We start from the raw sequence: 72,089 nt of genomic DNA, 5'->3' as shown, positions 1-72,089 counted from the left end.
ATATACCATTTATAGTAATAAATAATATATAAATAAAGTAAAAAATACACTACCTATAAAAAGGAGATTCAAATGTATCAGGATATCTGCCAATTATGGGTGTCAGGCTGAACTAATCACTTCACATTACCTAAAAGTTTATGATTTGAGGCTGGAGGCCTGGGTCAGACAGAAGAGTTAATGCCTAGCAGTTGAGAAATCATGAGTTCAAACCCCAATACCACAATATAGAATTATGATTTTGTTTCATTTTGTGCACCTTACACAACATGCTTCTGAGCATCATGCTTTTATTAGTACTAGTAACTTTGTATGATGCTTCTCTTCCTTTTTAAGTATAATTCTTCAAACACTTCCTTACTTATTCATCTTGTTCTTACCAATGACCTCCATTTGAAAATGAGCAAAGCTGGGTGAAATGAGAAGTTCTTTCTACACACAATATTTCCAACTCTCACACCGCTGTGAATGAATGAATTTCAGAAACTCACATTTCAGATGTGCCATCATCGGTCCATTTCCATTTCCTTTCCCCACTGTCATATGATAAGCCAATCCAGTAATAATCTGGATAGACCTGGGATTGAAGGAAATTCTATGAAAAAAACAAAATATATATTATGAGAAAATTCTCACCTGATAGACAAAGATAATTACAGGTAAAAGGGCTCAGCTGCTCTATGATCAGTACATTAATTGTGAAAAAACTGATATTGGTTTCATAATTATTGAAGGCATGGAAAAATATAAAGATTAAGTATCTAGCAATAGACTCATTAAAAGGTTTTCCAGAGTTTATGAAACTATTAAAGTTCAATCTCCAGAAGAATTTTGAAGGATGTGGGAAAATTATGATCACATAATCTTTAGTAAAGCAGGAATCATCAAAAGAAAATATAATAAAAAATGTGTGTGTAAAGAAGTGTGCATTGAAGATTTATGCTGCTTAGAGAAAGTCTCCCTGTGTTCCATCCATGAAGGAGCGAATAAGAGTGGAAGATATTTGGAAGGGTTACTGTGTGTAAAAGGTATTGTCAGATTAAGCACACAATACCTGCTTAATGACTGTGTATATTTTAGAATATAGGTTTTAATTTAACTTTGTTTACTGTATCAAACAGAAAATTATTTCATGTATTGATGCCAAGAACTTATATATATCGTAAATTTGAATAAGACGTGTCTCTGAAAACCACACTGTGTATATTTGGGAAATTTTTCTTAATAAAAAATTAAAAACACAATTTTCAATTTCAATTTGCTACTATTTTATTTTTACCATTTACTTTCAAACATAGATATCCTTATATAATGTGCAAAAACGTTGATCAAGTAAATGTTGTTTACACATGAAATTAATATCACCATAACACTAATTAATACAAGTGTTAGCATGTTTACAGCCCTTGTATCTGTATTGCAGATAGACCCAAAGAGGCTAAGTAATTTAGCTAATGTCACTGAGCTAATAGGCACTCGCAGAGGATTTGATCAGAAAGTTTGGCTTTGGGCTCCTTCTAACAGGCAGGAGTCTCCCAGGACACTCATAAACACATTGTTCACATAGCTGACAAAAACACACACACATAAAAAGTTGATAGTTTCTTTCCGGAGCTACGTGTTTTCAATATCTTGTTGTCCAACAATGAAAGACAGAATCCAAGAATAAAAGTGAATATAAGAGCCCATGATACCAGTTCATTGTAGTCATCTATCTTCAAAAGGGATAGTCTATGACTTTGGCACATCTTCTTACATTCCTTCCAGTCTGTAATTCCATGTCAAAATAATAACATTTTACTCCATGACAAGACCAGTGGCCACAGAGTTTTCCTGCAACATATGAGGAGAATCATTAGACTTATTGTTTTCTGGTATTGTATTAGTCAGAGCAATATATATGCCAATACTCCACAGCTAAAGAAACCCTCACAGCTCTCTATAATGTTAATACATTGAGATTCTAGCATGCCCAGACACCTGCATCCCTATGCTCAATGGAGCATTATTCACAATAGCCAAGACATGGAAACAACCATAGTGTCCATTGACAGATGAGTGGATACAGAAAATGAGGCAAATACGTAAGAAGTAATATTATTCAACATTGAAAAAAAAAACAGACAGCATCTTCAACAAATGTTGCTGGGAAAAGTGGTTATTCATCTGCAAAAAACTGAAACTAGATCTATGTTTATCCTCCTGTACTAGCATCAACTCAAAATGGATTAAGGAACTTAAAATCAGACCCAAAACCCTACAATTAGTATAGGAAAGAGCAGGGAATACAGTGTAAACAATAGGTATATGCAAGGACTTCCTCAATAGAACCCCAGCAGCTCAGCAATTAAGAGAAAGTATGGACAAATGGGACTTCATAAAATTAAAAAGCCTCTGCACAACAAATAAATGGTGTCTACACTGAAGAGACCACTCACTGAGTGGGAGATAATATTTGCCAGATACACATCATACAAAGGACTGATAACCAGAATATACAAGGAGCTCAAAAATACTAAACTCTCCCAAAATCAATGGAACAATAAAGAAATGGGCAACTGAACTAAATAGAAAAAAGAACAAATTCAAATGGCCAAAAAACACATGAAAAAATGCTCACCATCTCTAACAATAAAGGAAATGCAAATCAAAACCACACTTTTATTCTACCTCACCCCTGTTAGAATAGCCATCATCAAAAACACTACCAACAACATGTGCTGACTACGATGTGGGGAAAAGGGAACCCTTGTACACTGCTGCTAGGAACGCAAACTGGTGAAACCACTCTGGAAAACAATATGGAGGCTTTTTAAAAATATAAACGTACATCTGCCATATGATCCAGCAATCCCATTTGTAGGGATATACCCAAAGGAATGCAACACAGGTTACTCCAGAGGCACCTGCACACCCATGTTTATTGCGTTTATTGCAGTGCTATTCACAATAGCCAAATTATGGAAATAGCCAAGATGCCCCACTACTGACAAATGGATTAAGAAAATGTGGTATTTATACATAATGGAATTTTATGCAGCCATGAAGAAGAATGAAATCTTATCATTTGCAAGTAAATGGATGGAACTGGAGATCATCATCCTGAGCGAGGTTGGCCATGCTCAGAAGACCAAAAATCCTAATTTCTCCCTCATATGGAGACTTTAGATCTATAGCAAATGCTGTAACATTGTTGGACTTGGGTCATACTATAAGGGGAGAGCACATACAGGAGGAATGGGGATAGGTAGGAAACCCAAAACTTGAAAGTGTTGATGTCCCCACAGCAGAGGAGTGAATACAGTAACCTTAAAATGACAGAGGTCAATAAGGAAACTGACCAGGAAATAGTGAAAAGGTCAGGTCGAGGTGAATCAATTCGGGTTGTAATACATATTTGCATGGAAGCAATGCTAGGAATCTCTCTGTATAGCTATCCTTATCTCAACTAGCAAAAATGCTATGTCTTTCTTATTATTGCTTATGTGTTCTCTTCAACAAAACTGGAGAAAAGGGCAGAACAGGTTCTACCTGGAAGCAAGGGGTGGTGGAGGGGATAAGGAGGGGGACAGGGGGGAGAAATGGCCCAAACAATGTATGAACATATGAATAAATGAATAAAGAAAACAAAGAACTGAATGAGCTGAGTGCTGATAGCTCACACCTGTAATTGAAGTCATCCCAGTCAAAAAGTTTTCAAGGTGATCAAGAAAACATACAACACAAAGAAGAACTGATGGAGTAAGTTGTAGATGGCCTGCCTAGAGCATGATGCCCTGAGTTCAAACACGAGCACTGCCAAAAAAACCCAAATTCTGACATATGCAACAGAATGGATGAACACTGAGAATGTTAACACTAAATGAGATAAGTTTGTCACGTATTTTATGATTCCATTTAGATGTGGTATAAACAGAATGAAACTTATAGAAGCATAGATTAGAATGGTAGCTGTTGGGGGCTTAAGTTTGTGGAATAAGCAATTATTGCTATAAAAAATCACAATCTTTTAGTCAAGATACCCAAACCTATTACACTTTCCACAGATTTTGAAGTGGCTTTATTTTTGTCACAACAACTCTTCTTTTTTATAGAGAATGAGCCCAGTTCCTTTTTAGGCTGAAATGTTGTATTTTTGGAGCTATCACATTCTAAAGACTTATTTGTTAAAAGTTGTTCCAATAAGCTGTTATTCTTTTTCAGAATGTTGTACCTTTGATGGATGTTTTCTAGACTTTCTTGCTCATGTTTATCTTGAAAATAATGAAAAGTTAAAATCAGTAGCATACTTATAAAAGTGCTCATAATGAATAAATTTAGATATTTAAGATAAGATAAAAGCCTCCCTTTGACAAACAACTAATATCATTAATTTAAATAGTAATTTGACATTTAGAAAGTAACACCTCAGTGAACTGACCATAGATGGAAGCAACAAATTTCTCACTATTAAAAGCTTAAGAGTAAAAAAAAAAGGTATCTCAACTAGATTATTTTGATAACACCTAACCTTTCAGTTAGTTCACTTTAAACACTAATTCATTTATGAATAAAAAGCAAAGTGTAAGTCAGTCAGTCAACACTTCTGAATATGAAAATTTGAATTCAGAAACGTGAAGATATGGCAATCATTATTATTGGAGAAAGTGAAATAACAAAGACAGTATTATCCAGGTATAATTTTGTTTAAATGCAGCATATAAGGGGGTTATCAGAAGATCTGAAGGAATTCAAATAAAAGGTAAAGCTTAATGTAAGGTCATCTAACATTCATGTATAAAATCAGCCTTTTTCTGATCCATTCTTTGTCATTTTTTACACAGTAAAAAAACTAAAGATCCATAATATCTTTAGAACTGCCATTTCTCCAAATGTTTATATAAATTCACATTGACTTTCAGTCAGATGGCAGAATATGACTAAGACCTCTATTATCTGAATGAATATGGCATCTCTACGAAGAGAGAGACAGCTTATCACAGTCCTTGAATACTGTAAATGGTAAATAAAATAAATTCATACTGTCATATGTCCAAAGGGAAAAAAAACCTTCATACAAATCTAGAGCTACCTGGGTCATTCCCTGATTATAGACAGAATAACTGATAGAGCACATGAATATCTGTCCAATTAGTGTACGATGTTATTACTCAGAAAGAATGATGTATTTCAATTACTTACTTTTATCAACAACAATACAATTATTACCAACAACAGTAAACACCAAAATCAAAGAGTCACGGTAATGAGATGCCATGGCACTGAAAATTCTTAAAAAGAAAAGGAAGAAAACAATCATCAGAGAAAAAGTCAAGGCCATTACCAGCCTTAACCAGGACAATCATCTGAAATGATGGGACAATTGTCTGTAAACACTTTAAAAAATATATCATAAAAGAGGATTTATATTCATTGTTTAGAATTATTGTTTTGAAACTTTTAAATTTCTGGCTGACAAGTGCATATTGTAAAAGTCCTTCATATAAGAACAGTTCTATCGAATTTCAAATTCTGTATCTCTCCTTCCTTCCTTCCTTCCTTCCTACCTTCTTTCCTTCATTCCTCCCTCCTTTCTTTCTTAAAAGAAAAAGAAGAAAAAATTACAAGGTCTCACTATGTATCCCAGGCCTGCCTCAAATTCTTCATCCTCATGTCTCAGCCTCACAGGTAACTGGGGTTACAGGGTAAACCAGCTCATTCATTTTTATAGGACTGAAAAGTATGAATTTCAAGAATGAAATTATGTTATTTACAGGTAAATTGATGGAACTGGAGAACTTCATGTTAAGCAAAGTAAGTCAAGCACAAAAAATCAAGGATTGAATGTTTTCTCTCATATGTGGAAGCAAGACCTCTTAGTTGAACATGTAAATGCATACATGTATAATTATATATATATGTATACACACATGCATATGTATAATGAGAGAGAGGACAAGATTTTATTTGGGGTTCTATCAGAGGGAATTACAGAAGGCAGGAGAGGGACACAAAATGTTAGAATGAAAAATAAAGAAACAGCCCATCTATATATGTACATAATATAATGCATTGTACTATCAATTGTTGAATATTAGGAGAACATGGTGAAAAAGAAAAAATAATAATGGGGATGATTAATATAATTAAAGCACTACACATATTATAATAAAATGTATATATATGCCTGAGTAGCAAGGCAAAATCCCCTTGGATTTTCATTAAAAAATGAATATCTTTGTTTTATAAAAATCTTATACATCTACTGAGGTATAGATAGGCATTCTTGCACTCTTTTCAGTTATACATAACTCTGCCAGTGTTTTCAAAGTGTATCCCAGACATCATTTACAAAAAATAATCTGAGATTTATTGCAGATTGACCTTTCAGATTCTATTGCCCCATACAAAGTGTGATAAATAAAAGTGTGTTTTGTTGTAGTCTAAACAGTTATATTTTTAATGCCACGTGATACCATGTACACAAAAGTATTACAAATAATCTTATACATTAAGATGTGGTCACATGCTGGGCACCAATGGCTCAACCCTGTAATCCTAACTACTCAGGAGGCAAAGAGCAGGAGGATCAGGCAAATAGTTCATGAGACCGTATCTTGAATAAACCTTTTATAAAAAGGGCTAGTGGAGTAGCTCAAGGTGTGGACCCTGAGTTCAAGCTCCAGTAGGCCAAAAAAAAATGTGGTGACATGTAAAGTAAAATTTGTCACTTTGTAGTACTTAGTTTAATGTATACAAAGGATTCAACCTACTTACACATATCAATATAAAAGAAATCATTACTCTGTAAATATTTAAAATTTAAATTGCTTCTTACATTAATCAATATGAAAAGATGAAAGAAACAGAAAATATAAGAACAAGTGCACATGGAACTGTATGCTTTCCTAATTTTTTAACTTACATATTTAATTGTTTACATTCTCACTAGTTTCTCAGAAGAAGAACTTTTTTCCTATTATACAATCCTTCAAATGGTATAGATAATATATAAGTCATTTGACACAGGTAAAAAGTAATTAACTCTCTGACACCTTGCTCTTCTTATTCCACAAAAGCCAAAGCACATTAAGAAAGAAAAAAAATTTTCATGGTGCTGAACTACAGTGTTCACATTTTTCAGAACTTTATGCAATAAGTAAGAATGCTTTCATATCACAATCATTCACAACAAGTTGTTTGTAATTAAATACCACATCTCTAGATTAAGTTGGATAATGAAATACAAAGGTCTCAGAGAATAAAAGATGTTACCTGAATCTGAGCCCTGCAGTGACACAGGAAAAGGAACTGATGCACAAATGAGGGGTAAGCTATCTTTTCCAGTCCTGGATCTCTTAGAGACAGCAATGAAGAAGGCAGAATTGAATTGCCTATGAATGATACCCCAACTCAAAATTTTCTGTGTCTTCTAACCAAAGTGTTGAGAGGAAATTGTAAGACAAAAGCTGATGTTGTTAATGAGAAAGGAAAAATTGTCATGATGATATGTTTCCTTATTTGAGCTAAAAGATCAACTTTTACTCTTTACAAAATATTGTCCAATATCAATATTGAAAAATCAGTTCCTAAAAAGATAAAAGAGCACATTTTGAAGAAAACAAGAGATGGGTATCTGAAAACTTACACAGTTGTATATGATTTTTAAACTATAATTATTGCCCACATAGAAATACCATAGTTTATATAGGCATACCCCTACTCTTAGACATTTAAGATGCTTGGGTTTATTTATATTTAGTTTATTTGTGGCTTTTTAAATAAAAAACTTTGGATCTGCACTTTTGGATGTGAACTTAGGAAACATTTTAAACATGAAATTGTGGAATCAAAGGGCATATACATTAGAAGAATTCTAATATATATTATCAAAACCATCTCCTCCACTTATATTCTACCAGATAAATAAGAAAATATTTACATTTGATTTTTTAAGCTGAGATAAAGAAACTGACTATAAAACTAGATTTTCCATAGTTTTACAAAAGGGAAGAATGAAATTTATAAATGACAGGTCACATAGTGTAGCTGTTCCCTGTAAACTCTATCTTCTGTTTATTATGAAGCTCTGAATTTCTGGAAGAAGCAAGCTTTTTAAATGAAGAGACAATTAGCATTAGAGGATAACATTGGCTTCAGATGGAGTTGATTGAAACTTGCAATATGGTTCCTGGATCAAAATACAGCACAACATTGGAAGTACTAAACTTTCCCTCAATAAGCTAATAAAACAGAAAGAGAAATGTGAAGAATGTTTTCACTCTTCTTGAATTTTATCTTATACATTCACTTTTGTGTAAAACCCATTTACATGTCTACACATGGATCTATAAAGTATTCATTTATTTTCTTTGCAGAAAAAGCCTCTTCTATTTGGGAAATCACATATTATACCCACTCTTTTCTGATGATACAGTTAACTAGAAGCTCTTCACACAGTCCTAGTTACACCTTCAAACCTTCTTGTCAGAAGTTCAAAGCACAATGACCTCATCTTTCTACAGCAGATAGTTGTTCTTCCTGTCTCAGGCTGAGTTCAGGGATGTCTGGAAAAATCCCCACCTCACAGAGAAGGATGGTCTAAATCACTCTAGCAGTTAAAGTGAGCAATTCTGGCCAAGTTTCCAACTCCTTTCTAATTTGTCTTAGAGCCTAACTTTTACAGCACTGTAAGATACCAAGCTTCAGGACACTTACGGAAAACAAAAAACAAGAACTAAAACCTCTGTCTTGAGATTTCCTGTTCCTTTTGCCACCCAGTTGGTCCTTCTGCCCTTCATAATGAAATAATGCTCTGACATAAAATACCCCATATTGTCCTAAGAGGGCTAAGCAGTGAAAGTAAGCAAAGGATGGAAACAACTCAGCTGAGCATCCATCTGCTTTAGTAACAGTGTTCTACATCGTAATCTCACTTAATAATACCCTCAATATACTATTTCTTGCAAGTAGACAATATCCTTTCTAAAAGATATAGTTTTAACTGCTGGTTAGGTAATGCAAGTATTTTTACACCTGCATCATCATTGGTCTTGGAAATCTTTAAACAATGAAAACTATGTACAAAGTTAAGTGTGCCAATGCTATGAATCGAATATTCCAATTGAGAGTTGGGACACTATCTGGGATGAGGAAAATTTATTATATCATTGTTCGTTGGTAGCATTTACAGGATTGCATTTGTTATATTACATTTTTGGCAATAATGAACTTGAACTCTGGGCCCCCTAGGGTAGGTGCTCTATTACTTAATCCTATACCAGCCCATATTTTGCTATGTTTGCTATATGATCTCAAAATATCTCCTTATCATCTTTCTAAGTTGATCACATAGTAAATGAAGAAATTGTGTCTTACATTTGAATTATCAACAACTAAGACAATGTCTGACATATAAGACAGGGTGAGAGAAAAATTGAAAGAGTGGAATTTATGGTTAAATATACTAGAGGATGTGACATTTGATTTACAATATAGACTAAAGAAACCTTTTTATCCCTTTGCAAGGTTGTTTCATTTTAGAAAGAATATATTCTGTTATTTCCACTGAGTCATTACTTCATTCATATGTAGAGAGAAATCCTCAAACCTTGCTATAAAATTATATAATTCTCTCACTATATTATAGTCTAGTGTTTTCATTGTCATTAAATTTAAATAATTTCTCAAATCATTGGAAACTTATTGATTTTAAGGTTTTTCATATTTTTCTTTTGCTTCATGACATATGCTTAGCTTTTCCTCTATTGTTAGACACAAAATTTTATCCATTCAAGTAATGTTAAGATAAAAAACTAAGTGTCTAGCTTTTCATGGAGATATATTACTTTCTAAAGATAGTGTTGTAGAAGTGGAACCATTGTTTTGAAATTACATATCATTTTTAAGCTATCCATTTTTTTTTAATTATGGGCAGTGATGGTCTTCTAAAATTCCCCATAGCACTTTATCAGAAGATATTTAAATTATTTTGAGTAGAAACACTTATTATTTTGAAATTGTGCCATGTTTTAGAGCTTGATTTTAGTGGTTATGCCATCCAGTAGCCACAGCACAAAATTATGAAGTCACAATTGAGATCTTATAGAAATGTGAGATGAAAGTGACAACAAGCACACAGATCTTACATGTTTAAAAGGACACTTCCTATTTGAATTTCAACAACTTCTCAGAAGGCATTTAAAATAAGGTATGCAAACTGCTTGTATGATACTCATTTTTTCATCTATTCAAACAAAATTTGAGGAGAACTTTCAAGTTGTAGCAATTCCGTTCAGTGATGAAGTCAGACCAGAGAGGCAGCTGCAGTGCATAACCATGAACGCACTATAGTTTAATGAGGATATATAGAAGTGAACTTATGCATGCAAACTTGATCAGACGTTATTGCAAATGGAGAAAAATATTTACTGAGACATGTAAACTGAAATCATCCTGCTTTTTTAATATGTACAGTATCAAATTGTAATTGGCACCCTCTAATAGGCCTGGTCATCCTCACACCTTTTCTATTCATGATAATGTATAACTGTCTGATTTTGTTTCTCAGAGTGTGAAAGTTGATCCTTCCCTTTCCTTTCAACCAAGACCCCCTTAATTTTTAAACCACAAATCACAAGGTGTGTGACCTTGTTAATCTTAAACAATTTTCTTTTACAGTGTACAGCATTCTATGTATCCTGTGATGCCAGATGAATGAACAGAATTTGTAGCTATATTGATAATAAATCCAAAATTATTTTGTTGACCCCATTGTACTTTTTGTATAAGTAATTTATACTTTCAGAAATGTGCTAGATATCTGAATTAAAAAATAGTCTCTACCACTCTAGGATAAGAGTTAGATAAGATATAGACAGATATTTGAGGTCCTACTATATTTACCCAAAATATATGCAAATGTCAGGGATCCAAGATGACTCTTTTATTGCCCATGGGCAATAGACTAAGTGTGTGATGGCATTGTCATGACATTGGGTCACCTGGCCATAGTATCTGTAGTTAGAACACTGTCCTGTCATCAGGAAAAATAAATTAAAAGGAAAAGAGGAACACAGTAGGAAAAGACTGTCTTATTAAATGATGAGGTGTGCCTAGTAGAGCACTGAAGGACTGTTGTGAGAGTGAGACAGAGTACACCTTAGGGAAAAATCAGGACTTTTCAAACTTGTACAGCCTTATTTGGCACTTCTCTGTCACCCTCTTTAACCCATTTCCTCTGAGCCCAGAGTGCTCTATTCCAACTGCAAATCCTTTGTTAATTAGAAGAGTGGAAATTTTCTCCACCATGGATATAGGGTACCTGAAAATTAGCATGAGTCCACCTGAATGCTTTCCTGCATTTCTGCATTGTGTTGGCTGAACCTTTCAGGTGGCACTTCTACCACAGAGGGATCTGGTCACTGTTGCCATGGGAAACATAATGATGCCCATCAAGGTAGGCATACTGGAGGACATACCAAGGTCTGATCCTTGAAGAGGCAATGATAACTTAGTTTCACACCCATGTGTGCAGAACAGGCATTGATAGAGATACTCTAAATATGAACAGATGGTCATGAGCCAATGTGATAATCAGGTAGTCTACATGCAATATATTCTCCAGAAGTGATGGCTCCCCTCCATTTACTTTGATCCTGTTCTGGAGTGATGATTGCATTTACATGCCCTTTATTCAATAACATCCTCTCCACAATGCTGGCAATATACTACAAAATAGACCATAGAATTTTAGAGGTACCATAATATAAGTTCTGAAGAGCTCCTGACTCTGACCATGACAAAGTCTTGGCCTTTTCTCTTGTTTGCCCAGATGCACAACCTGAACTAGCATCAGCAACCAAGCCAACTGCACACTCTTTTCTTCCACACTGCTGAGTAGTTTTTCAGTCATTTTTGTGGCATGAACATTCCCTTGATCATACTGAGGTAAGAGATTATCACTCTATGCTCTTTCCTCTATGCAAACAAGAAAAACAAATCTTGAGTTACAAGTGTGTAAAACTGCTTTAGTAATTATAGAATGTCATTCTGTGGACACTTAATATCTTAATTAAAAAGAAGCTTGAGAATTGCTTTATCCATTCCTCTAGGATAGGACACAGGGAAAACATAGCCATCTAGGAATCAGGAAGCCAGCCATCATCAAATACCAAATTTGTTGATATTTTATGTTTGAATTTTCAGTCTCCAGAACCATTAGGAATAAATTTCTAAACTTTGTAAACACCTAGTCTATTGTAGTTTGTTAGAGCAGCTTAAAGAAACAAAAACATCTGCACACAACAAAGTATTTTAAGACCCAGTACCATCCCATAAGTGTAATTCATTCATTCATTCCTCAAATATATATTCATTCATTTAGTATGTAATAGGGGAAAGATCTTTACAGCACTAGGGATATACCTAAAGAAAATAAAGAAATATTTTAAAGTCAAAGAGAACATATAATTTAGTGGGTAAAATAGAATAAAAATTTTGAATAAATGAGGCAAAAATAAGCACAGACAACACTCAATCACATGTGGACATTTGAATAAAAAATTTCTAAATAACTGATAATATACTTTTAAGACATGGGTCAAAAAGTTACAAAATTTGTAAGTAAAGGATAATAGCTCTTGGAGGACGTTTCTAACTTTAAATAGTTAGGTATCAAAAGGGCAGAGATGAAATATAAGGTTTCTCTTAAGAAGCCAGAGAAATGATAGGACATAATAAAGATAAAAGTTAAGATAAACAGATAGGCAATGGATGAGCAATAGGAAAAATTAGTGGAACAAAAAGGTCTATTGATCTATTAATATAAATCTCTAACTGGGCCAGTGAAGAAAGAAACTACATCTATATCAATATCAGATAAAACAAGTCATACCATAAAGGAATATTTTTGTTATGAGTTGAACTACAAAGAGATATTTGAGTCCTAATATCCACACCTTTGAATGTGACATTATTTGAAAATGGGGTCTTTGCAGATGTAATCAGGTTAAAGGAAGTCAATTGCATATGTCCTAATCCAATATGACTGGCGTCCTTATAAGGTAAATATACCACATGCAACACAGATGCAAAAGTGAAAGCCCAGTGATGACAGAGGCAGACATTGAGAGAAACTACTGAAATCCAAGGGATGCAATTGAAATCCAAGGGCTATAAAGGATTTGTGGTCACTGCTAGAAGCTGGCCAGAGATAAGAAAGTTTTCACTGGAGATTCTCAGAAACTGTTCCCAACTGACACCATATTTGTTGTCTTCTGTCATCCACAACAGTGAGACAACAAACATTGGTAGCTATAAGCCACCAAGTTTCTGGTCTTTATTAGAACACCCCTAGAAAAATCAATACACTTATGAAAAACATCATAAAATAAATTTACAATTTAGAAAAAATAGATTTATTATTTCAATCTGAGTCTCCCATGTAGAATCACTACATACAAGAGCAACCTGGAAAGGGAGGTTAATGTCTTAAGCACAAAAATAACCTAAGTTCACAGTAAAAATAGGATGCCTAAATAACTCTAAATCTATTAAAGAAATGGAATTTTTAATTAAGTACATTCTCCCAAAGAAAGCCCAGGCAGATTATCTGATTAATGAGATCAAACATTTAAAGAAAGAAAATAAAAATCCTGCCAAAAAAGTTTTCAGTAGTGGGATGCTCAAACATGTTTGAAGAAAATGTTTAAGGCCAGTTATTCCCCAATATCATAAATACAAAAAGATTTTTAAAAAATGACAGCACAATCTTTTATGAATATAGACAAAAATCCTTAAAAATATTACTCATGCTGAAGGATCCAAGATGATACCTAGGTTAGAGAATCAGAAATCCTTAGCCCCCATGATGCCAGAAACCACCTTATTTTGGCTTCTAGCCAAAATAATAACTGTCATCACATTAGATGCAGAAAAAATTCAAAGACTGACGCTTAAATCAGCTTTAATTGCACTGAACAGCCACAAAATTCCTGTGTGGCACAGCCAGCATTGCATGTCTAGCCTTGGGGACAAAAAGCCCTCTGGCCATTTCTCTCACTCTCTTCAATCAGAATCAATCTCTACCACATCCTGGACCCTCAGCCCATGGAAAACATCCCTATGCTGTGCCACCTGAAAAATGCAGTGCCATTTCCCTTGCCAGCCAGCACCACAGCTGTCTGCATGAAACTGCAAAAGAAACAGGTGAGCATTACACACCTCAGGGAACAATCTTACCCACCCCTTGCAAAAATAATCCAACACAGACTCTGGGCAGGCTGAACTCCCCCACAGCAAAACTGAAAAACATAACCAAAGAACTGTAATATAACACTAACAGCAGAGGTGAGGGTGGAATGCTGAACCTCCCCCAGAGAAGGATGAACTCTCAGTGAAGCAACATGGGAAAAGTAGCAAAGGCTTAGAGCAGGGTTGGGGTGACAAGTCAACCTCCCAGAGGAACCTATGCCAGCCAACAGAAATCAGAAGAAGCAAAAAGGGCAGAAAGCGAGACAGGAGTAACATGGCAACCTCCGAATGGAGCCACTAGCACCCAGCAGAGACTGAGAGAAGCACAAAGGAACTGATACCAGCCAACAGAAACCAGAAGAGGCAAAAAGAGCTGAGAGCGAGACAGGGGCAACACACTAATGGAGCCACTAGCACCCAGCAGAGGCTAGGAGAAGCATAAAGGCTGAGTTTGGGAGCTGGAAGACAGACCAACCTCCCAAATAGGGAATTTGGTAGATTGAGTAGCTGATCTTTTGGACAAAAGGCAGCATCCAAAACTGAAAGAACCCATCTTGCTGGGGAAGGAGCAGACCAAACAGCTGCAGCGGAAGGGCAACAAAGCTGCCATCTAGTGAAACCAATGCTCTGATAACCCTGCATAAGCTGACAGTCTTACCTCAATTCACAATTCCAACTAATCTTGTGGGCAGAAGGACCAAATACTACTCACAGGCCAATCACCTGGTGAGATCATATTACTGCTTCCACGTGTACCTAAATAGCAGGAATAGACAACTAAGGGATAATAGAAGAACTTTTACCAAAAGACTGAACTTTTGGGGGTTCCTAAACTCTGTGTTTTGTATTGTGTTTCCTTTTTTCCCTTTATTATTAATTTTGCCATCACTATTCTCTTATCCCGATTCTTACCCTCTTCACTTTGCCTCCTTCTTCTATGCTACAATCCACTTTTCTCCCTCCCAACTAATCTCTCTACCCATTCTTGACGTACACAAGACATTTCAAGACACGAAAATGAGGAACAAGAGAAGACACAGAAACAAGTGATGTCTGATAGGACTTCAGCAAACACCAAAGTGAAACAAAGGAAACTGTAAAAAGAGAGATACATGTAATTCCGTTTACTGGCAGAACCTGGGTGACCAAAGCCGGAAGAGATGAGGGGACTACAGAGTCCTGCTCAATAGCAATTTTAATGAAGTATACATTGTCTTTTGTAAACTCCTTTTACACAGACAGCATTTGGTTGGAAAAAGCTTGTCACGTATTATGTGTCAATGTCTGCTGGGAAGTAAGGAGGATGGGGGGAAGGATAAGGAGGACCTGGCACAAATTACATGTACACATGTAAGTAAGTGTAAAAATGATAAAATAAAAAAAAAGAAATGAATAAAAAATTTACCCATGTAATTCAAGCAATACATATAAAAAAGGATAATGAATGTAATATGAATGAGTACAATTTATGCAAGAATTATAAGTTTTACCTAGCAATCAAAAATTCATGCAATTCACAAATTAAGTGATCGTATTAGTCAGATTTCTGTTGCAATAGCAAAATACCTGAGATGGGTGGTATATGAATAAAAAGAAATTTCTTAGGTCATAGGATATGATAGGGCCACCCCATCTACACAACCACTAGTAATGGTCCCCTGGCTGCCTCACACCTTCAGGGAAGGTGGCAACATGTTGGAAGGATGTAGCAAAGGTTGAGACCACATGGTGAGACAGGAAGCTAGAACACGAAGAGGCCAGTCTTCCTTTTTTATAACAATCCACACTCTGACAACTAACTCATCCCTCAGGAGCATCATTAATCCCTGCCAAGGGCAGCATACCCTAGTAACTTAGCACTAGGTCCTATGTTTTAAAAATTTCAACACCACAAACAATGTTGCCCTCACAAGGAAGCCTCCAGCTTTGAGGAACAAACCACATACAAACCATAACAGAAGGAAATTTCAATCTAATTCGATTTCCATACCTAAGAAAACTCAAAATGAACTAAGAATAGATGAGAACTTCCTCAACTTGGTCAGCAGCATCTGTGAGGAAATAAAAAAACTACAGCTGACCTCATGACAAAGACTTAATGATTATCTTTGTCACATTTTGAACAAGGAAAGGAAGACTACTAAATTCAAATCTATTTAACATTATACTGGAAGTCTCAGCCACTATAATAAAACAAACAAAAAGGGAAAAAAAACAGAAAAATGCGAAAGTTTCTATATTTTAGGGGACATGATTGCAAAGACAGAAAAGAAAAATCATTAGGAATTCACCAAAAAATAAAAAATACACTACTGGAAATAATGAATAAATTTTGTAAGGCGTTAGGAGATGAGGTAAATTTATAATAATAAAATTTATTTCTATAACCTAACAACAGATAATAAAAATTGTAAATGTCATTCAAAGGTTAACCAAAAATCATAGGTTTAACAAAATATTATAAACTAAAGACAGACGTTTAGAGAAATATTTAAATGTCATTCAAGGTAGCATCAAATTATCATAAATTCAGCAAAATATATGTAATACGTATATCCTAAAATGTAGCATACTGCAGAAATTAATACCTAATCAAATGGAAAGATATATCATGGTCATGAATTCTAACAGTTAATATTAGTGGGATATCAGTTCTTCCAGGTTAAATTAGAGATTTAATGCAATCCCACCAGGCATCACAGAAGGTAAATTGAGAAAATGCAGGAATACTGAATAAGTGATATTTGGGAGGATTACTGCATTTCATCCTAAGGGTTAAGTATAGAGACAAAGTAACAGATATAACATGTTACTCCAAGGATGAATATATAGATCACTGAGGTAGATTGCAGTCTACAAATTGAACCACACACATATCATCAATTTAATTTTTACAAAGGGACACAAGTAATTCAATGGAGGCAAAGAAATTCTTTCAAACAAATAGTACATGAAGACAAGTTGATATCCACATGGAGTAATTGTTAACCTCAAATGTACCTTAGAACATAATACTTGTGAAAAGCATAATGAATTAGATTTCATTCAAAATTTAAAACCTCTGCTTCATGAAAGATATTATGCAGAAGATAAAGACACAAGACAGACTAGGAGAAAATACGTACAGTATATACATCTAACAAGTGATTTGCATCCAAATTATACAAAGAATTCATAATTCTATAATTGGAAGACAGACAAATCCAAATTAAATTGAAGTGAACAAATGTGTATAGAGACTTGCAAAAGTAAATAAAAATGTCAGCAATATTATTAGGCTTTAAGGGAAATACAAATTAAAAATCACAGTGAGATACCACTACACATTCACAGTGAACAAAATTTTAAAAATGACAAAAGCAAGTGCTGTGAAAGATAAGGAGAAACTGAAACTCTCACATGTTCCTGCTGGGAAAGTAAATGATGCAATTCCACTGGAAAAGAGGCTGGAGTATCCTTAAAAAGTCATAATGCACTTAAGTCCTAGTAACCGGGGTGTTGATCTAGGTATTTACTAAAAAGAAGTAACAACATGTGTCCACACAGAATTTTATTCATGTTGTACTTGGAAAGTTTATTCATAATAGTGAAAAGTTGGAAATATATCAAATGCTCACTTGTGAATGAATAAAAACTTGTGGTATATTTGTATAATATTATTTTATAACAAAGAATGAACTACTGGTACATGAAAAAACATATTAATTTTAAAACATGCTCAGTAAAAGAAAATTAGATGCAAAATTATACACAATGCATGAAATTTCAGAACAGTGAAACTAATTTGTAGTGAAAGAAAGGTTATCACTACTTTTGTGGGAACAGGGGTGGTCAGGGGCAGAAAGAAACATTTAGAGGAGATGAAAATTTCTACTGTCTAGATTAAAAAGTGTGTAACAAGTGTCTGCATGTGACATATACATGCATGCATACATATACATAGGCATTACAAGTTCTTTAGACTTAAAATAGGTGATTTTGTTACTTGTACAGTGAACAAAACAGTTCACTTTTAAAATATCAAGACCAAGAAAAATCAAAAACTTCAAGAACTATTCCAGACTAAAAGACATCCCAACCAAATACATTGCACTTAAGGGGAAAATATCATTAAATGACATGACCATAGGATTAGGCAGGGAGTTAGGGAACTTGATGCCTAATAAAAATGGGTTGGATGGTAATTTTTCAAAAATCACATCCCGGTGTTCTGATGTTAACAGAACACCTCCTGACATGCAGCAGGGTCTTGCTGCCCTATGGCCCCTGCAGCCCATGGGAAATGACAGTCCCAATCTGGTCATCCAGGCCATAAACTCCCCCACTTGATGCATGAGAGGAGTGAATGATGCATAGCCCAGCCTCCAGGGGTTAATGACATAAAATGCAGTTTTCCATAAATAACTTTCCTTTTCTGAAAACACCAAAAAATAAAGCATTTTAGGGACACCACTCATTCTTGAGCCTGCCCACTATCCATCATTGAGAGTATACTTACTTTGCTTTGTATTAATAAAGCTACAACTTCTTAAGCCACCTCGGTGTCTATCCTTGAATTCTTCCTTAATAAAAGCAAGCACTTCCTGGCTCATGAATTAGTAAGCCAGATCTAGTGACAAATTACTGGATTATTGATAAAGTATGAACAGAAATTGTAGATTAGATCATAGTGCTGTATCAATATTAAATTTCCTGATTTTGATTATGTAGCATGGTTTTCTTTTTGAGACAACGTGGAAAATATTTAAATAGAGTTTTGGCTTATATTATTATCATCATATCCATTAGTCAACAATTTATAATAAAAAAGATCAGCAAGGAGAGGGAGGAGAGAGAGAGAGAAAGGGAGAGAAGGGGAAGAAAAAAGAGGAGAAAAGGAAGGGGAGGGGAAAAGAGGGTAGGAGGGAAGAACAGAAAGCAAGCAGAGAGAGTAGTGAGCACCATAAACCAGATAGGGCAAAATATAAATAACTGATGACTATGGTTAAGGGTTATATGGGTTTTCCTTGTATTATCTTTACAACTTTTCAATAAGCTTGTAATTACATTTTATGCAAAATAAATGTTTTTAAAGATGAGATTAGCATCTAGATAGTCACTGGATAAAGCACTGTGTAACATCTTTGTTCTTTTTTTTTTCCTTTCTTTTATTATTCATATGTGCATACAAGGCTTGGGTCATTTCTCCCCCCTGCCCCCACCCCCTCCATTACCACCCACTCCACCCCCTCCCTTTCCCCCCCACCCCCTCAATACCCAGCAGAAACTATTTTGCCCTTATTTCTAATTTTGTTGTAGAGAGAGTATAAGCAATAACAGGAAGGGACAAGGGTTTTTGCTGGTTGAGATAAGGATAGCTATACAGGGTATTGACTCACATTGATTTCCTGTGCGTGGGTGTTACCTTCTAGGTTAATTCTTTTTGATCTAACCTTTTCTCTAGTACCTGTTCCCCTTTTCCTATTGGCCTCAGTTGCATTTAAGGTATCTGCTTTAGTTTCTCTGCGTTAAGGGCAACAAATGCTAGTTAATTTTTTAGGTGTCTTTAAAGATGTTTTTAAAGATGAGATTAGCATCTAGATAGTCGCTGGATAAAGCACTGTGTAACATCTTTGTTCTTAACTGTGGTATCAAAGCCAAAATATATTGAAATGATTTAGTCTACTGACAAGGAAACACTAAGATAATTATCAATATTTCCTAACTGCTTCTGTGGGTAGTTCAGAAAATAGTAAGAGAAAGTAATTCCTCAGGGCCATTACAGAAAAGGAAAATCATTTTCCAATAACAAACTCTGCCTCTCTTCGAAAGGAAGAATGATGCCATCTGATGTACTTAGTCAAATTCCATAAGAACATCTTGATCTTTCAGTCCATCTCTCTATATTTCCATGGTAGAGTAAGCCCTGTAGTCAAAAATATTTATTTGTAATTAATCACAAAATATTACAGGAAACACACAAAAATTACAACATTCTGTTTTTACCTCTTAATCTGTCATAGTTGAGCAGACTATCCTGTCAATACTCATTTCACAGATACAATAGTTGGTTTTCTGGCAATTACTATTTGTTAGTCTTGTAGCAGCTAAAAATGCACATTCTCCATGGGCAGAAACCATATTCATGACTTTAGCATCACTGTAGACCAGAAAACATAATGGGCAACTGTTAAATTTTGAAACTTGAAATTGTATGCATCATTACTTTTTAAAAAAGTTTTTTGACTAAATATTACAATGGACCCAAGTACAAAATTAATACACTAATAAAAATTAAAATAAAATTATTTGAAATAAAAATTTATTGCCTAAAACATATCACATAACAAGATATTAACCATAAATTCATCACTAAAATATTTACTTTTTTTCTTAGCTCATTGATGAGAATCATGGCCTTTCCATTTCCCATTTTATTCCATACTAGTAGTTTGGGGTCATAAGGGAAATTAATTTGCAATATTACAATTGATTATTGTATGCAAATTCTTATTATTTATGTAAGTTTTTCAGTTAAACTGAGGGATTAAAAAGAAGAAATAAAAATTTGTGACACAGATAACAAGGTCTCATATGCCTATATTTTAATGGCAAAAAAGAGAATTGAAGTGTAATCCAAGATGAGGTTTCTTGATTGACATTTTGGTTTGTTTTCTTCCTCCTCATCCATAGGTGATTATAATTAGCTAAAACATGATAACTCATTGAATTGCCTGTCAAAGTAGGACTTCCTAATGAAAATAGTTTAGCATGCTGAATGAAAATATAAAACTGTCAGATGTTGTGGCACACACTTAGATCATTTAGGAAAACCCTATGTCATATATAAGCATATATTAACAGGTATATTATATAAGTAAATAAATAACAAAACCTTTTTGAAAAACTTCACAAACTTGCCGGAACATAACTCTGATTAAGCCAAGGCTTAAGTAAATGTGGAAACCCCAATAATATGTAAATAAATGTAGTAGGATGAATAATGAATCCACCAATTTGAGTATTCTAAATAGTGAACTCCAACAAGCTATACAAGTCTCAGACCTCAAAGTGACATATCTTCAATAAAAATCACCCCAAAACTGAATTCAACCTTGTATTTAGGCAGGAGAGAAAAAGAATAATCTCAACTAAGAATTCAAAAATCAAAAGTGTCACTTATATAATTTTCATTTTCTGTATTATTTAAAATATTCAAATTGGCAACGTGGGAAAGGAAGAAATTAAGAAGTTAATGAAATCAAGGAGTTCGTGAAGCAAGGACAGAATACACAAGATATGTTTTATTTAGATCAGTAAGTCAGTAACCTCTGAGACTTGTTAGGTGCAGGTACACTAAGGAAAGCCCATGTAACATAAAGCATGGACAAAATGTAAGAAATGGACAAGTCGACACTAACTTCACACAAAATACACAAGAGCACATATTTGACATTCATGAGGTCTTGAGTTCACCTCCCACTGGTGAGACCCCTGTGGCCTCTGCCCAAAACACAAGTTGAACCCATAGTTGCTCATCAGGTTAATTGGAAAGCTGAAGTTGTGGCCAAGCATACTGGATTCTGCATTCCCAAGTACAGAAAATGTGTAACCTGACTACAAAAAACTTCAGTTATTGGGCTTTTTCACTCAAACCTCAATTCTGACACTACAAACAACACCATCATCAGGGAACTGTTAAGCAGTTGGGAGAGTCAGGGTATAGGAAGGTTGATTAAACTGGATTCCCATGATCCTTTCACTCTCTTGCACCTTACCCTAAGTGCAACAACATGTCACACCTCTTTCATTTTGCATTGCACTTTGGGTTCTAGATGGATTCAATTAACTGTGTGATTTGAGCATCTTAATTTGGCCTATAAACCCTTTAATCTCTGACCTCTGGGATAGTTTGCCTGTGATTGAATCTGGAGTATAAAATGAGAAAAAGTTAGTTCTTTTACAGAACTACTTCAATGGGTGTGTTACACAGAACATCAACATTTACAGGGCCCTAGTTTAGAATTAAAAGTTCCAAGGGTCTACTCTGACAACTACTCAGGAAGCAGAGGTAGAATTGTGGTCAGAGGTCATTGATAGAACTATAATGCCCCATTATATAAATCAGTGGCCATTTTATCCTCAGGCCTCACCTCCTGGAAAATGAAGCCATTTCCAATAACAGCACTTCCCTTTAGCAAAACATTCTGCACTCCAAGACAAGCTCCACCCCCATCAGGGACACCTGCACATGCACCAACCTCTTACCCTCCTCTTCTACAAAAAGCCATGCCTGACTCACTATCATCCTGAGCCATCTTTCCCAGGTAAGCCAGATGGCTCATGCCTGTCATTAACCCTGACCTTGGACAAAAGATTTTCTCATGTGCTTTTTTTTGTGAGCAGCATTTTTCCTAACATTTTGTGCTGTGAATTAGATCTAGGTGCACTCCCAGCATTGACCTTGCTCTCCCTGCCTCCCCCACTGCAAACTCCCCACACTGACCTTGTTCTCCTGGCCTCCCCCACCTCATCATGCTCTCTCTCTCTCTACTCCCATTCTTTTCTTCTTGGACAAGATCTGCTTTGTCGGAACCCCCAATCTTAGAAAGTGCTACTCCCTCACTAGCTGACAGGGAAACTCCTCCACTCCAGTGAGCCTCCAATTGCCATCCACCGCTGGCCAATCTTCCCTCAAGGTCCTCTCTCTTGGTGAGTCCTCCTTGCATGCAGAGCCATGATCTCTCTCTCTCTCTCTCTCTCTCTCTCTCTCTCTCTCTCTCTCTCATTTCCTTGAAATCCTTGTGCTAGGTCTTGGCTCACTCTCATCCCTGGGAACCGGGTTCCCCACTAGGGACTGTGGATCCCCCATGGTGAAGATGTTCCCTTTGGGTGCTCCACATCTCTCTCTCTCTCCTGAAGACCTGATATTTCAGGGACGCCTGCCCTATCTCTCCTCAGGTCAGGCCTCACCATGGGAGTTGGAACATCCCAAATTCCCTCAGACTCCCCATTGGGATGTCTCCTGGCCAATCTTGGGCCCCTTCACCTCATGCCTGATCTTAAGTCCAGACAGCTCATTTTTCTCTGTAATCAGGCCTGGCCCCAATATCCGTTAAACAATGCCTCCAAATGGCCACTTAATGGCACTTTTGATCCCAATATTTTAAGGGAGATATACAATTTCTGTGAGCATACTGTTAAATGGAAGGAACTTCCCTACATCCAATTCTTTTCTTATCTCCACACCAAACACTCCCTCTGTACTTCTGTTCCCTTGTGCAGATTGTATTAGCCTCTAAACCGGTTTCAAAACCAGCCAAATCCTCTTCCAAACCTCCTCCTGACTCTGAAACTTTCCCTCCTTTCAACACTGTTAATGAGCCTCAACCTTATAAGACACAGGCTTCCATTGTTCAACCATCAACCCCTGCCCCTCCTTCTGCCCTTGCCCCCATCCATCCTTTTGCCCCTCCTCCCACCCTTCTTTCTGCCCACCCAGAACCACAGGATCCCATGAGACCCTCCACACACTTGCTCTCACAGATCCCCCCATTCAGCTAGTTTCCATCTACTCTCCGGGAAGTGGCTAGAGCAGAAGGCATTGTGAGGGTCCATGTCCCCTTCTCCCTCACTGATCTCTCTCAGATAGAAAAGCCCCTTGGCTCTTTCACCACTAACCCAGATTCTTATGTAAAGAGTTCCGATACTTGGCTCAATCCTGTGACCTTACTTGGCTTGACATCTATCTCATTCTTTCCTCCACCCTCCTTCTGGAGGAGAGACACAGGGTCTGGGACACAACTAGGGCACATGCAGATGAGATCCATTGCACCACTCCTGCCCATCCTGTAGGGGCTACAGTGATCCTCACTGAGGAGCCTAATTGGAACTACCAAGCCAGTGGTAGAATGCTTAGGGATTAGATGGCTACTTGTTTGGTGGCAGGACTAAGAGAGGCATCCTGAAAGGTTGTTAATTTTGAGAAACTCAGAGATATTCAACAAGAAAAAAAGGAAAATCCAGCTAGTTTCTTGTCCTGACTTACAGAGGTACTATGATGCCATACAAAAGTTGACCCTGAAACTCAGGACGGGACCATCATTCTTATGACCCACTTTATCCCTCAGTCAGCCCCATATATAAGAAGAAAAGTTAAAAGGCTGGAAAATGGCCCTCAGACTCCAAGGCTGAAATTTTAAATGTGGCCTTCAAGGTCTATAATTACCAAGAAGAACAATAAAGGGCTGATAAGGAGAGGAGAGATAAGGTTAAATTCCAGATGTTAGCCCAAGCCCTCCAACAAGGGCCTCCAACCTCTAACTCCTGAGGCCAGGAATAATCCTGAACACCTCCCGGCCCATGTTTTCAGTGTGGCCTTGAGGGACACTGGGCCCATCCATGTCCTAAACCATGCCTCCTGCTGGGGCCATGTCCTAAGTGCAAACAGGAAGGCCACTGGGCGATGGACTGCCCCTCCACCCCTCAAGGTGGAAGGTCTAAGCACCCCCACCGTTCCTCCTCCCTAACTGATCTTTTAGGATTGGTGACTATGGCTGATGACTGATGGAGCCCAGGACTCCCAGACCTGACAACCATAACTCCATGGGAGCCCAGGGTAATGGCCCTCATCAAAGGTCGGCCTAGACACCGGCACCACATTTTCTTTGCCTTGCTGGAGTTCTGGAGACCTACCAAGCCTTCTTTAACCTCCATAGTCAGGGTGGAGTCCTTAATGACTTTTCCCTTGACCTGCATAATGGGAGACACAACTTGTACTCACTCCTTCTTAGTCCTCCCTAATTGCCCCACCCCACTCTTGGGAAGGGACATTTTGTCAAAATTCCAGGCCACTCTCACCTTATACCCACCCCCTCTTAAGCCATGACCCATTAGCACCTTGTCTCCATCCTCACTGCCCCTCCTTGCGTTTATGGGTGCCCTGCTTCCACAAGCCCCTCCTGACCCCTTGCCCTTACCCACTACATTGGAGGACCTCATTGTGTGGGACCTGCAGTCCCTACACATCATAAGTCAATTGTTATTACTCTCAAGGATCCTCTGTTTTCCCAAACCAACCTAAATATCACCTTTCTCTAATCCATATATAAGGATTAAAGCTTATCATCTCCGAGCTTCTCACAAAGGGCCTGCTTCATCCAACCCACTCCCCCTATAACACACCTATTCTGCCTGTAAAAAAGCCCAATGGGTCTTACTGGTTGGTAAAGGACCTTGCTTAGTCAACATGGCAGTGACTCCTATACACCCAGTGGTGTCCAACCCCTACACTCTCTTGTCTCTCATCCCTAGTGCCACCACCAATTTTACAGTACTGGACCTAAAAGATTCTTTCTTCATTATCCCTGTCCACCCAAGTTCCCAAAACCTCTTTGCCTTCCCTGGACAGATCCAGATTCCCATACTTCCAAACAAGTGGCCAGGACTGTTTTGCCTCAGGGGTTCTGGGACAGCCCCCACCTCTTTGGCCAGTCTCTGGCTAGGGGCCTCCTTACCCTCCAACTCTCCCCAAGTGGTCTCCAGTATGTAGAGATCTCCTGCTCTGCAGCCCCTAGCTCGAGGATAGCCAACAATACACTGCCCTCCTGCTTAATTTTCTGGGAAAAAAGGGATACCATGTGTCCCCTAACAAAGCGCAACTGTCTCTCACCCAAGTGACTTACCTGGACCTATCTAAATTTCCTACTCATAAGGCTATCACCCTAGACCATAAGGCCTTATTAGCCTCTCTCCTTGCCCCCACCACCAAGGCTGAAATTCACTCCTTCCTTGGCCTGGTTGGCTATCTCAGATCCTAGGTGCCCAACTTCAGTCTAATGGCCAAGACTCTATATGAGGCATCCAGGGGTCCCATCCAAGAGCCCCTAGTCCTCTCTCAGCCTGTGTTAGGTCATTTCAAAACCCACTTACAAGCCCTGTTACAAGCCCTGGTACTTCACCTGCTGGACCTCACTCACCTTTTTCCTTTATGTTTCTGAGAGGCAGGGGTTTGCCCTAGGATTGCTAGGACACAACATAGGGCCCTCCTTTGATCCAGTAGCATACCTTTCCAAACAGTTAGACCTCACAAAAGGGGATGGGCCCCATGCCTTAAGGCCATGGCAGCTGCTTCTCTCTTGGTTCAGAAAAGCAAAACCTTACCTTTGGGGCCCCCTTACTGTTTACTCTCCCCATAGCCTGTTGGAACTCCTCACATATAAGGGACTTTACTCTATGCACCCCTCCCATATCCTATCCCTTCAGATGGCCTTGGTTGAGGATCCCACTCTAACTTTTGTCTCATGTCCCCCACTTAACCCAGCCAGTCTTCTTCCTCTCTCTTCAACACCCATTGTTCACTCCTGCCCCAAAATCCTTAAGGAGCTCCTCCCCTGCCCAGGCCACATTCAGGAGGGCACCCTTTCTCAGGCTAACTACACTTGGTTCATTGATGGCAGCTTCTTCATTCACAATGTACAGCAAAGAGCTGGATACGCTATTGTGTCTGATTCCACCATCCTTGAGGCATGCCCTCTCCCTAGGTGTACTACTTCCCAAAGGGCAGAATTAACTGCCCTGACCAGAGCTCTAACCCTGGCAAAAGACAAAATTGTCAACATTTACACTGGCTCTAAATATGCATTTCACAGAAGCATATCTGCTATCTGCTATCTGGAAGAAAAGGGGATTCCTAACTACAGGAGGAACTCCCATTACCAATGCTACCTCAATAGCCCAGGTCTTAGAGGCTTCACACCTTCCTTCCCGGGTAGGCATTACTCATTGCAAAGCCCACCAAACTGACTCTCCCATAATTACCAGATGAAATAACTGAGCGGATACAGAGGCCAAGCAAGCAGCCCTCCAAACTTAACCCTAATTGATCATGTACCCCCTTTACTCCTGCTTCCTCTCCTCCTCACTAAACACTCCCCACTTTTGAAGTTAAAACTCTTCTCTCCTATTTACATATGCTTTTTCATCCTAACCTTCATGCTCTTTACACCTTTCTCTGCCAAGCCGTTTCCCTTTGTCCAGGAGACATACGATACCTTAAACAGGTTACCCAATCCTATCCAATTTGCCAGCACACAAACCACAACTCCATTATCAGACCCCCTCCCTTTCCTATCCACCAGGCCAGGGGATGCCACCCTGCCATGGATTGGCAAGTGGACTTCACACATATGCCTCCAATAAAGAGGATTAAGTACTTCCTAGTACTGGTAGACACCTTCACAGAATGAGTGGAAGCCTTCCCTATGACCAAAAAAAGGCTTCCACAGTAACAACAAATTTGGTCACAGACATCATCCCACGGTTTGGTCTCCTGGCCTCCATCCAGTCAGATAATGGGCCTGACTTTGTTTCATCTATTTCCCAAATATTGGCACAAGCCATAAGTATTCACTGGAGATTTCACATTCCCTATCACCCCCAATCTTCAGGTGAAGTTGAGTGTGCCAATCGCACACTAAAAAATACTCTCACCAAACTCTCCCTCAAGCTCTACCTAGATTGGACAAAGCTCCTACTCCTAGTCCTTCACAGCCTCTGGGCCCTCCCAAAAAGACCACTCATGCTTAGCCCCTTTGAGTTCCTCTATGGCCATCTGCTCCTCCCTATCACAGATTAACCAAGACCCCCTAACATTTCTCCCACTCTCCTCAATCCTCTCCTCACTTTTCTTTTCTCTTTCCTTTGGCTCATGCTCATGATCAGTTACCACAGTCTTCTGACACCACCAAAATAACTCCCTCCCTCCAAATGGGAGATCTGCTTCATCTAAAATGTACAGCCACACCTGGCCACCTACAAGAAAAGTGGAGAGGCCCATTCAAGGTCATCCTCACCACCCCACAGCTGCTAAGCTAGCAGGATTTCCCTCATGGGTATATGTTCAAAATCTAAAACACAACAATGGGATTGGACTATGAGCACATGACAAAAGGGAGAGCACACAAGGGAGGGGTGAGGATAGGTAAGACACCTAAAAAATTAGCTAGCATTTGTTGCCCTTAACACAGAGAAACTAAAGCAGATACCTTAAAAGTAACTGAGACCAATAGGAAAAGGGGAACAGGTACTAGAGAAAAGGTTAGATCAAGAAGAATTAACCTAGAAGTTAACACCCACACACAGGAAATCAATGTGAGTCAATGCCCTGTATAGCTATCCTTATCTCAACCAGCAAAAACACTTGTTCCTTCCTATTATTGCTTATACTCTCTCTACAACAAAATTAGAAATAAGGGCAAAATAGTTTCTGCTGGGTATTGAGGGGGTGGGGGGGCGAAGGAGGGGCAGAGTGGGTGGTAAGGGAGGGAGTGGGGGCAGGGGGGAGAAATGACCCAAGCCTTGTATACACATATGAATAATAAAATTTAAAAAAATAATAATATAAAATAAAATTTAATTTAAAAAAAAGAAATCTAAAACTGGCAGCCCCACAAAAGACCTACCAATCTCATCTTACAGGACCAACAAAAATAAAGATCTCCTGCCTCTCCAAGATCCTAGAAGATGGAGACACACCCACGGAGACTCCTGGAACATAGGCAGGAGCCCTATGCCTATAGACCTGGCATCTCACCTACTCACTGTTTATACTTCCCTCCAATTCTTTCCTGTCATTGCCTGCCCTCACTTTTACTCTTTCCTATACACACTCTACTCTGAGATTTTTACTCTTCTCACCTCCCAACACAATCTCATACCTTTTATATCCCTGCTTCATAGATTGGATAGCTGACCTTCACCTCCAAGGTGCTCTCTCAGACTTTACTCCTGAAGAAATCTATTCATTTTCAAACATTCTCTTTGCCTTATTGTATGCTTTCACTCCATCCCTTTCTGTGGGTAATTTTTGTCCTCATCCCTTCTCTCCTAATTATTGGCCTGTGGGCAACTTCTCCCCCTGACTGGAGATGGTCCCATCATGCATCTCTCTGTTTTGGATACCTCACCCTGTGCGCCTTACTCCTTGTGCTCTCTTCTTTCTTATGACTTGGACCTTTGCAAGCCCCCTACTCCATGCTGGCCATTTACACTGCATACCATCATGCACCACCACTTACCATTAAGTGTTGGCATTAAGATGCCAACATCTTAATGAAAAATATTGTGCAGGTATCAGCAAAGGTGACCATGTTGGCTGCCACTGCCACAGAAGGAGGGGGTAACAGATATGCTGGACTTACTTCTCACAGCTTGGTATATCTGATGGAAGCAGAGTCCAGGTTGAGGCCCTCCAGAAGGTCCTCCACATCCAGGTACCTCAAAGATTAAACGACTCATTCTTTCCCACCAGAAAGCTTCTTAGAGTTCCTTTACACACACTGTCCCTTTTTGAAACACTTCTGCTCCAGGTCATAAATACCACTCATCAACTACTCAACCACACCAATCCTACTCTAGCCCATGGTTCTTGGATATGTCAGTGGACTGGCCCTTTTCAGGTTATTACTAGAACCATAAACATTTCCACACCATTTACCTTAAATTGTTCCTTCACCAAAAGGCCCACTGCTTCTACTCTTTCCCCAGTTACCCTCTCCCAGCCAGCCCCTCTGCCTGCAGAGTTCCTTAGGGTTAGTCGAGGTGGGCTCCCCTGTGGCCAAAAAATGTCATACCACTAGGGTGGCCAACAAAACCAAAACCAATATCTGCTGCACCCCCATTCCCAGGACTTTCTTTTTATGCAGTCAGGGTGTATACCATTGTTTACCCAAAGCCTGGAAGGGTATTTGCACTCTGGTATTTTTGGTTCCTGACATGGACATAATTACATAAGATCAGGACCTACCCATCCCCCTCATGCGCTCCTTTGATCTAAAAGTGCAGTTCAGGTTATCACCTTATTAGTTACCCTGGTAATAACAGCTGCTATGGGAACAGGGGCTGCAGGAATAGGAACCTCTGTCCACTACTACGCAAATGTCTCTAATCAATTGATAAGTGATCTTCAAACTGTGGCTGAGTCTATACTAACCTTAAAAACAACTTGACTCCTTAGCCTCAGTTGTACTCCAAAACCGACAAGGCCTTAACCTGTTCACGGCAGAGAAGGGTGATCTCTGCCTATTTTTACAAGAAGAGTGCTGCTTCTATGTTAACCAGTTGGGGGTAGTAAAAAATTAAATTAGGCAACTCCAGAATCAATTAGAAAAATAGAGAAGGGAATTAGAGGCCTCTTGGAATCCTCTAGGCAACAACATTTCACAGTGGTTCTCCTTGCTGATGCCCATCCTGATGCCCATGTTTCTTGCTCTCATATTCTTAAGCTTCCTCCCTTGTATCATAAGAATAGTACAAAGTTTTCTTTTAGACTGCGTGTCTGGTATTGGTAATCAAAAATTTAACCAGTTGTACCTCCAGGGATATCAACCTCTCCAAAACCGCCCAGAAAAACTGCTGTAAAGGCCTCATCCAGGATGCCACAGGAGCCTGAGGATCCTGCCCCATACAACACCCCCTGCCAGCAGGAAGCAGTGAAAGAGATCGATGCTTCACCCCAATTCCTGATCCTCAGCCCCTACCATCATCATTATTAAAGAAAAAATGGGGGGAATGATAAAACAATAATGCCACCACTTTATAAATTGTGGTCATTTTATCCTCAGGCCTCATCTCTTGGAAAATGGAGCCATTCCCAATAACAGCCCTGCCCTTTAGCAAAACTTCCCACTCTCCAAGAAAAGCTCCACCCAAGCTCCACCCCCATCAAGGATGCCTGCGCATGCACCAACCTCTAACCTTCCTCTTCTATAAAAAGCCACGCCTGGCCTAGACTCACTCTCTTCTTGCGTCATCTTTCCCAGTCAGCCAGATGGCTAGTGCCTATCATTAAACCCTGAGCTTGGATGTGAGACTTTCTTGTGAGCTTTCTTTGTGAGCGGCCTTTTTCCTAACAGTCAGCACTTGTAAAACCCTATCTGTTAAACAAACTAAAAGCAAAAGTCTGGCAGACTGACTCAATTGCTGAAGTGCTTGAGCAAAGGCCCTGAATTCAAAACCCATTAGTGAGGAAAAAAAATAAAAAGAAAGAAAAGAAGGTGCAAAGACCTATAGTGTTCCAAGGCATCAAAGAAAAAGTCTTTCTTGAGGAATCCACCACCTTCAATTCAGACCTCAAATTTCCACAGCAGCTAAACAGAAAAAAAAAATCACAAAACAGCACAAAGAAAATGACATCAGGAACAAACATGAGCAAAACAATAGATTTGATTCAGTAAATTTCAAATACTAGGATTAGCAGTTACCAGGGATAAAATAAGTATTTTAATAACTTTCAAGGTATAAAAGGTAGCTTGAACATATAAGTAACTAGCATGGTTATCTCACACCAAAAAACAGAATTCCTAAAAATAAAAACAGAGTAGTCAATATTACCAAGTAGTAGCTTTACAATAGATTAGAATTAAATGCAAGGCTGGAGGAGTACCTTGAGCAGTAGAACACCTGTCTAGCAAGTGCGATGCCCTGAGTTTAAACCCCAGTATGATGAAAACAAATTGAGTTAAATAGAAACTTAAGCATTTATATAATACTGCACTTGATGTGGAAGGTATAAATGTACATAGGTATGAATATTATTCATACCATTTATAGTAATAAATAATATATATAAAAAGTAAAAAATACATTACATATACAAAGGAGTTTCAAACATATTAGGATATCTGCCAATTATGGGTAAATCAGGCTGATCTAATCACTTCACATTACCTAAAAGTTTATGATTTGGGGCTGGAGGCCTGGATCAGACAGTAGAGTCAATGCCAAGCAATTGAGAAATCATGAGTTCAAACCCAATAGCAAGACAATACAGAATTATGATTTTGTTTCATTTTGTGCACCTTACAAAACATGCTTCTGAGCATCATGCTTTCATTAGTACTAGTAACTTTGTATGACACTTCTCTTCCTTTTTAAGTATAATTCTTCAAACACTTTCTTACTTATTCATCTTGTTCTTACCAATGACCTCCATTTGAAAATAAGCAAAGCTGGGTGAAATGAGACGTTCTATCTACACACAATATTTCCAACTCTCACACCAATGACAATGAATGAATTCCAGAAACTCACATTCCAGATGTGCCATTGTCAGTCCATTTCCATTTTCCTTCCCCTCTGTCATATCCAATAAAAATCTGGATAGACCTGGGATTGAAGGAAATTCTATGAACAAAACAAAATATATATTGTGAGAAAATTCTCACCTGATAGACAAACAGAATGACAAGTAAAAGGCTCAGCTGTTCTATGATCATTATATTAAATGTGAAAAAAAATGAGATTGGTTTCATAAGTTATTGAAAGCATGGAAAAATATAAAAAGTACACACCAGTAGATTCATTAAAATATTTTTCACAGTTTATGAAACTATTAAAGTTCATTCTCCAGAAGAATTTTGAAGGATGTGGGAAAATGATAATCACACATACATATTTTAAAACACAGTTTTCTATTTAACCTTGTTTACTGTATCAAACAGAAAATTATTTCATGTATTGATGCCAAGAACTCATATATTGTAAACTTGAATACAAATTTTGTGATATTTACTAAAGGAAAATTAGAGGTGCCTCTGTAAACCACATGTGTATATTTGAGAAATTTTCCTTAGTAAAAAATTAAAAACACAATTTCAATTTCACTTTGCTGTTTTATTTTTAAAATTCATTTTCAAAGATAGATATCTTTATATAATGTGCAAGAATGTTGATCAAGTAAATGTTATGTACAGATGAAATTAATATCAACATAAATCTAATTAATATAAGTGTTAGCATGTTTAAAGCCCTTGTATCTGTTTTGCAGATAGACCAAAAGAGGCTAAATAATTTAGGTAATGTCACTGAGATAATAGGCACTTGCAGAGAAGGATTTGATCCAGAAAGTCTGGCTTTGGGCTCCTTCTAAAAGGCAGGAGTCTCCCAGGAGACTCATAAACACATTGTTCACATAACTGACAAAAACACACACACAAAAAGTTGATAGTTTCTTTCTTTAATACTGCTTGTCTTCAGTATCTTGTTGTCCAAGAATAAAAGATAGAATTCAAGAATAAAGGTGAATGTAAGAGACCATGATACCATTTCGTCGTAGTCATCTATCTTCAAAAGGGATAAACTGTAACTTTGGCACATCTTCTTACATCCCGTCCAGTCTTTAAATTCCATGACAAAATAATAACATTTTACTCCTTGACAGGACCAGTGGCCACAGAGTTTGCCTGCAACATATAAGGAGAATCATTGGACTTATTGTTTTCTGGTATTATGTTAGTCAGAGAAATATATATGTCACCAATCCACAGCTAAAGAAACTCTCACAGCTCTCAATAATGATAATACATTGAGATTCTAGCATGCCAGGACACCTGCATCCCTATGTTCAATGCAGCATTATTCACAATAGCCAAGACATTGAAACAACCATAGTGTCCACTGATGAATAAGTGGATACAGAAAATGAAGCAAATACATAAGAAGTAATATTATTCAACCTTGAAAAAGAACATACAGCCTCTTCAACAAATGTTGCTGGGAAAAGTGGTTATCCATCTGCAGAAAAACTGAAACTAGACCTATGTTTATCCCCCTCCACTAGTATCAATTCAAAATGTATCAAGGACCTTAATATCAGAACCAAAACTCTGAAGTTAGTGCAGGAAAGAGCAGGGAATACTGTTGAAGCAATAGATATAGGCAAGGACTTCCTCAATAGAATCCCAGCAGCTCAGAACAAAGAGAAAGAATGGACAAATGGGACTTCATAAAATTAAAAAGCCTCTGCACAACAAAAAAATGGTCTCTAAACTAAAGAGACCACACACAGAGTGGGAAAAAATATTTGCCAGCTACACATCAAAGGACTGATGACCAGAATATACAAGGAGCTAAAAAACTAAACTCTCCCAAAATCAATGAACTAATAAAGAAATGGGAAACTGAACTAAATAGAAAAAAGAAGAAATTCAAATGGCCAAAGCACATGAAAAAATGCTCACCATCTCTAGCCATAAAGGAAATGCAAATCACAATCACACTTATTTTCCACCTTACTCCTGTTAGAATAGCTATCATCAAAAACACCACCAACAACAAGGGCTGATGAGGATGTGGGGTAAAAGGAACGCTTGTACACTGTTGGCAGGAATGCAAACTGGTGCAACCACTCTGGAAAACAATATGGAGGCTTCTTAAAAATATAAACATACATCTGCCATATGATCCAGCAATCCTATTCCTGGGGATATACCCAAAGGAATGCAACACAGGTTACTCCAGAGTCATCTGCACACACATGTTTATTGCAGTGTTATCCACAATAGCCAAGTTATGGAAACAGCCAAGATGCCCCACTACTGACTAATGGATTAAGAAAATGTTGTATTTATTTTCACTGGAATTTTACTCAACCATCAAGAAGAATGAAATCTTATCATTTGCAAGTAAATGGATGGAATTGGAGAACATCATAGCAAAAATCCTATGTACTCCCTCATATACAGACTTTAGATCTATAGCAAATGCAGTAATGTTGTTGGACTTGGGTCACACGCTAGGGGGAGAGCACATACGGGAGGAATGGAGATCGGTAGGAAACACAAAACTTGAAAGTGGTGGTGACCCCATTGCTGAATACAAACCTTAAAATGACAGAGGTCAATATGGGAATTGACCAGGAAGTAGTGAAAAGGTCAGGTAAAGTTAAATCAATTCAGGTTGTAATACACATGTGCATGGAAACAATGCTAGGAATCTCTCTGTATAGCTATTCTTATCTCAACTGGCAAAACGCTTTGTCTTTCTTATTATTGCTTATGTCTTCTCTTTAACAAAACTGGAGAACAGGGCAGAACAGGTTCTACCTGGAAGTGATGGGGGTCGGGGGGAGTGGGAAGGGGTAGAGGGCAGGGGGGACAAATGGCCCAAACAATGTATGAGCATACAAATAAATGAATAATAAAAAAAAGGAATGAATGAGCTGAGTGCTAGTAGCTCATACCTATAATTGAAGTCAACCCAGAGAAAAAGTTTGCAAGACTATCAAAAAAATACACAACACAATGCAGAGCTGATGGAGTGACTTAAGTGGTAGATTGCCTGCCTAGAGAACATGAGGACCTGAGTCCAAACACAAGCACTGCCAAAAAAAACCCAAAAGCTGACATATGCAACAACATTGATGAACACTAAGAATGTTAACACTAAATAAGAAAAATTTGTCATATATTTTATGAATCCATGTAGATGTGGTATCTAACAGAATGAAACTTATAGAAGCATAGATTAGAATGGTAGCTGATGGGGACTTAATGGTTGGGGAATAAGCAATTGTTGTTCAGTGAGTATAGAGTTTCAGTTATGTAAGATGTTTAAGTTCTGGATATCTCCTATAGAGCATAATGCCTACATTATTAAAAGAGCACACTAAAAATTTGTTAAGAAGGCAAAACTATGTTAAATGTTATTATCACAAAAGAAATCAATACATTCAAAAAAGCTTTTCAAGACAATTGATTTTCTATGTCCCTTCATGTAGTGATGATTTCAAAGTGTAGGATGAAAAATACTATTTCATCTTTTGTGAGTAGAGAACGTAAGAATGACCACTGAGTTTTAGTAACCATAGGGGTTTACTAATCCAAGCATGGCTTTTTTAGGGCCTTAGTGTCATGTTGAAATAAGCAAACCCAAATATCCTCTTATATCTAAGAGGTACATTTGTCGGTTAACTGCTATATCAGTAGGATCATAAGTCTGTTTATTAAACTTCAAAGCTTTGAAGAAAGTGAGTATGAGTAATGTACTTGCTACATAAGAAAGAATATAGAATGTTTAAATCTGTTGAGGCCACCCTGAAAAGGAGACTAAGGTAGAAAGAAGAAAACCAGAAGAGATGATCCAATTCAGATTATATTACATATATACATGGAAATGTCACAAGGAAGTGCCTTGAGTAGCTATGTTATGCAAACAAAATTGTGACTTTTCTTTCATTTACAAGGTCAGAGAGCAGGAGGGTGGAACAGGTCCTGTCTGGGGTTGGGGGATAGGTGCCATTGGAAGGAGGAGGTGGTGAAATGGTGTAAGAGGATGAAAATAGCACAAATACTGCGTACAAATGCATGTAATAAAAATCGTACCTTTCAAAACTATTCTGGGAATAGGGGAAAGGGATAAAAGGAGAATGATGGAGGGGGTGAATTCAAATATGACATATTGTAAGGACTTTCATAAATGCCACAATGTACCATTGTCCAGCACAACTATTGAAAAAAATCACAATCTTTTAGTCAAGATACCCATACCAATTGCATTTTCCAGAGATGTTGAAGCAGCTTTATTTTTGTCACAACAAGTCTTTTTTTTTTTTTTTTTGTACAGAATGAGCCCAATTCCTTTTTAGGCTGAAATGTTGTATTTTTGGAGCTACCACATTCTAAAAATTTAGTTGTTAAAAGATGTTCCAATAAGCTGTTGTTCTTTTTCAGAATGTGGTACCTTTGATGGATGTTTTGTAGACTTTCTTGCTCATGTTTATCTTGAAAATAATGAAAAGTTAAATCAATAGCATACTTATAAAAGTGCTCATAATGAATAAATGTAAGAGTATGAGATAACAGAAAGGCCTGCCTTTGACAAACAACTCACCTCATTACTTTAATTAGTAATTTGACATTTAGAAACTAACACCTCAATGAACTGACTATAGAAATGGAAACAACAAATTTCTCACTGTTAGAAACTTAAGTGTAAGATAAAAAAGATATCTCAACTAGATTATTTTGATAACACCTCACATTTCATTTAGCTCACTTTTAACACTACTTAATTTATGAATAAAAAGCAAAGTGTAAATCAGTCAGTCAACACTTCTCAATATTTAAATTTGAATTTAGAAACATGAAGATATGGCAATCATTATTACTGGAGAAAGTGAAATAACAACAGGACAAAATACAGTATTATCCAGATATTTAATTTTATATGAATGCAGCATATAAGGGGGTTATCTAAAGATATGAAGAAATTCATATAAAAGGTAAAGCTTAATGTAAGATCATCTAACATTCATGTACAGAATCAGCCTTTTTCAGATCCATTCTATAATAAATGTTTTCTCACTATACCAACTAAAAAAGCTAAAGATCCATAATTTCTTTAGAAGTGCTATTTCTCAAAATGTTTATATAAATTCACATTGACTTTCAGTCAGATGGCAGAAGATGACTAAGACTTCTGTTTTCTGAAAGAATATGACATCTCTAAGAAGAGAGAGACAGCTCATCACATTCCCAGAATAATGTAAATGATAAATAAAAGAAATTCACACTGTCATATGTCCAAAGCAGAAAAAAGCCCTTCAAACAAATGTAAAGCCACCTGGGTCATCCCCTGATTACAGACAGGATAACGGATGGAGCACATGAATATCTGTAAAATTAGTGTGTGCAATGTTATTACTCAAACAAGATTGATGTATTTCAATTACTTACCTTTTATCAATAACAATACAATTACTACCAACAACAGTAAGCATCGAAGACAAAGAGCCACTGTAATGAGATGCCATGGCACTGAAAATTCTTAAAAAGAAAAGGAAGAAAACAATCATCAGAGAAAGAGTCAGCCCATTACCAGTCTTCACCAGGGCACCATCTGAAATGATGGGACAATTGTCTGTAAATGCTTGAAAAAATATATCATAGGAGATCATAGAAGAGGATTTATATTCATACTCTAGAATTATTGTTTTGAAAATTTTAATTTTCCTGGCTGACAAGTGCCCATTGTAAAAATCCTTCATATAGGAACAGTTCTATAAAATTTCAAACTCTATCTCTCTCCTTCCTTTATTCCCTCCTCCTTTCTTTCTTAAACGAAAAAAAAAAAGAAAAAAGTACAAGGTCTCACTACGTATCCCAGAGCTGCCTCAAATTCTTCATCCTCATGTCTCAGCCTCACAGGTAACTGGGGTTACAGGGTGAACTAGCTCATTCAGTTTTATAGGAGCTGAGAAGTTTGCATTTCAAGAATCAAATTATGTTATTTACAGGTAAATTGATGGAACTGGAGAACTTCATGTTAAGCAAAGTAAGTCAAGCACAAAAAGTCAAGGATTACAAGTTTTCTCTCACATGTGGAAGCTAGACATCTTAGTTAAACATGTAAATGCATACATGTATAATTATATATATATATATATATATACATGTATACACACATACATATGCATAATGAAAGAGAGGACATCATTCTATTTAGGGTTCTATCAGAGGGAATTGCAGAAGGCAGGAGAGGGAAATAAAATGTTAGACTGAAAAGTAATGAAATAGCCCATCTATATATGAATATAATATAATGCATTGTATTATAAGCTGTTGAATATTAGGGGAACATGGTGAAAAAGAAAGAATAAGTAATGGGAATGATTAGTATGACTAAAGCTCTATACACATTATAATATATTGTATATATATGCCTGAAGTAGCAAGGCAAAATCCCCTTGGACTTTCATTAAAAAATGAAGGACAGCAAGGTAAAATAAGTCTTTTATGGTGATAAATACAAATGGGAGAGTGGTTGGCATAAGGAAAGGGTGAATGAGAGTGAGCATAGTAAACATATTGTGTCTGGAATGAAACCTGTTGAAATTGTTCTAGATGGGGGGGAAGGAAATGAGAAACAATGATGGAGAGAGTAAATCTAAGATATAGTATAAGCACATATGTAAAAATCACAATACATCACCCTGTACAACTATTATATGCTAATAAAATAAAATTTCAAAAGCTAAGCCTTTTACAAAAGCATTGAAAAGATGCAAGACATGCAGGAGTCTCCAAGCTGGCATGTGTACCCTCCATGATCACAAAACTAATTGTGAAGAAGAAGGAAAGATGAGCCAATATTCTTGAGAAACTGGTAGCCAGTACTGGATATCCTAAAGCCGCCTGTGTCATAGAGGTTCATCCTAAAGTGAGTTTCTAGAAATCAACTTTCTTTTCTTTTGCATCAGTTCTGATTTTCTGTGGACAATACTATGTGTGTCCTTAGGAGATGTGGTCCTTGGTAGCTGAAAGTCATATATTTGATTATCTCTACATCAAAGAGGAAATGTCTTCAATTTAGAGTTTAATTGTAATGGTAGTTGAAGGATGAACAGATACAGGTGGCAGGAAGTTAGAAATTCCTTTTTTTATCATTGTTGACTTTCAGTTTTTATCCATAAAGAAAAATCATGTTTACATTCATCATGGAAAAAAAACTTAAAAGGCATAACTAAAAAGGCATGAATCATTCACCAAGAATTTCACTTGTGAATTAAACATTTTTGCTGTTTCATTGTCATTAAATTTGGCAAACATTTGAGACACCTAATTTATCTTTTGTATGAATAAAACAGAGGTTTTTTGCATGTAATTTTCATTTCTCATCATTTCTTTACCACATTCAGGGTTTCATCAAAGTCTATTTTGTTGTCTAGTTTTATAGGTCTCACAAGTCCTTCCTAGACAGATTTCAATAAAAGCATCCTACTAATTTCTCTAATTTAAAAGAATTGATTTATTACTCCATTACCAAAAACATTTTAAAAGACTTCCATTCCACTACTTTACCCTGTTGTGATTTTGGTATTGCCAGCTGAAAATCAGAAGTGCATAAAGGATATTGTTTCATATGTCAAAAGTTTAGGAATTCATAGGTAACAGGTGACTTTAGATGCTTAAAACACATACCTTTTCCATCAGCTTTTCTAGGCTTTGAGTAACATCCACTCTTAATATAGTCTGGGCCTCTGAAGAAGACTGAAGAACTCTCTGGGGAGAAAAAGTCACCTCCTCATCAATCATATGTAGAGAAAGAAGAGAATTATGTTTTGCATTAAAATCTTGTTCTGAGATGATTTCTGTGTAATGGAAAAATTAAAGTGTTCACCTATAAGAACATACCAGGACTTAAAAGGGATGTGTGTGTGTATGTTTATCTGGGAGTGGGTGTCTTTTAATTCCTTAAATGGAAACCTCAACACTTCTGTTCAAGTTGTTTATACTTCCAGAGATCATTGCCACTGTTATTAGGAAATATGAAGCAAAATTTAAAACTAACAGTAGATTATTGACATATTCACAGCACCAATGTGATCAAAATATTCAACATGCATTTATATATAAAAATAAATGTATACATTGTTAGACAAAACCAGTACCAGCTCAAATTACTGAAACACATTTAAACAATCAATTCCAATAGAAATGTTCCAAACTTTCTGAAAAATGTAAATATATTTGTTTTATAAAAATCTTACACATGTACCGAGGTATAGATGGGTATTCTTGCACTCTTTTCACTTGTACATAACTCTACCAAAGCGTATCCCAGACATTATTAACAAAAAATTATTTGCAGGTTTATTGCTGATTGACTGACCTTTCAGACTCTATTGCCCCGTGCAAAGTGTGATAAGTAAAAGTATGTTTTGCTGTAGTCCAAACAGTTATATTTTAATGCCATGTGATTCCATGTACATAAAAATATTATAAATAATCTTGTACATTAAGATGTGGTCACATGCTGAGCTCCAGTGGCTCACCCCTGTAATACTAGCTACTCAGGAGGCAAAGATCAGGAGGGTCAGGCAAATAGTTCATGAGACCGTATCTTGAAAAAACCCTTTACAAAAAGGGCTATTGGAATAACTCAAGGTGTAGACCCTGAGTTCAAGCTCCAGCATGGCAAAAAATAAGAAAAAAAAAGATGTGGTTACACGTAAAAATAAAATTTGTTACTATGTAGTACTTAGTTAACCTCTATAAAGGATTCAACTTATGCATATCAATATAAAAGAAATTATTAATTTGTAAATATTTAATATTTGTGTTGTTTCTTACATTAATCACTATGAAAAGATGAGAGAAACAGAAAATATGAGAACAAGTGCACATGGAACTGTATGCTTTCCTAATTTTTTAACTTACATATTTAATTGCTTACGTTCTCACTAATTTCTCAGGAAAAGAACTTCTTCCTATAATGCAAGCCTTCAAATTGGATAGATAAAATATTAGACATTTGACACAGGCAAAAAGCAATTAACTCTAATACCTTGCTCTTGCTTCTGATTACAGAAAAGCCAAAGCACACTAAGAAAGAATAATAATTTTCATGGTGCTGAACTACACTTTTCACATCTTTCAGAACTAATGCAATCAGTAAAAAATGCTTTCATATCACAATCATTCACAACAAGTTGTTTGTAATTAAATACCACATCTCTAGATTAAGTTGGATAATGAAATACAGAGGTCTCAGAGAATAAAAGATGTTACCTGAATCTGAGCCATGCAGTGACACAGGAGAAGGAACTGATGCACAAATGATAAGGTATCTTTTCCAGTCCTGGATCTCTTAGAGGCAGCAATGAAGAGGGCAGAATTGAATTGCCTATGAATGATACTCCAACTCAAAATTTTCTGTCTCTTCTTTTGACCAAAGAGATGAGAGGAAACTGTAAGACAAAAGCTGATGTCGATGAGAAAAGAAAAATTGTCATGATGATATGTTTCCTCATTTGAGCTAAAAGATCAACTGTTACTCTTTACAAAATATTGTCCAATTGATATTCAAAAATCAGTTCCTAAAAAGATAAAAGAACACATCTTTGAAGAAAAGATGAAAACTTACATATAATATATATGATCTTTAAACTATAATTATTGCCCACATAGATATACCATAGTTTATTTAGGCATTCCTCTACTCTTAGACATTTAGGATGCTTAGGTTTATTTTTATTTAGTTTATTTGCTGCTTTTTAAATAAAAAAACTTTGGATCTGCATTTTTAGAAATTTTCTTTGGAAAACATTTTAAACATGAAATTATGGAATCAAATGGCATACACATTTAGAGAATTATGATATATATTATCAAAACCCTCTCATCCATTTATATTCTACTAGTTACATATGAAAATATATACATTTGATTTTTTAAGCTGAGATAGCCAAGGGACAGAATATAAAACTAGATTTTTCATAGTTTTACAAAAGGCAGAATGAAATTTATAAATGACAAGTCACATAGTGTAGCTGCTCCCTGTAAACTCTGATTTCTGTTTATTACTAAGCTTTGAATTTCTGGAAGAAGCAAGTTTTTAAAATGAACAGTCAACTAGCATTAGAAGATAACATTGGCTTCAGATGGAATTGATTGAAACTTGCAATATGTTCCTGAATCAAAATACAGCACAACACTGGAAGTACTAAACTTTCCCACAATCAGCTAATAAAACAGAAAGAGAAATGTGAAGAATGTTTTCAATGTTCTTGAATTTTGTTTTAAAAATTCACTTTTGTGTAAAACCCAGACATTTACATGTCTGCACATGGATCTATAAAGTATTCATTTATTTTCTGGCTGCTTTGCTGCAAAAGCCTCTTCTGTTTGGGAAACCACATATTATACCCACTCTTTTCTGATGATACAGTTAGCTAGAAGCTCTTCACACAGTCCTAGTCACACCTTCAAACTTTCTGGTCACAAGTTCAAAGAACAATGACCTCATTTTCTACAGCAGAAAGTTATTCTTCCTGTCTCAGGCTGAGTTGAAAGATGTCTGGAAAAATCCCCACCTCACAGTGAAAGATGTTCTGAATCCCTTTAGCAACTGGAGTAAGCCCTTATGGCCAAGTTTTCCAACTCCTTTCTTACTTGTCTTAGAGCCTAACTTTACAGCACTGTAAGACACCAAGCTTCAGGGCACTTACAGAGAACAAAAAACAAACAAGAACTAAAAAACTCTATCTTGAAGTGCCTGTTCCTTTAGCCACCCAGTTGGTTCTTCTGCCCTTCACAATGAAATAATGCTTTTGACTTAAAATGCCCCATATTGTCCGAAGAGGGCTAAGCAGTAAAAATAAGTAAAAATGGAGACAACTCACTGACCATCCATCTGCTTTAGTAACAGTGTTCTACATCATAATCTTACATAATAATACCCTCAATATACAATTTCTTGCAGTTGTACAATATCTTTTCCAAAAGAAATAGTTTTAGGTACAGAGTAGGTAATGCAAATATTTTTTAACTTCTGTATGATCTTTGGTTTTGGAAATCTTTAAACAATGAAAACTATGTACAAAGTTAAGTGTTCTGGTGCCATGAATCAAATATTCCAATTGAGAGCTGGGACACTTATCTGGGATGAGGAAAATTTTTTATATCATTGTTAGTCTGTAGCACTTTTAGGATTGCATTTCCTATATTATATATTTGGCAATATTGAACTTGAAGTCTGGGCCCCCTAGGACAGGTGCTCTACCACTTAAGCCCACCCCAGTCCATGTCTTGCTATGTTTGCTATATGATCTAAAAAATCTGCTTATCATCTTTCTAAGTTGACCATATATTAAGTAAATGAAAAAATTATGTCTTACATTTGAATTACCAACAACTAAGACAATGTCTGACATATAAGACACTAGATGACAGAACTATTCAAAGAATGGAATTTACAGTTAAATATAGTAGAGGATGAGGCATTTAATTCAAAATAAGTACAAAGAAACCTTTTTATCCCTTTACAATGTTGTTTCATTTTGGATATAATATATGCTTTTATTTCCACTCAGTCACTACTTCTTGTATATGAAGAGAGAAACCTCAAATCTTGTTATAGAATTAAATCATTTTGCTTCTCTTCTATATTTTGTAATGCACATCACAGATTCTTTCACTATTTTACAATCTAGTGTTTTAATTGGCATTAAATTTGAATCATTTCTCATATCATTGGATACTTACTGATTTTAAAGACTTTCATATTTTTCAATTGTATAATTTCATGACATATACTTAGCTTTTCCTCTATTGTTGGACACAAAATTTTAGCTGGTATTTAGCAATTCAAGTAATGCTAAGGTAACAGTCTAAGTGTGTGTGGCATTTATCTACATATATTACTTTCTGAAGATAGAGTTCTAAAAATGGCCCCCTTGGTTCAAAAAGAACTTATCTTTTTTTAAGCTAACAATATTTTTTTTCTAAATTTATGTGCAGTGATGGTCTACTAATATTCCCACTTTGTGAGAAGATATTTAAATTATCCTGAGCAGCAAGACATCTTATTTTCAAGATTGAGCCTAGTTTTAGAGCTTGGTCTTTGTAGTTATGCCATCTGGTGACCATAGCAGAAAACTATGAAGTCAGAAGTGAGATCTTCTGGAAATGTGACATGAAAGTGACAACAAGCACACAGCCTTACTTCTTTAGAAATATACTTTTCTGTATATTTCTAAATTTCAACAAATTCTAGGAAGGCATATAAAATAATGTAGGCAAACTGTTTTGTATGATACTCATTATTTCTTCTATTCAACCTGAATTTCTGGAGCTCTTTCCACATGGTGGCAATTCCATTTAGTGATGAAGTCAGAGACCAGAGAGGAAGCTACAGTGAATAACACTGAGCACTCTATGGTTTAATAAGGGTATATAAATGTGAACTTATCCTTACCAGAGGTTATTGTAAATGGAGGAAAATATTTACTGAGATATGCAATTAGAATCATCCTATTTTTGTAAGACATACAGTGTCTAATTACAGTTGTCAGCCTCTAACGGTCTTCGTCATCATCACACCTGTTGGTATTCATGATAATGTGTAACCCTCCTAATCTGTTTCTCAGATGTGTGAAAGTTGATTCTTTCCTTTCTTTCCATTCCAAGACCTTCTTAACATTTAAACCACAAATCACAAAGGTTTTGTCTGGTGTGTGACCTTGTTAATGTTAAACCATTTTCTTTTACAGTGTTCAGCATTCTATGTATACTGTGATGCCAGATGTAAGAACAGAATTGGCAGCTGTACTGATAATAAATGCAGAATTATTCTGTTGACCCCATCATGCTTTCTTGTATAAGTCCATTTCTACTTTCAGAACTCTGCTTGACTTCTGAACTGAACAATAGTTTCTACCACTCTAGGATAAGGGTTAGATAAGATTTAGCCAGACATTTGAGTTCCTACTGTGTTTACCCAAGAAATATATGCACAAGTCAGGGATCCAAGATGGCTCTTTTGTACCCATGGACAATAGTCTGTGTGTGTGACGGCACTGTAGTGACCTTGGGTCACCTGGCCACAGTATCTGTTATTAGAACACTATTCTGTCATCAGGAAAAAGAAATTAAAAGGAAAAGAGGAACACAGTAGGAAAAGAGGGTCTTATTAAATGATGAGGTGTGCCTCTGTAGAGCACAGATGTCTGTTGTGAGAGTAAGGCAGACTAGACTTCAGGGAAAAATCAGGACTTTTAAAACCTGTACAGCCTTATTTGGCACTTCTCAGTCACCCTCTCTAACCCATTTCCTCTGAGCCCAGAGAGTTCATTTCAACTGCAAATCCTTTGTTACATTAGACAGAGAGGAATTTTCCTCCAGCATAGATGTAGGGTACCTGAGAATTAGCATAGGTGAATGCATAAGTCCACCCAGATCCTCCCCCTGGTCTGAAGGTTATTGGAAATGGGGAATGATGCAGATCTTCTTTCCACCTCCAAGTTAATGATGATATAAAAACAATGTAAAAAAATCACTCCCTTTCCCCCCCACCCTTCAACATGTGGCACCTCCATTTCACCTGGCAGAGACCACACATTTAATCCCCCTCCCCCTTTCTTATAAAACTACATTATTTCTCTTACTACACACACGTGTACTTCTGGCTGCTTCCATATGTTACACAAAGAATTTGAGAAATTTCTGATCATATCCTGCAGGAGTCTGCAAGTGGATGTCACTGGCCTAAAGTGCCACTTTGGGGGGTAGGGGAATCGTCTTTTGCTTGTGTAGGGGAAAATAATGCCCTTTTCTTCTTGCAATACTAGAGTTGGAACTCAGGCCTCATGCTTGCTGGGCAGGTGCTCCACACCTAAGATACTCCGTCAGCTTAAGTAGGGGTGAGTAACAGGGAAGGAAATGTGCTGGTGTGAACTTTCAGGTCCACCTTAACACCACGTACACAGGCCAGAGCATATGCACAAGTCATGTGGTAGGAAGGCAGGTGCCTGGGCAGCTGCAAATCATGAGACCATACCCATTTGAAGTGAATATTTTTGCCCTTCTTGGTTGGGTGCTACTAATAGAAGGTCACATAGCAGATACCTGCAGCTTTTATAAATGTCAGTCATGACATGAAGATGCTCATCAATCACCAGTCCTGGGTCTTGTTACATTGTAAATATTCCAGGTGTACAGGTGATTTGTAGGTCTGACCACTTTCCTGCTCATTTCTAGCTATCTGCCTACTCTAACACATTGACTTCTTGGAGAGGAAATAAATACACATCTCATTGCCTAGTACATAAAAAATAAAGAAAAACCTTATACTATATTACTTCTGCAATATTCTTATCCTTGCTAGTTCACCTATAACAATTATCAGTTTAAAAAATTAAGCTAACAATCCCTGAATAATTCTCTTTGAATAAAGATTAACAGTAGAATTAAGAAAGTGCCACTGGAAGTGTATCAGAGCTAGCAGTGATTCTAAGGGATTCAATAGAAAATAGCAACAATTTTATAAATAATATGAAAGAGTGTTAGCTGCTACTTCTATAATTTCAGTACCAAGTATAAAATCTTTCACATACTAATAAATAAATACCTGTTGAACAAAGAAAGTAAGAATTAGATGTTCTTTTCAGGGAGGCAATTTTTGAGATGGGAAACTAAAATAATGAGCAATTAATATTGTTTACGGTGTCTGACAAATAATAACTTGATTTCCTTGAATGCTTTTTTCCTACACCGAAACATAAAGCATTTGTTTTTTAAAGGTTTTAATTTATAAAGAAAAATACTCACACAAGTAATTTGTCTGTATACCTACAGAGAATTTTTTAAAATCTCGGTCTAGGTTATTATAGTTTAGAAACTAAAATTAAAGGCTAACTTTGAAAAGACAATACAAAATACTCATGAAAAAATATTATTGCTACAGAAAAGGGAATGCAAACTCACATCTCCAATTTTCTCATTATATGAAATTCATTATTCAGAAAAATATTGGAGGAATTCCAAGATGGCGGCTAGAGGTAGGAAGCAGAAAGCGACCCTCCTATAGTGAAATCTTGGAGAGACCCTGGAGACACACTTTGCAGGCATAATCACCAAGAAAAGGCATAACTTTGACCCCTCCACATCTCCAGCCGGCGCAGAGAATCTCTACTTCACGTTAAACAGAGAAACGAGGAGGGCCCCCAGGGCCGCCAGTGGCCAGCGCCCATACGGCTTGGGAAGACATGGACCAGGTGAGCTTCGCGGTACCGCGGTAGCCCCACAGACAAGCCTGGGCCAGAGCAGCAGAGCCCCCTGGACAGACTGACCCCCACCTGGGAAAAAAAGAGAAACTGAGTAATAAGCAATAAGAACAGTTAAGACACGCTGGAAAGAGGGTGGGGCGTCCTGAGCGCTGAAGATTGGGGGAAGGGAATCCTTCCCGGGACTGTAAATAAACAAGCCGGGTGGGCCAGAGAGGCTCTGGCGGGAGCGGAGTGCGCGCCCAGCAACCAGGAGCGGGGAAGCTTGTGAGAGGAGGGAAGACCCACTTCCCATGTGAACTGGAAACAAACATGGCGGCAGGAGCAGCAGCACCGCCCAGTAAGCAGGAGCAGGAAAGCTGCTGAAAGTGGCAGTGGGAGGAAAACTTCAGAGGAGAGGGGGCAAGACCCACCTCCCACATGAACTGTAAATAAATACGCAGGCCTGACAACGCGGGGCAGTGTCACCTTTCCCAGTGCTTGGAAAGGGGAAAGCCTGTAGCAGAGGCTCCCGCACAGGAGAACTCTGAGCAAACAAAGCCTGTGGACCAGGTGAGTGCTAGCTCACCCCAGAGATCTGCATAAATAACACCACCAGCTACAGGCTGAGAGCAGCAGGCAGGCAAGCCACAGTTGCAGATACCACTCTCAGAACTGTCTCCAGATGCTTTTTTTTCTTTTTCTCCCTACCTTTGATGAGAGAACAACCGAATTACACCTGCAAGTCAAAAAACTTACTGAAACTGTATTGCATTTGAACTTGGGACACTTGGTGGGGCTTTTGTGTGTGTGTGTGTGTGTGTGTGTGTGTGTGTGTGTGTGTGTGAGTGTGTAGTTTTGTTCTACTTTATGCATCCCCTTTGATGAGACAACTACAGAACAACATCTGAGGCACCAACTCCAGGCCTGGAGATTGAGACAGACACCCAAATTATTAAGACTGAAACTGCATTGCATATAAACTTGGAAGTTTTTTGGTTTTTTTTTTTAATTTTCTATTTTCCATTTTATTTTAATTCATTTTTATATATAGATATTACTTTCATTTACTTATTTTTTATTTTTTTATTTTTATTTTTATTTATTTATTTTTTTAATCTTTGATTTTCAATCCTCTCTCTGTCTCTCTAATGTCTGTTCAGCTTACTGTCGATTAGTACACTAACACTCCCTGTTTATACCTTTGAAACTCTCTTGTCTGATACCTTGTTCTGTTTTCTCCCTCTTGTCTGTGTATTTGTTTTCCCCTTTTCTTTAACTTCTTGCTTTCCATCTCAGCTCACTCTTCCATTCTAAATATTACCATTATTATTATTACAAGCTAGAAAATACTTAATTACACACAGTACAAGGACAGTAACAATACCAAGGACAATGACGGGAAGACAGAAAAAACAGGGAAACCAGTTTCCCCACAGCAAAAAATTAATACAGGAACCAGAGGGGAATGAAGAGAACAGAAACTCAGATCCAGACTCCAACAAAATGAAGATAAACTATGCCAAAGGACCCAATGAAGCCCACAAGAATAATTTAAAAGAAGACATAATACAAGTACTCAATGAGAATTTTATAGAGATGATACTGGATAGGGTCAACCAAAATGTACAGGAGACACTCAAGAAATTCCAAGACAATAAAAATAGAGAATTTTAAAAAGCAAAAGAAGAAATAAAGGACACCATAGAAGCACTGTATGAACACCAAAGTGAAAGAGAGAACACAATGAATAAATGGATAAATGAACTCAGGACAAAAATAGACAACAATAAAGAAGAAAACTGCCAGGATATGGAAAACCTCAAAAAAAAATAACGAAACCGAACTGCAAAACCAAACGGAAGGCCAATCCAGCAGAATAGAACAAACAGAAGACAGAATCTCAGAACTTGAAGATGAAATGGTAATTAAAGGAAAAACCGAAGAACTATTAATTAAACAACTCAAGACCTGTGAAAAGAAAATGCAAGAACTCACTGACTCTATCAAAAGACCAAACTTGAGAATCATGGGCATCGAAGAAGGAGAAGAGGTGCAAGTGAAGGGAATGCGTAATATATTCAACAAAATAATAACAGAAAATTTCCCAAATCTAGAGAAAGATATTCCCATACAAATGCAAGAGTCTTCCAGGACACCAAACAGACCAGATCAAAATAGAACTACTCCACGACATATCATCATTAAAACAACAAGTTCAGAAACTAAGGAAAGAATATTGAAGGCTGTAAGAGAGAAAAAAACAAGTAACATACAAAGGTAAACCCATCAAAATCACAGCAGACTTCTCAACAGAAACATTAAAAGCAAGAAGAACGTGGGGTGAGATCTTCCGGGCACTGAATGAAAATAACTTCAACCCTAGGATACTCTACCCAGCAAAGCTATCATTCAAAATAGATGGAGCAATAAAAGTCTTCCATGATAAGCAGAAACTAAAACAATATGTGACCACAAAGCCACCATTACAAAAGATTCTGCAAGGGATCCTGCACACAGAAAGTGACACCCAACTTAACCATGAAAAGGCAGGCAGCACCAAACCACAAGATAAGAAAAAGCAAGACAGTAGAGAGTAACATCAAGTTAGGTACACACAATCACACCTTCAAACAACTAAGACAACTAAATGGCAGGAATCACCACATACCTATCAGTACTAACACTTAATGTTAATGGACTTAATTCACCCATCAAAAGACACCGATTGACAAAATGGATTAAAAAAGAAGATCCAACAATTTGTTGCTTACAGGAGACTCATCTCACCGACAGAAATAAGCATATGCTTAGGATGAAAGGCTGGAAGAAGATTTATCAAGCCAATGGCCCCCGAAAACAAGCAGGAGTAGCAATACTTATCTCTGACAAAGTAGACTTCAATGCTACGTTGATCAAACGAGATAAAGAAGGACATTCCATACTAATAAAAGGGGAAATAGACCAAAAGGAAATAATAATCATCAATCTGTACGCACCCAATGTCAACGCACCCAATTTCATCAAACATACCCTGAAAGACCTAAAAGCATATATAAACGCCAACACAGTGGTTGTGGGAGACTTTAACACCCCATTATCATCAATAGACAGGTCATCCAAACAAAAACTCAATAAAGAAATCCAAGATCTAAAATATGCAATAGATCAAGTGGACCTAGTAGATGTCTACAGAACATTTCATCCAACCTCTACACAATATACATTCTTCTCAGCAGCCCATGGAACCTTCTCCAAAATAGATCATATCCTAGGGCACAAAGCAAGCCTCAGCAAATATAACAAAATAGAAATAATTCTGTGCATACTATCTGACCACAATGCAGTAAAAGTAGAACTCAACAACAAAAGTAAAGACAAAAAACATGCAAACAGCTGGAAACTAAATAACTCATTACTTAATGAAGAATGGATCGTCGATGCAATAAAAGAGGAAATTAAAAAGTTCCTGGAAGTCAATGAAAATGAAAACACAACCTACCGGAACCTATGGGACACAGCTAAGGCAGTCTTGAGAGGAAAGTTTATAGCCATGAGTGCATATATTAAAAAGATTGAAAGATCCCAAATCAATGACCTAATGATACATCTCAAATTCCTAGAAAAACAAGAACAAGCAAATCCCAAAACAAACAGAAGGAGAGAAATAATAAAAATAAGAGCCGAAATCAATGAAATAGAAACCAAAAAAACCATACAAAGAATTAATGAAACAAAAAGTTGGTTCTTTGAAAAAATAAACAAGATTGATAGACCCCTGGCAAACCCGACTAAAATGAGGAGAGAAAAAACCCAAATTAGTAGAATTAGGAATGCAAAAGGGGAGATAACAACAAACACCATGGAAGTCCAGGAAATCATCAGAGATGACTTTGAGAACCTATATTCAAATAAATTTGAAAATCTAAAAGAAATGGACAGATTTCTAGATACATATGATCATCCAAAACTGAACCAAGAGGAAATTAATCACCTGAATAGACCTATAACACAAAATGAAATTGAAGCAGCAATCAAGAGTCTCCCCAAAAAGAAAAGTCCAGGACCTGATGGATTTTCTGCTGAATTCTATCAGACCTTTAAAGAAGAACTGATGCCAACCCTCCTTAAACTGTTCCACGAAATAGAAAGGGAAGGAAAACTGCCAAACACATTTTATGAAGCCAGTATTACACTTATCCCAAAACCAGGCAAAGACACCTCCAAAAAGGAGAACTATAGGCCAATCTCCTTAATGAACATTGATGCAAAAATCCTCAACAAAATAATGGCAAACGGAATTCAGCAACACATCAAGAAGATTAGTCACCACGAACAAGTAGGCTTCATCCCAGGGATGCAGGGGTGGTTCAACATACGAAAATCAATAAACGTAATAAACCACATTAACAGAAGCAAAGACAAAAACCACTTGATCATCTCAATAGATGCAGAAAAAGCCTTTGATAAGATCCAACACCATTTCATGATAAAAGCTCTAAGAAAACTAGGAATAGAAGGAAAGTACCTCAACATTATAAAAACTATATATGACAAACCTACAGCCAGCATTATACTTAATGGAGAAAAATTAAAACCATTCCCTCTAAAATCAGGAACCAGACAAGGATGCCCACTATCTCCACTCCTATTCAACATAGTACTGGAATTTCTAGCCAGAGCAATTAGGCAAGAAGAAGGAATAAAAGGAATACAAATAGGTAAAGAAACTGTCAAAATATCCCTATTTGCAGAAGACACGATCCTATACCTTAAAGACCCAAAAACCTCTACTCAGAAGCTTCTAGACATCATCAATAGCTATAGCAAGGTAGCAGGATATAAAATCAACATAGAAAAATCATTAGCATTTCTATACACTAACAATGAGCAAACGGAAAAAGAATGTATGAAAACAATTCCATTTACAATAGCCTCAAACAAAATCAAATACCTAGGTGTAAACCTAACAAAAGATGTGAAAGACCTCTACAAGGAAAACTATACACTTCTGAAGAAAGAGATTGAGGAAGACTATAGAAAGTGGAGAGATCTCCCATGCTCATGGATTGGTAGAATCAACATAGTAAAAATGTCGATACTCCCAAAAGTAATCTACATGTTTAATGCAATTCCCATCAAAATTCCAATGACATTCATTAAAGAGATTGAAAAATCTACTGTTAAATTTATATGGAAACACAAGAGGCCACGAATAGCCAAGGCAATACTCAGTCAAAAGAACAATGCAGTAGGTATCATGATACCTGACTTCAAATTATATTACAAAGCAATAACAATAAAAACAGCATGGTACTGGCACAAAAACAGACATGAAGACCAGTGGAACAGAATAGAGGATCCAGATATGAAGCCACACAACTATAAGCAACTTATCTTTGACAAAGGAGCTAAAAATATACGATGGAGAAATAGCAGCCTCTTCAACAAAAACTGCTGGGAAAACTGGTTAGCAGTCTGCAAAAAACTGAAACTAGATCCATGTATATAAACCCTATACCAAGATTAACTCAAAATGGATCAAGGATCTTAATATCAGACCCCAAACTCTTAAGTTGATACAAGAAAGAGTACGAAATACTCTGGAGTTAGTAGGTATAGGTAAGAACTTTCTCAATGAAACCCCAGCAGCACAGCAACTAAGAGATAGCATAGATATATGGGACCTCATAAAACTAATAAGCTTCTGTTCATCAAAAGAAATGGTCTCTAAACTGAAGAGAATACCCACAGAGTGGGAGAAAATATTTGCCAACTATACATCAGACAAAGGACTGATAACCAGAATATACAGGGAACTTAAAAAACTAACTTCTCCCAAAACTAATGAACCAATAAAGAAATGGGCAAGTGAACTAAACAGAACTTTCTCAAAAGAAGAAATTCAAATGGCCAGAAAACACATGAAAAAATGCTCACCATCTCTAGCAATAAAGGAAATGCAAATTAAAACCACGCTAAGATTCCACCTCACCCCTGTTAGAATAGCCATCATCAGCAACACCACCAACAACAGGTGTTGGCGAGGTTGCGGGGAAAAAGGAACCCTCTTACACTGTTGGTGGGAATGTAGACTAGTACAACCACTCTGGAAAAAAATTTGGAGGCTACTTAAAAAGCTGGACATCGATCTACCATTTGATCCAGCAATACCACTCTTGGGGATATACCCAAAAGACTGTTACTCCAGAGGCACCTGCACATCCATGTTTATTGCGGCACTATTCACAATAGCCAAGTTATGGAAATAGCCATGATGCCCCAGCACTGACGAATGGATTAAGAAAATGTGGTATCTATACACAATGGAATTCTATGCAGCCATGAAGAAGAACGAAATGTTATCATTCGCTGGTAAATGGATGGAATTGCAGAACATCATTCTGAGTGAGGTTAGCCTGGCTCAAAAGACCAAAAATCGTATATTCTCCCTCATATGTGGACATTAGATCAAGAGCAAACACAGCAAGGGGATTGGACTATGAGCACATGATAAAAGTGAGAGCACACAAGGGAGGGGTGAGGATAGGTAAGACACCTAAAAAACTAGCTAGCATTTGTTGCCCTTAACGCAGAGAAACTAAAGCAGATACCTTAAAGCAACTGAGGCCAATAGGAAAAGGGGACCAGGAACTGGAGAAAAGGTTAGATCAAAAAGAATTAACCTAGAAGGTAACACCCACGCACAGGAAATCAATGTGAGTCAATGCCCTGTATAGCTATCCTTATCTCAACCAGCAAAAACCCTTGTCCCTTCCTATTATTGCTTATACTCTCTCTACAACAAAATTAGAAATAAGGGCAAAATAGTTTCTGCTGGGTATTGAGGGGGGGGAGAGGGAGGGGGCGGAGTGGGTGGTAAGGGAGGGGGTGGGGGCAGGGGGGAGAAATGAACAAAGCCTTGTATGCACATATGAATAATAAAAGAAAAATGAAAAAAAAAAAAGATGAAGTTAGCTTCTAGATAGCCCCAGGGCAAAGCACTGTGTAACATCTTAGTTCTTAACTGTGGTATCAAAGCCAAAATACATTGAAATGATTTATCCTACTGATAAGGAAACACTCAGGGCCATTAAAGAAAAGGAAAATCACTCTCCAATAACAAACTCTTCCTCCTCTCTTCATAAGGAAAATGACGCCATCTGGTGTACTAAGTCAAATTCCATAACAACATCTTCATCTTCATCTTTCAGTCCATCTCTCTTTATTTCCATGGTAGACTAAGGCCTGCAGTCAAAAATATTTATTTGTCAGTAATCACAAAATATTACGGGAAACACTAAAACATGACAACATTCTGTTTTTACCTTTTCTTAATCTCTCATAGTTGAGCAGACTATCCTGTCAGTACTCATTTCACAGATACAATAGTTTTTTTTTTCTGGCAATTACTATTTATTAGTCTTGTAGCAGCTAAAAATGCACATTCTCCATGGGCAGAAACCATATTCATGACTTTAGCATCACTGCAGACCAGAAAACAATGGGCAACTGTTCAATGTTGAAACTTAAAATTATATCCATCATTATTTTTTAAAACTTTTATTGACTAAATATCACAATGTATCCCAGAACAAAATTAACACACTAATAAAAATAAAAATTAAATTATTTCAAATAAAATTTATTGCCTAAAACATATAAAATAGCAAAATCTTAACCATAAATTAATCACTAAAATATTTACTTTTTTCTTAGCTCATTGAGTAGAATCATGGCCTCTTCATTTCCCATTATATTCCATACTAGAAGTTTGGGGTCAGCAGGGGAAATTAATTTGCAATATTGCCTTGGGATTACGGCAGACTAATCCTTATTATTTATGTAAGTCTTTCAGTCAAACTGAGGGAAAATATCTGTGACATAGATAACAAGGTCTCATATGCCTATATTTAAAGGGCAGAAAAGAGAATTGAAGTGTAATCCAAGATGAGGTTTCTTGATTAGCATTTTGGTTTTCCTTCCAACCCTCCCACACCTGATAGTTATTAGATAGAACACGATTCATTGAATTGCCTGTCAAAGCAAGACATCCTAATGAAAATAATGTAGCATGCTCAATGAAAGTATAAAATTGTCAGATGTTGTGGCACACACTTAGGTCACATAGGAAGACCCAATCTTACATATATGCATATATATATAGATATACAGATATATTACATAAATAAATAACAAAACCTTCTTGAACAACTTCACAAACTTGCCAGAACATGATTCCTACTAAGGCCAAGGCTTAAGAAAATGTGGGAACCCCAGTGGTATATAAATCAGTATAATAGGATGAAAAATGAATCCATGAAGATGGGTATTCTAAACAGGGAGTGCCACACAAGCTACATACAGCTCAGAACTCAAAGTGACATATCTTCAGTAAAACTCACCCTGAAACTGAATTGAACCTTAAATTTAGACAGGAGAGAAAAAGAATAATCTCAACTAAGAATTCAAAAATCAAAAAGCACCACTTATATAATTTTCATTTACTACATTATTTAAAATATTCAAATTGGCAATGTGGGAGAGGAGGAAATAAAGAAGATAAATGAAATCAAAGAGTATGTGAAGCAAGTGCAGAATACACAAGATATGTTACATGTGGATCAGTAAGTCAGTAACCTAAGAGACTTGTCAGGTGCAGGTACCCTAAGGAAAGCCCATGTACATAAAGCATGGAAATAAGAAAGGCCCAAGTCGACACTAAGTTCACACAAAATACACAAGAGCACATATTTGACACTCATGAGGTCTTGAGTTCACCTCCCATTGGTGAGACCCCTTTGGCCTCTGCCCACAACACAAATTGAACCCATAGTTACTCATCAAGTTAATTGGAAAGCTGAAGTTGTGGCCAAGCATACCAGCTTCTGCATTCCCAAGTACAGAAAATGTGTGACCTAACCACAAAAGCCTTCCGTTATTGGGCTTTTTCACGCAAAAATTAATTCTGGCCCTACAAACCACACCATCGTCAGGGAAGTGTTTGCAGTTGGGAGAGTCAGGGTGCAGGAAGATTGCTTAACCCAGATTCCCATGATCCTTTCAGTCTCTTGCACCTTACCCTAAGTGCAACAACCTGTCCCACATCTTTCATTTTGCATTGCACTTTGGGTTCTAGATGGATTCAATTAACTGTGTGATTTGAGCATCTTCATATGGCCTGTAAGCCCTTTTATTCTCTGACCTCCGGGATACTTTGCTTGTGAGTGTACATAGAGAATAAAACTATAAAAAGTTATTTTCTTACAGGAATTCTTCCATGGATTTTCAACCCAGAACATCAACACATTCTGAGCCCAAATTTGGAATTAGAAGTTACTACAGGCTACTCTGGCAGCTACTCAGGAGGCAGAGGTAGAACTGTGGTCAAAGGTCAGCCCTTGCAAAACCCTTTCGTGAAACAAACGAAAAGCAAAAGGACTGGCAGACTGACTCAAGTGCTGAAGTATTGGGGCAAAAAGCCTAAGTTCAAAACCTGTTAGTGCAAGAAAAGAGATAAAAAAGAAAAGGTGGCCTCAGCTCATAGTGTCCCAAGCATCAAACAAAAGTTCTACTTGAGGAAGACACCACCTTCACTTCAGAACTCAAATTTCCACAGCAGTTCAAACAGGAAAAAAAAAATCTCTAAACACCACAAAGAAAATGACATCAGGAACAAACATGAGTAAAAACAATAGATTCAATCCACTAAATTTCCAATAGTAGGATTACCAGTTACCAAGTGTAAAATAAGAATTGTAATATCTTTCAAGATATAAAAATAGTTTGAACATATTAGTAACTAGAAAGGTTATTTGAGACCACAAAACAGAATTCCTAAAAATAAAATAGAATAGTCAATACTACCAAATATTAGATTTACAGCAGATTAGAATTAAATGCAAAGCTGGTAGAGTGGCTTGAGCCATAGAGTACCTGTCTAGCAAGTCTGAAGTCCTGAGTTCAAATCCCAGTACAACCAAAAAATTGAGTTAATTTTAAACTTAAGCATTTATATAATACTGCACTTGATGTGGAAGGTATAAATGTATATATGTATGTATATAATATATATTCCATCTATTGTTATAAATCATATACAACTAACATAAAAATTACATTAACTATACAAAGAAGTTTCCAATGTATCAGGATATCTGCCAATTATAGATAAGTCAGGCTGATCCAATCACTTCACATTGCTTAAAAATTTACGATTTGGGGCTGGAGGCCTGACTTGGGAAGAAAAGCAATTAATTGCCTGGCAGGTGTGGAGCCCAGAGTTCACACCCCAATACCACAACAATACAGAATTATGATTTTGTTTCATTTGTGCACCTTACAAAGCATGCTTCTGAGCATCATGCTATTATTAGTACTAGTAACATTGTATGACACTTCTCTTCTTTTTTAAGTAAAATTCTTCAAACACTTTCTTACTTATTCATCTTGTTCTTACCAATGACCTCCATTTGAAAACGAACAAAGTCGGGTGAAATGAGACATTCTTTCTTCACACAATATTTCCGACTATCACACCAATGTCAATGAATGAATTCCAGAAACTCACATTGCAGGTGTGCCATTGTCAGTCCATTTCCATTTTCCTTCCCCTGTGTCATATGATAACCCAATCCAGGAATAATCTGGATAGACCTGGGATTGAAGGAAATTCTATGAACAAAACAAAATATGTATTGTGAGAAAATTCTCACCTGATACAAGGAGAATTACAGGTAAAAGGGCTTAGCTGTTTTACCTGTGACTGTGTATATTTTAAAACATAGTTTTCAATTTAACTTTGTTTACTGTATCAAACAGAAAATTATTTCATGAGTTGATGCCATGAACCATACATGTTGTAAATTTGCATGTAACTTTTGTGATGGTTACTAAAGGAAAATTAGAGGTGTCAGGCTGGTCAATGCAAACACTTCTTTGAAAACACATTGTGTATATTTGGGAAATTTTCCTCAGTAAAAAGTTAAAAACACAATTTCAATTTCAATTTGCTACTCTTTTGTTTTTAAAATTCATTTTCAAAGATAGATATCTTTATATAACGTGTAAGAATATTGATCAAGTAAATGTTACTTACAGATGAAATTGAAATCACCATAAAGCTAGTTAATACAAGTATTAGCATGTTGACAGTCCTCTTAATCATGTACGTTTTGCAGATAGGCTGAGAGACACTAAGTAATTTAGCTAATGTCACCAAGCTAATAAGCACTCACAGAGAAGGATTTGATCCAGAAAGTATGGCTTTGGGATCCTAATAGCAACACTATGCTGTTCCTCGTTCTTTGTTGCCACTCTTCATAGGGATTAATAACTGTTGTCAAGCCTGCAAGTTATTTAAGTGTTAAACTTCATCCTAGCATAAGCATACTTCTCTGCAGACTCTTTAGAAAGAGAGATGATTACAAAGACCCATCCTTCCTCCTTAGTAATAATGGTTATCATATAAGATTGTTTGTATTAAACACTTAGTAAGTAGTAGGAACATCTGCTTCTAGCAGGCAGGAGTCTCCCAGGAGACTCAGAAACACACAGGTTTTGCTCACATAGCTGACAAAATAAACACACACGCAAAGTTGATAGTTTCTAGAATCCTGCCTGTCTTGAATATCTTATTGTCCTAGAGAGAAAGATAGAATCCAAGAGAATAAAAGTTAATGTAAGAGCCATTGATACCAGTTCATCATAGTCATCTATCTTCAAAAGGGATAAACTATGATTTTGGCACATCAGCTTATATCTCTTCCAGTCTTTAAATTCCATTACAAAATAAAAACATTTTACTGCATGACAGCATTTGCCTGCAATATATAAGGAGAATCATTAGACTTGTTGTTTTCTGGTATTATGTTAGTCAGAGAAATATATATGTCACCACTCCACAGCTAAAGAACTCTCACAGCTCTCAATAATGGTAATACATTGAGGTTCTAGCATGCCAGGACACCTGTACCCCTACGTCCAATGCAGCATTATTCACAATAGTCAAGACATTGAAATAACTATACTGTCCATTGATGGATGAGTAGATACAGAGAATGAGGCAAATACATAGGAAGTACTATTATTTAAACTTGAAAAAGAACTAAATGAGCTGATTGCTGGTAGCTCACACCTGTAACTAAAGTCATCCCAGACGAAAAGTTTGCAAGACTATCAAAAATTACACAACACAATGCAGAGCTGGTGCAGTAAGTCATAGATAGCCTGTCTAGTGAGCATGAGGCCTTGAGTTCAAACACCAGTACTGCCAAAGAAAACCAAATGCTGACATGTGCAGCAACATGGATGAACACTGAGAATATGAACACTAACTGAGATAAGTTTGTCATATACATTATGATTCCATTTAAATGTGGTTTCTAACAGAATGAAACTTATAGAAGCATAGATTAGATTGGTAGTTATTGGGGGCTTAAATTTATGGAATAAGCAATTATTGTTCAGTGGGTATAGAGTTTCAGTTATGCAAGAAGTTTAAGTTCTTGATATACTTACTGTACTCCTACAGTATGATGCCTACATTATTAAAATGGCACACTAAAAATCTGTTAGGAGGGTAAACCTATGTTAAATGTTGTTATCACAAAGAAATAAATATACTCAAGGAAGCCTTTGATGATGATTGATGGTCTATTTTCCTGCATGTAGTGATGGTTTCAAAGTATAGGATGAAAAATACTATTTCAAATGTTTTTGAAGAGCGAAAATAAGAATGGCCATTGAGTTTTAGGAACTGTAGGGCTTTACTAATCCAAGCATGGCTTTTTTTAGTGCCCTAGTGCAATGTCTCAAATAAGCAAACCCAAATACCCACTTATATATAAGAGGTACAATTTAAAATTTGTGAGTTAACCCATATATCACTAGGATCTTAAGTCTGTTTATTAAACTTCAAAGCTCTGGAGAAGGTGAATATGGATGATGTACTTCCTATACAAGAAAGAATATAGAATTTTTAAACCTGTTGAGGCCACCATAAAAAGGAGACTAAGGTAGAAAGAAGAAAAATAGAGGAGATGATCCAATTCAGGTTATATTACATATATACATAGAAATGTCACAAGGAAACACCCTGTGTAGCTAGCTATCTTATACAAACAAAAATGTTATTTTTCTTTCATTTACAAAATCAAAGAACAGGAGGGTAGAACAGTTCCTGCCTTGGGGTGGGAGTGAGTACCAGTGGAGGGAAGAAGTGGGGAAAGGGTGTAAGAGGATGAAAATAGTGAAAATACTGTGCACACATTTGTGTAATTGGAAAAATGAGACCTGTCAAAACTATTCTAAGAATGAGGGAAGGGGGTAAAAGGAGAATGATGGAGGGACAAATTCAAATATGATATATTGTAAGAACTTTTGTAACTGCCACAATGTACCCCTAGTCAGCATACCAAAAAAAAATTGGAATCTTTTACTTGAGATAGCCATACCTATTGTATTTTCCAGAGATTTTGAAGCAGCCTTATTTTTGTTACAACAACTCTTCTTTTTTAAAGAGAATGAGCCCAGCTCCTTTTTGGGATGAAATGTTGTATTTTTGGAGCTATCACATTCTAAAGACTTATTTGTCAAAAGTTGTTCCAATAAGCTGTTGTTCTTTTTCAGAATTTGGTACCTTTGATGGATGTTTTCTAGACTTTCTTGCTCATGTTTATCTTCAAAATAATGAAAAGTTAAAATCAGTTAGCATATAGATATAATTGTAAAAGTGTTCTTGAATTAACACATGAATTTAAGACAAAAGAAGCTTTACTTTGACAAACAACTCAAATCATTAGTTTAATTAGTAATTTTATATTTAGAAAGTAACACCTTAATGAGCTGACCATAGAAATGGAAGCGTCAAATTTCTCATTACTAGCAACTTCAGTGTAAAATCAATAAAATATTTGATTAAGATTATGAGGATAACAGCTCACCTTTTGATCCATTTTTATCAGCATATCATTTACAAATAAAAAAGTAGAGATTAGTTTTCAACTAATCTTTCAACATCACATTTTCTAAGCATGAAAATTTGAAATAAGAACCATGAATATATCACATAACTATTATTTTAGCAGATAAAATATCCATAGGAGAAAAGATAGTATTAGCTAAATATATAATTTTATATGAATGTAGCATATCAAGGGTATTTTCTAAAGATGTGTAGGAATTAAAATAAGGGTAAAGCTTAATTTAAAGATTATCTAATATCTATGTACAGAGTCAGTCTGGTTTTTTTCAGATTCATTCTTTTACTAAACCATTTCTAATTACATACAAGGAAAAACTCAAAAGAAAGCCATAATTTCTTTTGAACAAGTTTTTCTCAAGGAATGTTTTCCTCAAAATCACAATGACCTTATCTCAGATGGCAAAATATTAATAAATCCTCTGTTGTCAGAAAGAATATGACTGTTTAAGGCCAAGCAAGACAGGTCATTGCAGCCTCAGAATCAATGGAAAAGATAAGTAAAAGAAAATGATATTGTCATAGGTCCAGGAAAATAAAAGCCTCCAACAAACTCCAGAACCACTTCTGACATCCCCTGATTACAGACAGGAGAATGGATGGAGCTTGTGAATATATGCACAATTAGTGTCTAATGCTATTACTCAGACAAGAGCGATGTATTTCAATTACTCACTTTTTATCATCATCACTGCTATTATTGTGAACAGAATTAAACACAGGATCCCAAGAGTCACTGCAATGAGTTGCCAAGGCACTGAAAATTCTTAAATACAAAAGGAAGAAAATATTCATCAGGAAAAGAACCTGCCCATTACTAACCTCAACTAGAGTATCATTTGAAAGAAGGGGGCATTATCTCTAAAAACTTGAGTGTCAAAAATGGATTCATATTTGTAATCTAGGATATACAGTTTAAAGATTTTAGACTTCTGGTTAACACTTGCTCACTGCATAATCCTACATATAGGAACAATTCTGGGATTTCAAACTTTCTTTTCCGTTTTTCTTCTTTAATTAAACAAGGTCTCACTACGTGACCCAAGCCAACCTCAAATTCTTTATCTTCCACTCTTATTCTCACAAGTGTGTGAGGTTAAAGGGTGTGCCAGCTCACCCAATTTTATAGGATTTCAAAACTACATCTTTTAGTAAAGTATGGAAGGCAATTGGCCTGACACATGTTGGAGGATCCAAGCTGGCATGTGTATACCTCCATGAACACAAAACCAATAATGTAAACAAAGAAAAGATAAGTCAATATTCTTGAGAAAATGATAGCCAGTAGTGGATATTTTGAAGGTGCATATGTCATGGGAATCCATCCTTACAAGAGTTTCTAGAAACCAACTTTCATTTCTTTTTCATTAATTCTGTTTTTCTTTGGACAGTACCATTTATCCTTGTACTATTGAGGTTTTGAAATCTGAAAGTCTTATCTTTATCTTTACGTATGAAGCAGAAATTTTCAATTTAGGGTTTAATTGCAACAATATTTGAAGACTGAAAAGTAATAAAGAAATAGAAAATTTAGAATTTCCCATTTTTGACTATTGCGTTTTAGTTTTTGCTTACAAAGAAAAATCGTTTCTTAAAAAAAGAGATGAGACATTGGTCAAGGGGTAGAGCACTGGTCTAACAAGTACAAAGTCCTCAGTTCAAACCTCAGTAAGTAAATTTTTAAAAAAGGAAAAAGAGAAGTTATATCCATATCCACCATGATCAATACCTTAAAAAGGCAGCACTAAAAAGACACAAGTCCTTCACCAAGAATTCCCATTGTGATTTGAACCTTTTTGCTGCTTCACTGCCATTAGTGTTTGGTAAATATTTGAGATCCCTAACATATCTTTCATTTAAATAAGAGCCTTGTTTTTAACACATACTCTTCATTTTTCTAAGATTTACTTCTCTAGAAAATTCAGTGCTTCTTCAGACTCTATTTTGTTGTATACTTTTAAAGGCCTCACAAATCTTTCTTGACAAGATTTCAATAAAATCTCCTTAATGTTTCTCAAATGTAAAAGAATTTATTAATCCATTTTGCCATTCTCAAAAACATAAAGCCTTCTAATACTCACTAGAGTAGAGAGAATTCTACTCTAGTTTTTTTATATTAACAGCTGACAACCAGAAGTGCATATAATACATTTTTGTCATATTTGAAAGTTTTGCAATGCATAAGAAACAGGTGACTTTACATCCTTAAAACCTTTACCTTTTCCTTCAGATTTTCTAGGATTTTGAGTAGCATCAGTTCTTATCTATTCTGTGACTCTTGAGAAGACTGAAGAACTTTCAGGGTTGAATATGTCACCTCCTGATTGCTCATCTTTAGAGTAAGAAGAGAAGCATGTTTTGCATTGAAATCTTGCCTTGAAATGATTTTGGTGCAAACAAAAAACTAAACTGTCCACCTATAACAACTTAACAAGATTTGAAAGATGGTGTGTGTATGTGTTTGTGTGTGTGTGTGTGCGTGTGCTGGTGGTTAGGTGTCCATGAACGCCTTCAAGTTCCTAAACATGTAGATTGTGCCTGATTTATGTAATAAATGGAAAGTTTTCAACATTTCTGTTCAAGTCATTTGTACTTCTAGTGATCACTGCCATCATTATTAGAAAATATGAAAACACTCTTTTAAACAACCAGGAGATTATTGGCCTACTTACATAGCCAATTTTAATCAAAGTGTTCAATATATACTTATATATAAAAACAAAAAAATATATATAATGTTAGGCAAAATCGGTATCATCTCAAATCACTGCAAAACTTTTTTAAACTATCAATTCAAACAACAAAAATTCAAAACTTTCTGATTGGATATATCTTTGCTCTTTAAAAATGTATACATGTTCTGAGATATATTTACACATATGTATGAAGGTTGTTGCATTCTTTCAATTACACATAACTCTACTAGTGTTTCCCAAAGTGTATTCCCAACACCACTTGCATATTTGGAGGTTAATTTTGAAATTGGTTAACATTTAAGATTCCAGTTCCCAATACAAGATATGATAAATAAAACTCTTCTCAGTTGGAGCCCAAATGCCTATATTTTAAACCCAAGTGATTTCATGTATATGAAAATTTACCTTGCTTCTTACGTTAAACAGTATGAAAAAAATGATAGAAACAGAAAATCTGGGAAAATTGCACATGTAATTGTATTCTTTTCTACTTTATTATCTTTCAAATGTTTAAAACAATTGTTCATTTTCACTAATTTCCTAAGAAAAAGTATTCTTCCCTATTATACAGTCTTTCAAGTGGATAAGAAAGTATGTAAAACATTTGACCCAACTAAAAAGTAATTAACTCCCACAAATACTATTTCTTTTTCTTCTGATAACACAAAGCAAAAATCATAGCATGTTAAGAAAAAGAAAAGACCTTTTCATGGATGCTGAACTATAATTTTCACGCAATTCAGAATTAATGCAATCTTAATACAGTCAATAAGAATGCTTCTCCTCAGTGCCTTCCTCATGAACGATCTTATGAACTGCCACATCTCTGCATTAAGTACGATAACATGGTACAAAGATCCGAGGGAATAAATGCAGGTGTTACCTGTATCTGAGCCATGCAACGATGCAGGGGGAGGAACTTATCCACAGATGAGGGATACACTGGCTTTTCCAGTTCTGGATCCCTTAGAGACCGTAAGACAGAAGACAGAAGTGAATTGCCTCTGAAAGATACCCCAACTCAAAATTTCTGTCCCTCTTCTTGACCAAAGTGAAAAGAGGAAACTGTGTAATGAAAGCTGATGTCAACCAGAAAGGAAAAATTGTCATGAACGATGTATTTCTCCATTTGAACTGACCACTTGTTACTCTTTGCAAAATGTCATTCTATATCAATGTTCAAAGTCAGTTCCTGAAAAGATAAAAGCATGCATCTTGAGAAAAGATGAATATGTGAAAACTTGTAAGTATAAATATATAAAAAAATGTTATCACTAAATTCTTTAGCTCTTTAATCAAATAGCCTTCACAAAGAAAATTTCTCATTAGGTTTTTAAAAATATTTTGTGATTTATTACTTCAAAGCTTTCATATTTCCACTATAAAGATTTTGATATATACTCTTCCAGTTTTTTATCTGTACATTTTATTTACTATCAAATTTGATATCAAGGTGGGTTGCATGGCAGGTTTTACTTTTCTGTATGGTGCTAGACATCAAACCAGTGCCTTGGACATTATAAGGCAAGCACTCTAACACCAAGCTAAATCCCCAGTACTTGTTTTATGGGACAAGTTCTTGCTAAGTAGCTTCAGATGGTCTTGAAATCACTGCGTAATATGGAATGGCCTGGATCCTTCAGCCTCCATCTCTAATTACTAGGATTATAGGCATGTGCCACCAAGGTTGGTTTGCACAGTGTATTTATTGTTATTTTCTAATAAATAATAAGCATTTCTTCATTTAAAAAATAATCATCTACAAAAGAACTTTTAAATTACATATAATTCCAACCTACACTGATATACCATAATTTACTTAGGCAATCCCCTACTCTTAGACACTTAAACTTCTTAGGGTTTACTTATTTATTTATTTATTTATTCATTGCTAATTTAATATGCAATTTGATATGCACTTTTGAATATATTCTTAGGACAAACTTTTTGAACATGAAATTATGAAGTCAAAGAGCAGACACATTTAAAGAACTCTGATGTATATTACCAAATACCTCTCTTCCATTTATGTTGTTATCAGTTAAGTATGAAAACATTCACCTTTGATTTTTTAAGCTGAGATAAGAAGGAATAGACTATAAAACTAGATTTCCCATAGATTTGGAAAGGACAGAATGAAAGTTACACCAAAAACCCACATGGTGTAGATATTACCTCTAAAAATATACATTCATACACACATTATTCTATAAAATACTCATTGATTTTCTGGCTGCTTTGCTGTAAGAAACTTTTTTATTCGTGAAACTATGCATGTTACACACTTTTTTCTGGTGGTACAGATAGCTAGAATCTCTGCACACACTTCCAGACACACCTTCAAATCTTCTGGTCACAAGTTCAAACTTCAATAACCTCATCTTTTCACGGCAGCAAGTTGTACTTCCTGTCCCAGGTAGAGGTGAAGGATGTCTGGAAAAACCACCTGCTCACAGGGATGGATGGTGAATGACTTCAGCAGGTGGAGTGCATTCCTGGCCAGGATCCCATGCCTGGCCAGGCAGTGAGAGGAGGGAAAAGGAGAGGATGACATGAGGTGAATGTTGTAGAAGCATATTATAGACCAATGTATGAAAATAGAAAAATGAAACCAACCATAAAACTGTTTAAAAAGTAAGGAGGATGCCAGGAAGGGTAGTAAAGGAAGAGTACAAAAGATGGGATGAATTTGATCAAAGCACACTGTATGCATGCTGTAAATATCACAGTGGAACCCATTTATAGAATTACTTTATGCTAAAAAAATTTGAAATGAAAAAGTCCTTTCTTGAATTCCATGGGGGAAAGATGAGCTGCATTTCCTGAATATATTGAAACATGGAAGTTATAAAGTGAAATTCCAAATTCATTAGTTTTTGGACATATAAGGTTGTTTTCAAAGCTTATTATTCTGTGAGAATAAGTGCTTGCCATATTCATATTTACTCTCAGAAGTTCAGAATTGCATTGTTCTCTTCCTTTTGCCATGGAATTTCACCGTTATGCAAGTAGATACTTGTCATTTCTGGAAAGAAGAGAAACATAATAAGATACAGGGATGAAAAACTTCCTCCATAATACTTCAAGGAAAAACCTCACTATAGTATGTACATCCCATACAACACATCACATTTAGTTGGTAGTAAAAACCTTGCATAAGTAGATTTTCTTACTCATTAACAAAAAATCCTCAATAAAATTTAAAATGGAGTTTTCCATGATCTGTTATTTTCAGTAGACTTCAGCAATACTATTGTGTTCATGGTGGACAGGAAACAGTTTGCTTTGGAGAGTAGAAGACTGTAAGGTATTATCATTACAAAGAAGTTCTCCTACGATGATCCAAAAAAATAAATTAAAATGGCAGATCAGAGTAAAAGAAGATCTTTCAGGAAGAGGACAGACTGAAAAGCTGATGCTGAGAGATTTAAGCTCCTGTTGACTTTTAACCACAAATCACAAAGATTTCCTGTTTTGTGTGTTGTTGCTAATCTTGAACCATCTTTTTTGTAGCAAAGAACATTCTATGTATAGCGTGATGACAGATGTAAGAACAGAATTCATAGCTATGGTGACAATAAATCCAGAGTTATTCTTTTGACCCCATGGTGCCTTTCGTATATGTCCATTTCTACTTATCAGAAATCTGCTTGTATTTTAGTACACTCTCAGTCATCTCTTCCATACGATGTGGGCCCATTAAAAGTACTAACTTCTACTGGTAGGTCTTAGACATATATTTGTACATACATAACAAAAAGTGCAGAGGTCTTGATGCCCAGAGACCAAGTGCTCTTCCATTTGCTCAATATCATCAATGCCATTGTCTCTAAATCTTTCTAACCTTTTGCCCTTGGGCCTGTGGACAACCTTGTGACGACCTCACATCTACTATAGCCCCATACCAGCATTTAAGACAACAAAAAGATCCACTAAGATAATGCAAGGCATCCAGAAAGCCTCTAGCCAATGAGAAGAAGTACATCAAGTGGCCACCAAGCTGCCAGGGGAACTGGGAATTGAGTATCTTTTGGGAATGTCAGGATAAAAGTCATTTGGATGATGCATGGACTGGTAATAGTCTTTCCATCTTTTGCTGACTGTTAAATAGGATTTAGCCAGACATCACAAGTCTTTGAGTCCTGCTATGTATACCACAGGAATATATGCAAAAGCAAGAGGTCCAAGATGGTTCTTATGTTACCTGGACAATGTTCTTTTGGTGTGATGGCCTTGAATCAGCTGTTCACAGTCCCTGCAATTAAAAGACTGTCCCTTCAGTGGGTAAAAGAAATTAGAAGGCAAAGAGGAATGCAGTAGAAAAAAGAAGGTCATGGAATGGTGAGGGCATGCCTCTGTAGAGCACAGAGGACTGGTGTGAGAGTGAGATGCACTAGACATTAGAGAAAGTTCAGGACTTTTAAAAACTGTAGAACCAGATTTAGAGTTCCTCAGTCACCCCTCTCTTACCCATAACATCTGAGCACAGAGAGCTCCATGCCAATTGCAGACCTTTTGTTAGATTAAAGAGAGTGGACATTTCCTCCAAAATGGACTTAGGGCACCTGTGCATTGTTGTAGGCATGAATCCACCCAGATCTTCCCCTTGCCTGAAGGCCATTGGGTATGGGGAATGAAGCAGGTCTTCTCACTTCCAAGTTAAGGATAAAATTAAAACTGTCCTAAAATAAAATCTCCCTGCCCCATTATATCTGGCAAAGGTCATATACTTAATTCCCTTCTCTCTCTCCTACAATGAAACTCCATTGTTTCTTTTATACATCCACATGTCCTGCCTGGATGCTCCCATGTGGACACAAAGAATCTGGGAATTTTCTGATCAGAGACTGCAGGAGTCTATAAGAGAATCCCACTGCATTTAAATATGTTCATTTGTTTTCATTTTATTTTTTGGCCAGTACTGGGGTTTGAACTCAGGCCCTTACACATGCTAAGAAAGTGCTCTACCACTTAAGCCACACCACCACCTTAAGTAGGGATGAGAAACAGGGATGGAAATGTGCTGGTGTGAACTTTTAGGTCCACAATGAACTCCGTGTACATGGGTAAGAGAATATGTACAATTCATATGGTAAGAAGGCAGATGCCTGGCCAGCAGCAAATAATGAGGACAGGCAAACTCGGGGTGGATAATTTTTGCCCTTCTTGATTGGATGATACTGGTAGAATCTCATACAGAGGCCACCAGTAGCTTTTATAAACTGTTGGCCTAGAAATGAAGAAGCTCATTAATCATAAGTTCTAGACTATTGATACATTAAAAGTATCCCACTCTGGGGGTAGTTTGTGGGTCTGACCACTTTCCTGTTCATGTCTGGCTATTCACCTACACTACCACTATGACCTCTTGGAGAAGGAATATATATGTACTGCATTGCCTACAAATATTAGATAAAGAAAAGCCTTATACTGTATTATTTCTGCAGTATTCTTATCCCTGCTAGTTTACCTGTACCAATTATCAGTTTAAAAACTTAAACAAAGACACCTCAAACAATCATCTTTGAATACAGATAAAAAGTATAATTAGAAAAGTTCACTAGAGTTGTGTCTGGGTAGCAGTGATTCTCAGGGGTTGCATAAGAAAAAAAATTTCAAATAAAATGAAAGAGGGATGAGCTTCTGGGGTCTGTGTCAGGGAGAAAAACATAATCTGGGCCTAAGCAGGACTCATTGGATAATTTTTATCACTTTATATGTTCAGTCTTACATCTTCTCTTTATGTCTCTGTCTACTCAGCTGAGTACAGGCTGGTTGATCCTATTCATAGCTCCTCCCACAATGCCCAATATCCTGCCGTCCAGCAGTGCTGATCATCCAAGGTAAGTTCTACTTCTGTGCAATAATGAAATTCCGTTCTCTGTTTTGTCCATCTGACCAAATGCATACTGGAACACCAAATATAATAGAATGGATTTCTTAGAAATCCTTCCCTGAAACATCCTATGCTTCAGCTATGCTAACTCCATCACTCCTGTGAATTCCCTAAGCACTTTATTATGGCCTAACTACTTATGCTTCTGCATTGAAATTTCAATTATTTGCAGATATTTCTGCACCTGAAGTTTAAGCTTCTGATTTACCTACCTATGAAATTTCAGTACCAAGTGTAATTATCTTACATATAGTAGTAGTTAAATAAAGATTTGTTGAACAAAGAAAGGAACATATGGATGTTATTTTAAGGGAAACAATTATAGACAAGGAAAGCTAGTATAAAAGATCAATTAAAATATTTAAGGTATCTGAAATATAGTAAATGGATTTTTTGAATGCTTTGCTCCTAGACTGAAATATAATATAAATTACATTTTAAGAAGTTTTACCTTATAAAGGTAAAAGACTCACATAATAATTTGTCTGTATACCTACTGAGAATTTTAAAAATCCCGGTCCATATTATTATAATTTATAAACAAACACTAAAGACTGACTTAAAAGGATAATAGAAAACACTCAGCAAAATAATGTTGTTTTTACAGAAAGGGAAATGAAAAGTCACATCTCCACGTTTCTCCCCTCTCTATATGTAATTCCCTTTATTCAGTTCCAAAAAAGAAATATTGGAGAACCATGCACTGTCACCAGAAAAGCAATTCTTCCAGTAATTTTTCCAGCATTTCATTTAACTCACTTCTACTCAAAAATATTTTAATCCATGGGATTTTCTCCCTTTCTTGAAAGTTTTAATGTTCTCAGTTGACTCCACTCTCCCTGAGTTTCAAATCAATACCATCAGATAGAATCAAAGATTTTAACTGAGGGATGTTATCCTTACCTGAACATTCCAGTGACAATTTTGTCAGAAAATGTGTTGAGAGTGCTTCACTTTCCCTGACACATACTGAAGTGGAAAAAACATATCTGATTTCCACAACAGCAGAAAATTTTAGCAGTAGAATGAATCTTGACATTTCAGAGACATTCTGACAGCTACTTCTCTTGTCAGAATTCCTACACATGGTATTTTCTTTTGAAGGACTTTGATTCTCTCTTTTCCTAGAGAATGGAAGCACAAAACCAGTGTCTTTGAAATGATTATTTTTGATAAACAGTGGAAAAGTAATACTATAAGTCACTAGAATGTAAAAGGAAGGAAAATAGAAGAATGAAGAAGGGGAAAATGGAGGAAATGAGAAATAAAGTGACTCTAATCACTTTACATGTGGTTTCTATATAGAGAGCTCACCTTTCCTTGATGTATTCATAATGATAGGGAATCTAGCTAGAACTGGGACAAGTGTGCTGGCATGGGATGGAGAAAACTCAGAGAAAGCTCTGCTTAGAAACCATTACAAATTCAAGCTATAGGGAAAAAAAACCTCATCTTTTTATCAGCCAGAGTAAAGATTATAAATATTGAAAACTGGGATTTTTATAGAAGCCATTACTATTAGGTTTTACATTGATTAATTTGGAGTGAGAAAATAAAATAAAAATGGTTCAAAATACTCATATTATGTTACATAGTATGTATTACATATACAACTTAATCAACAACTTTGGAAACATGACAAAGTTTATCGTAACGATTTCTTGCTATCACTTTATATGCAATGACATTGCATGGGTTGTTCAGTGTGTTATTCCTCATTAGCAAAATGCCATGCTCAGTAGGACTAAGTGCAGTGCCTTAATGCTGCATTGCCATTCATCCCTGCACATCCTTTTGTACTGAGTTGTCTTTCATGAATTTTATCTCAAATTTCCCCATCATATTCCAGAAGAAGCAAGCAAACACATTAATCTGTTAAAGTAAAGGAAAGCATTTTCTATATTTTCCAATTTATAACCACCCTGTATTTAATCTATAATGTATATTCTGCACATCTTCCTAATTAGAATAGCCATGCCTCATTGA

The 72,089-nt window shown here is 36.5% G+C and overlaps 1 protein-coding gene and 1 long non-coding RNA gene across 2 annotated transcripts; both read right to left on the bottom strand.

The window, feature by feature from the left end:
• Positions 1–37,577: 37,577 nt before the first annotated feature.
• On the bottom strand, positions 37,578–41,718 carry LOC141423867 (uncharacterized). Its single transcript, XR_012448637.1, has 3 exons — positions 41,559–41,718; positions 39,969–40,049; positions 37,578–37,814 (listed from the first exon to the last, which is right to left on the bottom strand). It is a non-coding gene; the product is annotated as an uncharacterized lncRNA (long non-coding RNA).
• A 20,461-nt stretch (positions 41,719–62,179) lies between these two features.
• LOC109675277 (killer cell lectin-like receptor 7) lies at positions 62,180–63,843 on the bottom strand. Its single transcript, XM_020152028.2, is given in 3 exon segments — positions 62,180–62,277; positions 63,730–63,793; positions 63,796–63,843. Coding segments are annotated over 3 exon segments (210 nt in total).
• Between the last annotated feature and the right edge of the window lie 8,246 nt (positions 63,844–72,089).

This window comes from Castor canadensis, chromosome 6, assembly GCF_047511655.1.
Source record: "Castor canadensis chromosome 6, mCasCan1.hap1v2, whole genome shotgun sequence".
NCBI classification, from domain to species: domain Eukaryota; kingdom Metazoa; phylum Chordata; class Mammalia; order Rodentia; family Castoridae; genus Castor; species Castor canadensis.
This window is presented reverse-complemented; position numbering and strand designations above follow the sequence as displayed.